This window comes from Sparus aurata, chromosome 1 (assembly GCF_900880675.1).
Source record: "Sparus aurata chromosome 1, fSpaAur1.1, whole genome shotgun sequence".
NCBI classification, from domain to species: domain Eukaryota; kingdom Metazoa; phylum Chordata; class Actinopteri; order Spariformes; family Sparidae; genus Sparus; species Sparus aurata.
In genome coordinates, this window is record NC_044187.1 from 40,328,416 (window position 1) to 40,400,504 (window position 72,089).

Consider the following 72,089-nt stretch of genomic DNA (forward strand, 5'->3'; position numbering starts at 1 on the left):
CCCCTTGTCCCGGCAGTCCTGTACAAGCTGTTGGTACTTTGCTTTCTTCCTCTCTGCCGCCAATTTTCTCCTCACGGGACTGTTAGTTCCACCAGGATTATTTTCTTCACCTCTAGATGACATGACAACATCTGGTCGCAGAGTTGTGGATAGTACTGCCTCTGGGAAGTGGAGTTTTCTCCCCAAGTCGAACTCCAGTTCCCATCCCTGGGCTGACTGCAGGAGATTCTGCCTGGCTTGGCCCTGGACGCCTGGTCTCTGGCCCACTCTTACGAAGGTGATGGTACTCAACAGTGGCTTTGTTTTGGCTAGACGTTTCTTTCTCCCCTCTTGCTCCAGGATATCTGCGGGCTGTGCCAACACCTTGTCATGGCGCCACCTATACCTCCCCTGGGTCAATGCTGTTTTACAACCTGATAGGATGTGCGCCATTGTTCCTTTACCGCCACACAGCCTGCACAGTGAGTCCTCCCTCATTCCCCACCTGACTGGGGTCGGTAGGGTGTCATACACTGCTCGGAGCATAAAGGAGATACGGAACGGCTCCAGCCGCCACATCTCACTCCACGTGATTGTCCTTTTGGGAAGGTTCCACCTTGTCCAGGCACCTTGAGTTCTGAGCTTGATGGATTTAGCTCTCCTTCCTTCTTCCTCAAGTCTTCGGACTTCGTCCTGGATCAAGGTCCTCCTTTCCCTGGGAGTGGACTTCGACCACTGGTGGAAGTGGGATGTTCCTAGACCCTGCCTTCCAGTGCAAGGGTTTCCGATGATGTCTCTGGTCCTCAGAGAAGATTCTGCCTGGTTATCTGCCGTGCTAGTGGCCCACTTCCTGCCCGATCATGTTATAATTCCTGCTTCCCTGGTGAGTTGGTCTTCGGAGTCCCTATATGTGAGGGAAAGTCTGCACTTGGCAACTTTAAACTCCTCAACCACTGAGGACAGGGGGAGCTGAAGCTGGCCCGACCTTATGTAGAGCCCCACTGATGTAAAGCTCTGGGGTATTCCCAACCATCTCCTTTAAAACTTACTCAGGGAACTAGTTTGCTTGCAGCACTGCACTTTGAAGGGCAAATGTTGAAACGATACTGTATCCACCCACTGTGTAGACTCTGCAAAAACTTGAGGCACACGTTGGATGTCCAAATGTCAATGTAATGTGAAACTGACTACCTCCATGTCTTTTAGCCTACATGAAACATATTCCCTCACTGTCTGATAAAGTTTGGGAAGAGCAGTTTTGTCGTGCTCTTTCACATGATGCATTTTCAAATGCTTTAAATGGTTGCTGGTGTTGATATTGGCAACTCTTATGCCACCCCTCAAAATTACATCCTTACATACTGAACATGTCACTGTTTTACTGGCAGGGTTATCCAGAGTAACATATTGACATAATGCCAAATAGCTGTCATGTTGCTAGCTCCATCTGACTCACGTGAAATATACTGCTTCTTCGTCTATACTGGTATTGGAATGGGAACAGCTCTAACCCAAAGATTTCACTGGATGCATGTCTGCTGAGTTCCAGCTCTGGTACGGTTTTGCTCCGCCATCCGTCGTATGCAACCCTCACCGGCTGAATTTGAGTCCGGCACAGCACAGCACTGCCAGACAATGACAGAGTCACAAGACCAAGGAGTTCCCGCATTAATTACATAATCACTTGCGACCGCAGTTATATGTTTGTGTTAAAGACACAACATTACGAAGTGTTCCCAACGGAAGGATTATATTTGCTTGTATTTGTCTGTTTTTTGAGATTTTTGACTAGAGTGAAACTTATCAGCTCTGCTGCCATGGCAGAGCTGCAGTGGACACACATCTGGTGGTATCGAGGGGTGAATATGCCATAGAAAGGTCTGAAATGAGACACAACAGAACAGCATGAACAACCTGCAATATCTGTGTCCAACACTACAGTGTTGGGAAAATTAATCTTATTTTCCATCCTGCGCAGAGACAGGTGTGACTGCAGAGCCTAAATATTCAGCCCTGATTAAAAATAGTGTTTAAAAAAAGGACTTTTCTTCCCTCATTCTTATCATTGGAACAAACTGTCTCACTGAGATACATGTGACCATTTAAATATCATTGGTCTCTGAACAAGTGACCTGGATGAACAGAACAGTTTTTTCTTATGCTCAGCTAGAATATATTTTTATCTTGGTTTCTCTCTGTCTCTCTTTCTCTCCTCAGATGGGATGGTGGGTCAGGTGTCTCCAGAGGCTTTGTTCACCAGACTACAGACAGAGGGCAGCAAAACAGAGGCAGAGTCAGAGGTCAGAACTCAAATGTTTGACACACACACACACACACACACACACACACACACATACAGACACACATGAAATGTTCTGCTATATTTCTATAATTTGAAATTAAAGAGGCTCATTTAAAGCTAGGGTCTACAATCCTGGAGAGCTAGCAAGAGAGCTAGCAAGATTTGAAAGTGGCACCTCCTCTAAGTTCCACCCCCCCTCCCCATCCCGTCAGTGCTCCGTCCAAAGCCACTCCTCCACAAACTTAACGCGCATCTGTTAGTGGGACGCAGCAGGGAGAAGGAGATGCCGGAGCAAGACGCAGCAATTCAGCTGAATTTAGCACGGAGCACACAGGAAGTCAAGCGCTAACCTAACCCTAACCCATAACACACTACATCCGGTTAGTGTTGTCACTAGCACACATCGTGAGGCCAGCTGTCTACCATACTGCGCCGTTGCGAACTCAAACCGCAACCAGTGGGAATTGCCGGAAGGCGGAGCAAAACCGGATCGGAGCCGCAATGCAGCGGACCCCTATCCAGTGGAAATTGGGCCGACTCATTAGCCATTCTCATGGCTAAAATTAACACACAAAGAAGCTAACGTTAGCATTGTGCCAATACGAGCTACAAACGTAGCCAAGTTGGCAAACCTCACATATTTCATGAAAATAACAAATCCCCCTGAAACAAAACAAACAATTACCTGTCCAACAGAAAGAGAGCAACCTCTGCATCACTTTTCAAGCCCTTCACATGCCCCAGTTGTCTCCACCGCTCAAACGCCACACTGATGTTGACTCAGTCCGACTTCTTTCTTCATCCAGAGCCTTTTTTCGTTGCAGCCTTTCCTGCCTCAGGCTTTCTTTTCCTTGCCTTTTTAGCGGGGTGAGCTGTTACAAGTAATGCTGGCTGCATTTTCTCTGCCATTGTAACCAAATGAACGTCTTCTCCTGCAACTCGTATTTCTGCAGAGGAGTGTGCTGAATATTTCTGGCATCAGTGAAACGTAAGGTGTGCACACGCGGAGTAGGGAGGGACAGAGGACGAGACATGAAGGCATCTGACCAATCTGTGCATCTGACCAATCCGTGCTGTCCGGGCCGGACGGCACGAATTGGTCAGATTTTTCTCAGTCCTACAGCTGCCACAGAGGTCCGATTATTTTCGTTCCTTTTTCTGAATACATAATGTATTGACTACTCTCAGGATAGCAGGATCATTTCACCCTGTATAACAAAATGTGTTTCTGAACAACATTACAGACCCTAGCTTTAAGGACATTAGAATTGCAAACACATGACATGCCCTATGTATCTCACTTCATGGGACGCTTCATGCCATTACAGTTCGTGGCTGGTTGTTATGATATATATACATAGAAATAATAATATAATAATACAGTTCTGTGCCTTGACAGTTCTGTCAGGTTATGGCTGTTTGACGGTTACTCACTCCCAACTGTTTGACTCCCAACTTCAGGAGCCCAATTTTAAGGTCTGACACATTTCCTGGCCTCAACTACTTAAATCAGGCCTTTGTTTTGCTATGATACATTTTACATTAGAGAGAGGAATTTTAATGAAAAGTTACGAAAGAAGGTTTTGTTCCACAATCACTATATAGATGTACTTAACTGACTCAATGGGGAGGTCAGTTTTATAGTCCATTGTGTACTTCCCCTATAAATGAATGCTCAGAGCAACAACACAGGCAATAAAAACACAAAGAATATTGTAGTAGTGCAATCACTTTTATGCTATCAGGGAATCCTAAAGTACAGTATGTTGCCAACAATGTCCAAGTGAACTTGTTAGATATTTTGGTTGGTATTTGATGATATAAGAATGACACTCAAAAATAAACCTTACAGAGTAGCCTTAAAAGTTGCAAACACATTGCTGCTTTAATTAGTCAGCAAGGCGTAACACTGCAGGTTCTGGGCTTGTCCTTTTCACAGGTCTATAGACCTGCAGCATTGCTTTAAATTATTTACAAACAGTGATACATATAAATCAATCGAACAAACAGACAAAAATGACAGGAGTATCAGGCAGTTGTAACCCAGATTAGTCACTCCTGAAAATCAAAGGAGAAATCTGGTGTGGGAGCCTAGTATATCCTGAAGGTCATCCCAGATTATCGGTCAATAGGGGTGTGAGGGGTGCATAGATCTTTTCTTAAACCTCCTGAACTGCTCCAGACTCATCAGGGGTCAATAAATATCAAACCGGTTTGATGTTTAGGATTCAAAATCTGGACGACCACTATTGTCATCACGTCAGTGCTTTCACAACAGCCAATAAGAGAGATATCCTGAAGCAGCTGATGGTGTTGCTAAGCAAGTTTAAAACAACCCTTGCCCTTGAGGCTAACATTAGCTAGCATACTTCTGTTGACAGATAATAAAACTGACAGTTAAAGTCTCACCATCTGTTCTCACAAAAGAATAGACAGATGACCACATCTCCCAGACCATTTGACCATCCAGACTCATTTCTTTTGCTCTTTCATTTCTTAATGCAAAGAATTATCATTTCTACAAGAGTTGTCCCTGTCTGTTTACTTTTAGCTCTGCCTGGCACAGTAATCTTTACAATATTCTGAAATGTGTGATATGCCATTATTTTTAAGTATTGTAGTGTGTGCAGGATTGAGATTAGAGAGAACAACATCTGTGAACATTCTCATTATGTCTGTAATGGAACCAGATTTCACAGTCGGATTTTGAAAGTCCTGTAGTGTGAGCGAAGCTTGAGATGCACTTTAGACACAGACGTAGACAAGCTGGCACAGCGATGCTACGACAGACACTTTTACATGGAAACTCACAACTTAAAGTCTTGCATTTAGAATTTAGAATCTGTTGTTACTCTTTGTGTCCCAGGACACATGTGTATATGTCATTAAAGGAATGTGGTTACTTAGACAGCCTGTTAGACACACAGTGTCATTCTGCTATTTGGGGGAAGATATTTTGAGAACCTTGTTTATAGGGATTTTAGTACTTGAACTTTAATAATCTGTTTTACAGTAATCATCACTGAAACCCCTTGTATGTCTGTTTGCAGGCTCTAGCTGATGAGTTTCTTGAGGGCTCTTTGCTGTTAGACCCCTTCCTCGAACGCTTCCTCTCCCTGCGCTCCCTCGCTCACAAAAGACGGGTGCGGATAGACAAACTTCAGGAGATCCTGCGACAGAGGAGTGAGTGCAACCCCACGGCCATGACATCATCAGCAGGCATTAGCCAGGACCCTGCTGCCATGCCCTCACCATGGAACCAACAGACAACAACAACAACAACAACAAATCAGCAGCAGCCGAACTCCAAACCTCAGTCCTCCAGCTACCAAAACGCCTCGCAGCCAGCTTCCTCTACTGCATCTGGCCTCCCCTACAGCCCATACCCCGTCACCCCCTCAAACCCTGCCCCTGCGGCGGCAGCAAGCTCTGGTCACAACAACCAACCATCACAATTTCCTCCGTACCCAGGTTCTGGCTCACCTTTCACTCCAGCAGGGAGTTTCTCCGGCCCCAGGCCTGCTTTTGGGCCTCCGTCCTCAGCTGCCTGCCCTTACCCAGCTCAGCCCTCCTTCCCTACCCCACACCCAGGCTCAGCATTCGGCCAGTACACCCCGAGCCACCCCCAGAGTGGCCCTGCGCCCTACCCGGCCTCCTACAGCTATGGCGGCTACAGCTACCAAGCCGGGCCCTCCTATCCCAATTCTCAGTCGCCAACGGGGAGACCAATGTATAGACCAGGATATGGAGTTCCACAGCCATACTCCTGAAAGCACTACTTGTCCTCTGTCTCGATTCTTCTTCTCAATTCTTCCCTTCTTTGCTGTTTCACCCTTTTCTTCCCCCTCCCTCCCTGAACTCCAGCCTCCTTACCCATATTCCCTCTCCTCTTCTTGTCTTTTTACCTTTTCTACACTCTCTCTTCCTGCCTCCTATTCTCCCAGATTCAAGAGGTCTCTTGCTTTACTTATCTTTGTTGCACTATTTCTCTCTTTCTCTAATTATCAATCTGTTGTTCTCCCAGTTCGTCTCCTCTCTCCTTTTCCCTTTCTCTGTCACCCTACAGCCCACCAACTCCCCCACACTAGTCTCAGGTTGTTGCGTTGTGTTTAATTGTTAAAAACCTTGTATCGTCATACACTCACTGGCTCCCATCACTCCCTCCCTCATCCTTTTCCATTTCAAGTGTGTGTTTGTTGCTATTTGGCAATCAGAAAGTCCTTATAAACACACAAGTGCACTCCCTCTTATGACAAATACATGAAAAAAACCTGTCTTTGTAACACTGCATCAGTGTCCAGTTGCTGTCTGACCAGACTGTCTGATTCACATTATTTATTATTCATGAGCATGGTCTGACTAAGAAAACAACTGGTAGCGGAAAGTCTATGTCCTGGGCTAGTTTAATTAATGATCTGATAATTAAATTGAAAAAGTGGATGGCTATCACAAACTGTGGCTCTCATAATAAGTTCAGTGTAGTTGCAGGGAACCATATTTCCAGCTGTAGCTGCCTGGTCCATCAACTCTTCCAGAAACCTGCTGACTCCAAACATCAATGTGGCAGGTGGATTTCATTATGCACAGTGGGCCGAAGAACCATCTGTAAGTCCAGAAACAAGTCACCCTTTAGTTTCTTTTACCAAAGAACCCTGTGACAGTGCTTTGCTTTCTCCTTTATAGTTCAACACTGAAAAAGAAAGTGAGGTGCAGCTGTGCTTTCCTTCCCTTCATTGTAAAGGCCCAGTCAAACCAGAAGTGGCAAAGCAAAGAAGTTTGGTGACACAGTGAAAACTGGTTTATTCATTGTGGTATTTTGTTCTTAGGATTTTTAATCATTAACAGGAGTCAAACATGTTAGCAGCCATTGTAAATGTCTCTCAATAAGCCACGTGGCAGCCTGGTGCTGAGACTATAGAGAAGAGGCCCCGGCAACAGTTCTGGAAATTACCCAAAGGCTATTTTTAAACCACACCTTCTTAGACATGCTATGTTTTCCATAGTGCATGACAGCACTACATGCAAGTCAGAGAAATTTAATCACGTTTTTATTGAAAAATGAATACAAGCAAAAGTTTACAGCTGCTGAACCAATTTACTTTATTCCCTTTGGCCACTTGGGGGCAGCAGATAGCTTGTTCTAATGTAAGAACATTGAAAGAGTATGACCGTGTAAAGCTGAAATGCCGATTGAGACAGTTGTTTATATCCACGTCCAGTTGACACGGAGCAACAATAGCATCAATTTGGAGTCATTATCTGGTATGGTTTCCATTCCCAAAAAACATATTTAAAAAATACCAAGTTGGTGAATCAGCACAATGAAAAAAAAATAGGCTCTTAGAAGACTATGCAGCATTTGGACATATTTCACTGTCACTGGTTACACATAGGCATCTAATGCACTGTCATTAAAAATAATGATTAGAGCAGCTTTAAGACATGGTCGGGTCTGTAACAAACCTTTCTTTCCCAGGTATCGTGAATTTCTAATAACTTCCCCAGAGCGTGTTTCCATTCCTTTACCCAAATAAAGATGGCAAGTAGACTTGTACAGATTTTTCAGTTCTAGTAGTTAGTAGTCTCTGGTAGCATATCCTACAATTTTAGTTTTGTGTACCTTTTTTTAGTTTTGTAGCTTATTCCACAATAAATACAAACTGCTAGCAAAACAAGGTAGGAAGGGGGTACTGCCAGATGTTTGTGAAGTGTTAAAGATCCTGCTGCTGTGGAAGGCAGATGTTTGCGACAACATTCAGATAACTAGCCTGAGTTGCTTAAGTTACAGATGGCCCACCTGTCAAACAAATCCAACACCAATTCCACAACGGTGCTTGAGTTTTTTTTCAGATTCTATTCGCATTTGAAATGCTTGAGTTGAGTTTGTTCGGGGGGACTTTGGAATTTGACAATTTCCAGCAACTAAATAGAACTAGGCAGGTTTTTACCAGAAATGCAGATACCCCACTGATAGAGTATGGTGTTTTGTGCTCGAAGCAGGTAAAATCAAAAAAGTCTTAATGTGGGTTAAAGGTGTTGGTGAAGAAATCTAGATAGTTTGATTGAGATTTTGGGGGAGTTAGGGACGATGTAGTCCTATAGAATCATCCTTGACCTGAGACAATGATACCTGCTGGAGTCTCTGTCGTTCAGACCAGTTTGAATCCCAACAGAACCAAACATGTTTCCACTTTTTTGCTCCCACTTTGTCTGTATCCTCCTAACTAACACTCCTCTGTCCTCACCTCCTTTACACCACCTTCTTCCTCTTCCACTCCACATCTGCTCGTTGAACATGAACTGATGCTTGACAATTATTATCAGAAGAAAAAAGTTTTATTTCTATAACTTTATCATCGAAAATACATATGGTCTTGTATAGTTTAATTGAGTGAAAATATAAAGGTTGGTGATCAGTTCTGTGTCAATTAAATCAATTCAAATAGAAATTGCAAAGTAGGTAACTGATGACGGATGATTCATGTTTGGTTTAGTGCTCTAAACTTGTGTTACACTTTTGAAGAGCTACCAAACTAGAATATCCCATGAAAATGTAATATTTACAAAGTCAAAACAGCATCTGTCCAGTGGGCAAATTGGAGCAAATTCATAGATTCTGTAAGAATGTCAGGACGTTTGTCTTTAAACTACAGTACCAATATTGTTACATGCAGTGTTTCAAAACATAATGATACTCCTTTCATCAGGGAGCCGAACTCAATCTTGAAGTGATTGAATTGAATCCAAATTGGTGCCAGCCTCTAAAATACTGTACTATGATTAACACTCCCCAAATGCAAAGTAATGGAATAACTGAAGGCAGCTCAAATTGAGTACTGAATTGTGAGGTCATAATTGAATCTGTTGTTAAGTTAGTTTGAAACATATAAAAGCAGCAAGGTGATAAAGTTAGAAGGTAGTTGTACTGAAGCAGTTAGTGTTTGTGTCATTGAAGGGAGGGGTTGTGTGTCATATACACAACAAAGCAGCAACACACAGCTTTTATCAGCTCTTTCCATCTTTGGCCCACAACACTGCATGTGTCCCAGAGAGTTTTCCCAGAGAATTTTAAAGAGAATAATTTGCTTCCTTTTTACACTCGAAGGGCCTTTTACCTGCTTGGTTCTTTAATAGAGCTGTGAGTGGTGCCTGAACCTCAGTAAAAGTTATTCCCTGCCCTGCCACAGCAGTGTGTCTTTGCAGCCAATCAGTGATCTCATGAAGGCCTCTGTTCCATTAATGTGCACTATACATCTGTATGTCTTCAACACCAAGAAGACGACTGTGGGTGCCATTGGTAAAAGGAAATATCTTTCATTTTTCTAAATTATTATTTCTGTCCCGAACTTGAGTTTTCTCTTCAGCTGTTAGTTATCACTCAGAATCCATGAAATACTACTAACTGAACTTTAAGACACACGTTTCTGTATTCATTTTGTCCTCTTAATTGTTTATGCTTAAAACCTCTTATTGTTTTGCTGAATGGACTGTGTTATAAAGTTGATCTACCATGTCCACACATCTCAGCAGCATTCCTTTATCATATCTGCAGAAAAATGATCTGTATCATGATGAAAACAAGACCTACAGCCATTTCATATTAGTTACATTAGTTTGTATGTAACAGAAAGAGTCATGGATCACTGATACACATGTTGCAATGACAAAAGCAGACCTAAACTGCTTTAATGTAACTTGGTGTACAGGCCGAGCTTAAAGGTTGTGATACATGGGCAAGTGATTGGGTGTAATTGTGACAGTCTAAAGTACCCTCTGCTAGTCTGGGAAAAGGATCAAATCATCAAGAGGTTCGAGAAGAAGAACATAAGGATGCTAGTTGCTGTCTACATAAATAGCTACAGACCAGTAACATAACATCAGTCCTTTGGTATAAGTCAGGGGTACCAAATTCTAGTAAGGCACCCTTTATAAAGCATTATGAGTTGTAACTAAAGGCTTTATGAATGGTTAATAGATAATGGGCAAATGCTTCACAGTTTAGCTTATCTATGAAGCCTTGAAATGTTAATTAATACATTAATGAATCTCCAGATGGGGTTGCACCAGTTCCTTAAACCAATCATTCATAAATAAGCTGTTTGCGAGGAAACATCACTAGTACTGTCCAATGAAAAGCTGTCAGCTGTGAAACAGGAAGTCACTGTCAACTCACAGGCTGGTTCCTAATTCCCCAAATTGACAGTATCAACATATCAAACTTCACTGTCACTCCTTTTTAATTATTATGTTACCTGCACATGCAGACATGGTTCACTGTTAGTATTCCTTTAGTTTAGAATTTATAGGATATTTGTGATTATTCCTATCTTGCTAGGTAATATAGTATAACACATAACATTTTTGTAATTTGAGGTCTAACACACAGGGTTTTCCCAATGAAAATAAAAGCTAGCTCTTGAGAGAGAAGGAATGAGAGAGAGACACTCTGCACATAGTGCAGGACAGATATTATCAATGTATCGGGAACTCTTTGGCCACGATAATCATGGAAAGCACCCCTGATATTATGTTGTATGAGTAAGTCAGTAAGTAAGTAAGTGTCCGGTCAGAAGTATCGTCCATATCCTGTTAAATCTATACTCTTCCATCAAAAATGTTCATCAGTAAATAAAATGTCACTTTTGTCTGATAGCTAAGCAACAGTTATATCTGTTAGTGGGTGTATATATTTAGTCACATCTAATCTTTACATAAGAACTAGTTTGTGTGGTTACCTGGTTCTCAATGAATCTTCTCCTAACTTTGCAAAGTTCTTATGAACAGCTGGTGTTTATTGTTCCCCAGCAGGTGCAGACCAGTCCTCTGGTCTCTTACCATCTTGACCAAAAAAATATTCAATCACAGCTTATTTAACATCATTTATCGTTGAAGACCTGGTGGCTAGTGACATACTTAAGTACATTTTGTAATGGCTTAAGAGCATTTATAACTGCATTATTACCATATGGAAGGATAAACTTAGGTCAAAGGGATTTTTTGCAACCTGCCGACAAAATGTGATCTCATTACTATATCATAACTGAGGTCTTCAGGTATTTATTTTATTTTCTTCATTAATAAGCCATTAGTTACAATGTATAAAGCTTTATGAAGTGGTTCTTTATTCACCTACAATACACAAATAACATGATATCTATCAGCAGCTCAGACAGATTAATTAGACTGTGTGACGGTATCGTGCATATGATGGTGCATGCTCCATCTGAACTGACTGCTGCTGCCACAGAGCTCCACTCGATGGCACAAGCCAACAGACTGATGCTGATGAGTCTGACACATGAGGTGTGACCTGTTGTCAGTCAGTCATGTGGAGTACTTATATGAGAAGCTGTGTGTCATGTTGACCCCTCAGTCAGGTATTTATCAGCTCACAGGACATGATGTGCATGAAGAGTAAAAAGACCTGTTGATGTCCTGTCATTGCACTACTGACAGTATGGTGCTGACATCTTCTCTTTACTTCTATATCACTTGTGTTTTAGTTAAGTCTTACCATTTATTCTCCATGCTCACACAGACCAGTTTGTGTGTGTGTGTGACTGTGAGAGAGAGAGCTTCAGATGAAGATACTGAACTCTGAGCATGATGAGCTTTACATATCCAACTTTAAGACATGAATGATTCTTGTGGGTTTGTATTGAGGACTGGGACAGTGATAATAGTATTACAGTGTTTTAGTAAGAAGCACAAGGGATATGTTCTAATATAGTCTAGCATTAATATAATCCAGAGGGAAGTAACATTCGGATTGATTTATCTGTTCTTCTGATGGTGATGAATTATATGAAGATAATGATGACTGTGGATTGTTAAAGAGCATTTTTTGTTTTCTGTCTCTTTTTGGGGTTGTGAATAATTAAACAGAAGTTGATCTAAACTGAAACACCCTGACTCCTTATTTCCAAAAGTGCTGTTTGTTTGGTAGTATTTAGAAGGACATATACATTGCATATGCATTTTGTGGGTTGACTCAGTTGCAATACATTTAAAGAAAAAAACCCTGACCAAACAAATGTTGGGTTCCACTGGTTCTCGCCTACCATGCTGCAAATGGCTCATGCTCATCGTAGACTGAAGAAAGGTCAAACCATACACCTCAGTCTGTCCCCTATATTCTGCTATTGCCAATCAGCTTGCTACTCCCTTACTACAAGGGGCCCCGGTGACATCATCAATGACATCGGGACAACAGAAACTCTTCACATCTTCTGTGGTGGACTGAAAGCTCATCTATTGAGCGAGCGCACACTATATTTCTAGAGATATAATCAGGGATTTTTTAACACCAAGCTCAACTATTTTCTCTTCTTTATATTCCAGTCTGTATAGATCCATATAATTTAGCAAGAAAATAGAACTATTTTTTTTCTGGGTCTGGTAAAAAGTGATGTCTATTCAAAAGCTGAATACATCCTTGCACATTGTCAAATAATTGCCGCAATACACATATTAAAACAGGCCACAATTGTGTGAAAAGCAAAATACTGGGCTTCCCTGGAAGGTTTGTAAAGGATTTTTTTCAGGGGTACAGAATTTGCTCCTGTCTAAGGAACTAAATGCATACAGAGTAGCTTACTGATACAGTAAATTACAAACAAATTAATTATTTATGCAAGTTGGTAACTTAATAAGTTACATATACTCCCTCTTGTCACAGAATAAGCCTGTCCTCATCATAGATACACCCAAACTGAAAGCAGCCTATTACTACCCATATGTGCATTGTTAGACGGCAACCTCTTGAGGCTGGGGTCATTTTTACAGCTGGTCAGGTAAAGTAGTATAATGAGAGCAAAGTCTAATGCTTTAAAACTCCTGAGAAGAGAGTGACCTGGGAGATGTGTGCCGATTGTCACTAGCGACAACTTCCACCTCATGAGAAAGACTGAGCAGAGCACAGGGGAGGAGGAGTTGAAAGTCTGCGGGGCTTTTGTTGTCTTTACGGCTCCGTAAAGAAGAGGTGGAGGATGAGAGAAAATGAGAGTGACGGAGGTGAGGGAGTGGAGTGCTGTGTAATGAGTCAACAGGAGAAGATATTTCCCTTGTAACAGAGACAGGCAATGATGTGTTTAAGATTCAGAGCAGAAAAATCTCCCTCATTGACTCTTCCTACATACACAAGCCGGGACACACCGTTGTTTTACATTCTGGAAACATTGCATCATGATGCATCAGAAATCAGACTATCATAGGACTTTACATTTCTTTTAGGTGCATCCAAACAAGCTGAAATGAAAATAACTCACTAATAGACATCACCCAGCTGTAGGGGTTTCTGAAGGTTCAGACAGCACCAGCAATCTGATTTGACTAGATATGATTAAATTCATTAAATTGAGTATTTTTCTCGACTAGTCATAGCATCCATCTACTGTTTTCTTTATTAACTACAGCACATTAGAAAAAGCAGACCAGTCACAGTTGTCCTTGTGGCCCTTTGCTCCACAATATTAACAATGTGGACATCACCGTTACAGAAGTGAGTAAGAGCAGGGGAAGTGTGATATGTGTGATGAAGCTTGTATCATGGACTGCAGTGCTCCTACCTCAGTAAGCTTTTTTGTAGGTTTGAAGATTTAAAGAGAGCTTTCAAGAGCACCAGCCTCACTGTATGTAACTAACATTAATGTTACTATATGTTGTATATCATATACTGTTCATATGGCATACATACATACCCATGTAAACATACATTGCTTATTCTCACATACAATTCACTGAAGCCCCTTAAGCAATTCAAGACATCAAAGTACACTACCTAAAGACTAAAGAAGACCAAGTCGTGACTATCATGGACGTTCCTCCACAGTCACCTGACCTCAACCCCATACGGGGGCATTGAAGACTGAGAGAGCCAAACATTCTGTGACATCACAAGCTTTGTGAAACACTGTCAGGTCATGCTGGGACAACACGAGTCAGCAGGTTTTACACTAACTTGTGGAGTCAATGCAGCTCAAGTGCACGCTGTCATTAAAGCAAAAGGTAGACAAACTGAGACATTCTGACATTCATGGACATTCAACTTTTCACAGATTCATCTTTTCACTCAAACTGTATTATCATTTGAAATGAAAATGATCATTTCACACTAGTGACTAGCATCTCAGATGTTTTGACCCGACTGCATATGTATGATTTTTTTTTTTTTTTTGATAGCTTTATCATTTTATTAATATTTTTTACAGGGTAAGCAAAAAATACTGTACACAAGTGGAATATACATTAAACACAATAACTAAATAAAAAGACAAATTAATATCAGCAATTACATCTAATATAATATTGAATTCTTCAGCTTTTCAAAAAATCCATTCAGTTTTGATATATAAAACCTAAAAATCACCAATTTGTTGCCTCAGTGGGCTCTACAATTCTTACAGCGACAGACATCCTATGTCCTCTGATCCTGATTCGAGTGACCGAAGTTTTATCAGACAGTGTTTTACTCTTCACTAAAAAGAATGCAATTTTCCATCATTGTCTCTAATTTAAAGTTGTTGTTTTTTCTTCTCAGGGATTTTTTTTTTGTAAGCGGGACAAACTTATGTGCACATCAGTTTTTGTTTGGAAATGTAAGTAAAACAATGCATTATGCTATATGGCATATAGAAGGTGCACTCTTAATGATTTTTTCTACATATATTCTTAAAGATAATACAAAAATATTGATTTATTGATACTGTAAATAGTAATAACTACTTAAAAAAATAACATTTATCTGAAAATGAAAAACAAAAACTATAGATAATTATAGTTGATATTTTTTTTTAATTGACACAATTTAGAATAAGCTTCATTCTTGATGAATATGATAAACCATTAAATACACTACCTGTGGTGCTGTATATGTAATATGTAAAACAAAACCAGTGAAAGACGTTTTTCTCACCGACTGAGCAGATGCAGCCTGCCAATGCTCCAGTCATTACTCATTCGTTACAAATAGTTGTTGTTCAAACCCACACAACATGGTCAGCACAGCCTCAGATGAATTTGGGGGAATCTTTAATGTAGAATACTTCCATCTGAAGAACGTCTCTGCGTATGAATGAAGCGCTGGAAAACACAAGGTTGTAAAAATCGTCTTATTCCACACAGTGTGACACATACCAGATACTATGTTAATCATTGTTCTGATCTGATCAGTGCAAATCTGCATTGACACAAATCAATGATGATTACACTGAAGGAAATCTAAATGTCTGTAACATCTGAAAGGAGAAACTGCACTGTCTTCCTTTTACAGTTGAATTCATTAGTTCAAGAAATTACAATCCATTCAACAAACCCAGGACCAGAATCAGAATTAGAATTAGACTCAGGGGTTTACTGATAACTGATATAATATTGCGTGGTCTGGCATGACCTCTAGTTTTTTATTTTATTTCTTTACTTCTTTATTTCTTGTTATCCCCATTAGCTGTGCCCTAAAGCACAGCTGCTCTTCCTGGTGTCCATACTTGGAAAAAACTATGCATCCCTATAGAAAAAGATGCATTTAAAACATACAATAAACACTGCATTCCACACAAATTTGAACATACATTACATTTCACCACACATGTCGAACATTAGACATATTGCATTGTAACCTAAAAATATAATTTTGCAAGGGGATTTCTAATTTGCTTTTGAAACACTGATTACTGTGCTGCATGTTTTAATTGCTCTGTGTATTTAAAGAAATTATTATTGGTATGTTTATGAAAAACACGTTACATTGACTAATGATGAAGGAGTTTTGGATTGTACAACCTTTAACTTTAGCAAGCAGAAGCACATCGGTCAACCTGTCTTCAGAAGGATGCATGTTATTAATATCAGCAAATGCTAAATCTTTACATGGATCCATGTAACTAACTTTTCTTGAACGTATGTTTTTCAAACATTAATCCTGCATGGCACAATGTAAGGAAATTCTTTGGCACCTTGATCCAGAACAAGCTTAACAAGATTAATTTAATAGCAAATGTAAAAGAATCTTAAAATATAACATGTAGGTGCTAACTGCAAATGTAAAAAGCTTTAACAAAAAAAAAAAAATAGTAATAGTATTAGTCTGGTAATCAGAAAATAACTGTTGAATCTTAGAACACATATACAACAACCTTGACTTTTCAGTTCACTTCAAGTTGGCAATATACAACCAAGCTTGTCTCTTCATCTTGAGCTGCACCAAAAGTTAAGGGTGACTATTCTGGGCTGAAAGCTGTCCTCCATTACATTTTTGTGGAAATGTCTTCAGTTATTTTTTGTATTCCTCCTGACAAACCAACCATCAAACAAACCATGTATTTAATGAGAGATTTTGGTGTAGTAAAACGTGCAGTGCTACATTTATGACTCAGTGCGACTGTTTCATTTGTAAACTCCCTAAACAGGTCATGAGGCCTTTCCTGTTCCGTCAATGTACTCCTGCACTTTGTCACTGAGCCTCGTGACATGTTGAAAAAAGTGAATTTCGTCTAGGGTCACGTAACTCTTCCCTTCACCTCTCCCTCCTACCTCTTCCTCCTTCCTCCCTTCTTATCATCATTTGTTATTTTCCCCACCCCTCTCTGCCTGTCTTCACCCAGCTTGCTTTGAAGGGAGGAAATCTGCACTTTTGCAAAAGCAGCAGCAGCAGCAGCAGCAGGCCGGGGATGAAGTGATTCACTGTATGGAGAGAGAGAGAGAGAGAGAGAGAGAGAGAGAGAGAGAGAGAGAGAGAGAGAGAGAGAGAGAGAGAGTAGTTTACACCTCTGCACTGTTTCCTTTCTCATCAGTTTTTCTGTTGTTGGCGTCTTGATCTGATTTGTGTCGTCTGTTTTCCTCCTATCTGTCTGTCTGTCTGCTTCCTCCACCTGTTACTGTGATGGATCTCAGGACTGTTATGATCATCTCAACTCTTTTGCTCATGGCTGCTGGTAAGTGCACATTGTCTTTGGGTCATGTACAGCAGAATATTGAAGAACAGGAGAGCCAGCCAAATAAAGTGGTTTTCTATGAAAGCAGCATTAGGCCACTGAGATACTGGGACATTCCCAGGTCTGAACTGAAAAGTCTACAATATTAAGGTGTGACAACTAGTAGCATCAGGCTACCACTAAGACAAAGACGCCACCACAGTATGTACAAAGGTACAGAAAAGTACACAACAAATGAAGAAAAAACAATAGACTAGGTTGCCAGGTTGTGCCAAATTCTTAACAAATGGCCTTTCTGGTGGCTGACACTTGTCAACATGTCAACATGTTGTAAAATGTAAGACATATGTGACCCTTGGTTCAACAGACCAATGTCCTGTTTGGTTGTAATATCACCTGCAGAGTTGGCCTACACCTAATATAAGATGGGTTTGATTCATATAATACTCTATTAGAGAAACACAGTTGATTCAGCAACAAGTTAGGGAGCTAAAGTCTGCTGTTCACTGTACACAATATACAAAGAGCTGTTTCATGAGTGAACTTCACCATATTCGATCATAAGTCAACCTAGCATACATGCTAATAATGGCACAGTAGTATCACTTCCAGTCCTCACTTTATCATCATGCACTTCATGAGGTCAACTTTTCTCTTTGGTACCGAGAATGTTCTAACCTCAGACTGTCAGAGGCCTCTTGACCTAGGAAACCTTAATACATTTACTGAAGTAGTACTCAGGTTATATTTATAAGGAAGGTACGTTTTCTGGGGAGCTTTTCCTTACTTAGTTTGAGAGGCAGAGGATGTCTTTCACTGTAAAGCCCATGAGGCAATGTGAATATGATTTAGGGCTATATAAATAAAACTGACTTGACTTTGTAAAATTTTGATTTGTTCTTTTCTTGAATATTTCCGTTTTCTGCTACTTCATACTTCCACTCCAAATATTGTACTTTTAGCTCCACTACATTTATTTAATAACTTTAGTTACTAATCACTTCATAGATAGCATCAAAGTAGCACATGCTTAAATTAGTATTTATGAGTATAAGTATGTATTTCATTTGGAATGAGAAAAACACTTATTCCAATAATCAGAAAAATGCTGAATATTCAATGTGATAATCGGTCAGGCTGATAGTCAATAAACCTACGACATACTTATCAGTGTGTAGTGAGATTAGCGATCAGACATGTTGCTCTAGGATCGCAATTGCCACAGACCAGTTAAGTTTTTGTAATGTCACAGGTTTGTGATAAAGACAGGGGAGAATTTATCTTTTCTAACACGTGTTTAACGTTGTGAAAGGATCTCTTAAAAAGTAATCAAGATCAACAATATAATAAAAAGCTCCAAGCAGCATGCAAACCTCAGTCTCCTGAGTTACAGTCCTACTTGACCCACTCAGCCTCGACATCTTGCTCAAGACATAGTTTTTTTTCCTGTGTTGTAAGTAGAAAGGATGGTCGTGGAGATCTCAGATACACCACTGAGCTCCACTGTCATCCTTCAAGGCACTGCATGATGCATGGGGCACTGCATCAAATACTCGCCAGCAAACCTCTCAGCTAGATGACTTTGTTACAACAGTAGATTATCATGACTTAGTATGATTGACTCAGAGGACACAATGATTGTGTTACTAAAGATGTAAAATCCTGTCCACAGTGTAATAAACATCTGAGCAGTCTGGGTGACACTTCAAAGTCATGGTTCTGTCACTTTACTTAAACAAGCCGTCCTAAATCGTATTTCATCATCTCAATGTTAACTATAACATCAAAGTTCCATCAATGCAGTTTGTTGTTGTAATAGAGAGCTGTTTTCTGTTGTAACACCCGGTAAGGGCCTCTTTACAGCTGCTGCTGCTGCTGCTGCAAGTCGGGCACTGAAAGCATTATAGTGGGACAGCGTTGCAACTGTTCTAACACACAATAATACAGAGATGGTTCAAATACTTGGTGGAACCAGTCAGTAATGATAAGAGTAATGAGGAGATTAAGTAAGTTGACAAATCTTTACAAAGTCAGTAGTCGTGAAAAAACTTTGATGATTACATATTTTAATCTTACAACACAACTGTAAATTGAACCAATAAGGGATATACAGATTACCGCCTGACAAACTGATAGTGTTTGTTGAAGCCAACCGACATAAACCACCATGACTACATTTTTTAAATTCTTTTTTTAATTTGTCTTTATTAATCCTGGATCATCTGACGGTGCAGTCAGATTTTTCTTATATAATGGGTTTTGTTTTAGGAAATTGATATTCTTTGAAATAAAAGAGAACTAGATTTATATATTAAAAGTATTCAAAACAACGGCGTCCTAAAGAGGCTCTATGAGGGTCAGAGTCAGAGAACCTGGCCTCCAGCACAGTCATACACAACTGTCAGCGTTTTAAGGTGGGAAGCTGGTGTGGGATCAAATCATTGTCACGTCACTCACATCTCCTCTTTAATGGTTTTTAATTTTGCATTGTTTCAACATTTTCATACAAAGAATATAATAATGACAAAGCATTTATACAGAAGAAGATACCAATGTGAAAAAAATTAGTTTTTACTTTTCCCCAAAAAAAAAAAAAATCAGAATTCTGAAGTTTATCAGAATTTTTTCATTTATCTACACAATTCTGGGATTAACGTCAGAATTTAGACTCTTTCACAGTAGCCTTTTTCTATTTGGTTTAATGGGAAATAAAACTAGAACACAAGAAGAAGCAGAATTAAAAGCTAAATGACGTGTGTGACAAAGGAACAATAATAATACCACAATATCCTCTGTATAAATAACAGTCAAATGATTAATATATATTTTACTTTCTTAGCCTGCAGAAATCCACACATAATTAAATGCGTAGCCATAATCGAAGTCAGGGCTCCTGTGGAGACAAGGTCAGTTCGGAAGGCAGTAGCGTCAAATCTGCTCATGTTCTGTACTTAAGTATAATTTCAAGGTCTTTTTACATTACCCTCGTATTTTTAATCTTTATGTATGTTCGTTATACTTCCAATCCACAGGTAAAAACAGTGCACTACTTTTTTTGAAATACAGATTTTACACAAAACGTGATGATGATGCATGTGATATTATAGATATAATCTGAAGTGACCTGGTGTTAACAGTATGGCAGGATCTCTGACAGCTAAATTTGCTTGCTGGATACTTTACTTAAGTAAAATATTGTAATACCTCTACCTGCTCTAGTCACACGCTTTCTGTGAAGTCCCTGTTAGAAATGAATCCTTTCTATTGTTGTGTTGTTGATATAAAATTATAAAGTTGAATCGTTTTATATCAAGCTAATTTGGGTTTCAAAGTAAGTCCGTTTTACTTGTCACTTGTATTTTCTGGTGGCTCAACTTAGTAAAAGGCCATTTATATATATATGCTGTATATATGTGTATATATTTACTTTATTTGAATTAAAAAGGGGACTGGCCCTTATTTAGAATAATGTCAAGTAAAAATTTAGAATGTCTGAAGGACATAACATAAAATAAACAAAATGTTTAAAACAAGTGTATTTCATAAAAGATACAAGATACAAAAAACAGTTCAATTTGAGGGCCACTATGTTGTTTATGTTTTTTTTTTTGTCAAATTCCAAATTTTTACATTTACAATAATAGTGAGGTAATAATACAAACACAAACATGTATTTCCCTCATCAGTGAATCAACAAGCCGTTGTCAGAGGAAAATAATGTTCCAGAACACTGTTTGAAGTTAGAAAGGTGGCAGGGTCCGCCACAAAGTAAAACAATATAGAGTGTGTTGTCCCTTAAGGTCGGTTTGTTTATTCAGTCATGAGAACAAGGAGAGTTTGATTATTTAGTTTGTAGAGGCAGAAAGAGCTCTCCTTTCAAACAGGTAAAAACAGACCCTGAATCACTTACAATCATCACATAAAATCCACAAAGTGGTACTAGAGTTTACACTTTCAGTTTGCATTGTAAAGAGTTCCATGAAGTCGGGGTATAGAAAATAAAAGCAGAGCTATCATAAATGATAAACATGAGAGCAGAAAACAGGAGGGCTTCAGAGTAAGGCAGAGGCACGCCTTTCAATCACATCATAATCCATAACAGACAGTGAAACCTGAGACAAACTTTACTTACTTTAAACAAACAGGTTTTTTACTTGACACTAACAAAGTCACTAAGACCTGTTTGGTTTGGAGAGCATTTCATGGTGTATATACCCGACTTCTTTTAATATATTAAATTTTTCCCAGAAAGTGTAGAAAGCACAGTGAATCAGGAGTGAATCAGGAGCAACAATAATGTAGTTCTTGTGCTTTACACTCTATACAAATGAGCTGAGCCTGTTGAATTATGTGCTGTGAGCGGTCTCATCTACAGCCGAGAGCTTCATGTTATCCTTTAAGAAGAATCGATGTGATCAGTACTGTGCTACTGTAAGCTCCTAAACTCTCAGAGTATATTAAATGTATGATAAGGGCTGATTAATCAATCATGAATGAAGAGAGCCACAGAGATACAAAGACAAAGATATATATATATATATATATATATATATATATATACACACACACACGTTTCTTTGTCTTTGTATAGCACAAAGCACAAACAAAAAGTTTTAATAGAAATTGTAAAACGCTGGTTGACCCCCAATTTATGAGAAGAAGAAAAAAATCACATTTGTCAGTAGTATCAGGGGACACAGACTGTTTCAGTTCTGTTTGCAGAATCTTTAAATTTCACGCAGCTGAATCCTGTGCCGCCACCCCAACACAGCGGAGCTGAATCGAAACAGGTTTGTGGTGTTCAGAGCATCCGACGGTGACATTTGAAAATCTGACAGAGCTGTGAGGCAAAAGTTCCAGGTGAAAACTAAGCATCTGCATTTACAATATATGTAAATGAGAAAATATGTTTTTGTTTTTGTCTTGTGCTTTGTGTTTAATTGAAACAATGATCATAATAGCAAAATATATTACAGTTGAACCATGATTAGGTATGTAAAATGGATCACTGTTGCTCTGGTTCTCTCTGAGAAGAATTTATCTCAAATTGACTGTAATGTAACATCTTTACTTAGTTTGATACGATTTGACCGAATGTTTTGTCTTATTCTATTTTGTCATATTATTCTATCTATTTTTTAGCAGAAGAAGTATGAAATCAGTATTACTGATGCTGTTTATTTACTATTGACTATACTAATAATCAATTAAAATGTGTGTGGAATAATCATACCAATAATCAATAGTGCCGGCACAATTTTCATCTTTTCCATTTCATCTTTTTCTTGTTTGTTTGTTTTCATGGATTCACTCAGTGCCTCCCCTCCAGGGATCACATACAGGGTACTGCAAGGATCAATACTTGGACCATGTCTCATTGCATGCTAGCATTAGGACATAACATTTGTCATTCTACCATGTCTTTTCCCTGGAGACAGTCTGTTACAGCCTGCCACACTGCGGAGCTGCTTAGTAATGTGCTGTGTTGAACTCAAGTGACTCTGAGCACATGACAAGTGTAACACCTTGTTAATCTGCTTGATCACATGAGCCGTAGCTTTAAAATGTGCAGATTCTGCAGCCAGTTCGCAGAGGTTGGTAATCATACATCCCCAGCATCCTCTGCCAAAAAACTAGCCTTGCTTGTATGTTGCCTGAATGGTGAAACACAGAGTCCAAAATCCAAAATGACTCACTATTGTTTGTAAAGCTGTGATGCTGTGAGCCTATATGATCTCTGTCTGTCTGTCTGTTTCGTAGAATCAGCCCAAGCAACACATAGTCCCACCAACGACAATGGTTCGCCTACCCTCCCTTCTTCTTGGACCGAGAGCACCATTACGGTCTGCCAGTGCTCCAGCATTGCTCCACCTGCCACTGATACCCCCAAACGCTCTTCACCTGGCCTGGGCCTCCTCACAATCACATGGACGGTGGAGTGTGTAGGAAACGTTATCCTAACCCTAAACCTCTCTGATCCCTCCAGCTCCTCCACACCTGTGTGTTACAATGACACGAAGAGCTTGATTCTTTTGAGAGATGTGTGCCAGAACAAGAAAGGTTGTCAAGGCACACCAAGCTGGAATTCAAGCAACAGCAAGCAGCACTGTTCTTACTTCACAGAGAGTGGAGCAGTGGACATGGTACACCATAACACACTGAGTGTGCACTGCGCAGGTTGGTCTACTGTCTGTGTGCTGCTGTCTGTGGTTGTCAGTGAGAACATGATTTAGTGTGTAACCACAGGACTGTCTAGATGTTTTTTTATAGGGGGGCACTGACTTGGCATCAAAACGACCACAGACACACACACACACACACACACACACACACACAGAATAGCAATCATTTACCATTTACAATTACAGTGTCTCACAGTTCCTTATATTAATTTTATTAATACATTGTTTCAGCACCCACTGCATGGAGCAAGCTACAGACTGAGTTTAAAGTTCAGAATATTAAACCACTAACAGCTTTAAACTATGATGCCATATAAATAATAATAATATGTTGTCCAGGTTCAGATTATTCGAGTGTGTTTTTTCTGTTAATTTTCTGTGAACTGTGATCTCAGTGGGACTAACCTGGTTTTAACATGAGGCATGTATTATTATTATTATTATTATTATTATTATTATTATTATTGTTGTTAATAATAACAATAATAATGATGATGATGATGATGATGATAATAATAATAATAATAATAATAATAATAATAATAATAACAATAAAAACACAACAAAGACACTTGATAAACAAATGTTGTGTGTCACCCCTGCAATGATAATCTGTTGGTATTGTTTTGACATTTCAGATAACCAAGTCATATTATTTCAATATCTAAACTTGAAGAATTTGTTCCATTAGACAACTTTATCAAATGCATTCTGTTTTAATATTGTAACACCAACAGAAAAGAAAGAACATTATAAGTTTAAAATAACTAGAATTGATAATTAATGATTCTGAGTAAACAGGATGAGAATGGCCAACTTTCTGACCTTTCAGAGGTGTAGTGGACTTCCTGAAGCACATTGCATTCAATCAGAGACCATTGAGAATATCATTATGCCGCAGTATCAGTGACGAAAGATCATGTAATCAGTCAGTCCAATTGAACAGAAAAACATGGCTGCTCTGTAAATATCAAATCCAAATTCAAACACATCCAGGATTTTCACGATGTAGAGTGCTCTCAACATTTAAACATTCATAATCTTGGTCTAATTCATATTTGTCAGATTTCTTGTTTTGCAGACTTTAACCTGAAAACTGACCTTAAGTGATGTAGGCTGGGGCATTCACAAGGATGTAAATCTGTTGTTCTGTGATATAACAGTGTTAAAGACTAAGCTGTTTGAGAAAATAAGCATTTTATACTGGAACAGTCCTTCCATTTTGGGATGACTGATGTGGAGAAGCTTGTCGACCAGTGACTAAAATAATGAATCATCCTGTTTAAATGAAATCAGCTCTCCTCGGCTCAGAGCTGTGGCAAAAGCCAGGCAGCGTGGATAGAAAACAAGTAATGTGCCTACAGGACCGGTTTAGATTGACACAAGGGTGTGTGTGTGTGTGTTTGTGTTTGTGCGTGTCCAGTCCTCCCAGATGTACAGGGTCAGCTGCAGGCCTACAAAGTTGTGTCAGCTCTGCTCTGCTCGGTTCTACTGGTCCTGTTACTGATCCGCTTTACCAGACCCACCGTCAAAGCCCTGCAGAAGAGATGTGAGTACACACACACACACACACACACACAGACACACACACACTAACACATTTTCATCATCAGTATTTACTGACCTGAAAACTAATATTTCAAGATTAAGAGCCATCAGCTTGCAGATTATAAAGAATACTGTTTTCTTAAATCCAAAGTATTCTTTCCTCTGACATAATAAAATAGAATAGACTGTAAACTGCAGTTTACAACACTCATCAGTGCAGCTGTTGTTTGTGCACATGCACACACACATTATACATACTGTATGTGCCTATGAACAGACGTTTTCTACATCAGTATTTACTGACCTCAAAATTCAGATGATTTCAGATTAAGGCCCCGTCCAGACGACAACGCTCTTTTGCGATAACGCACATGTATTGCATTGTTTTGGCCGACCGTCCATATGGATCCTGAAAACACAGCGCCTGAAAACGCATTTTTTTTGAAAACGGGTCTTAGGGGCCGTCCAGACCGGCAAAAATGATCTTTTTTCCTCCGTCTTCCTCGGCATCGATTCAAGAATATTTGCGTCCACACGGGTCCACTGAAAACAACCGAAAATGCTGTAGTTCATATATAGGTATATATAGGCCTATAGGTGGCGCTTGACATTCACCAAAAACGTAGAAGAAGACACGGAACACGCGCATTAAGCTTGTGCGCTGTAAACAAACAGACAGTAGATGGAGAAACCAAACACAACAAGAAGAAGATGAATACATGTGCATTTTCGCAAAAGAGCGTTGTCGTCTGGACGGGGCCTCAGGGTGGAGAAATCCGAAAACGCAGCCCTCCCGTTCTCGTGTGGACAGCGAATCCGCAAACTTTCCAAAACGATGACGCCATCGCCCCACCCTGCAATGTATTCAGTGGACCCGTGTGGACGCAAATATTCTTGAAACGATGCCGAGGAAGACGGAGGAAAAAAAGATCATTTTCGCCCATCTGGACGGCCCCTGAGATTTGTCAGATTGCTGGGGCGCTGTGGAGGCACGGACCAAGATGGCAGCTTGAGTGGGTGCTCCTCGCAGCTCTGCTAAAAATTTACAAAGTCCTAGTCATTAACGCTTGTAATTAGTTCCAAAAGATGTGTAAACAAACGACGCTCAAAGTCTGCGAGAGCTAGCCCACGCAGCTAGCCCACGGACTGACTAAGCCGTGGTGCTAAATGCAGTCACTGTGTACGGCTGTCAGTGTGATTAACACCAAGAGAAGTACCTTTGACGGCTTTAGGGTAAAACTCGACAACGTGGAGAGACACACAGCTGAGATGAACAGTTCTGTCGATGCTGTGCAAAAGAGCTTCGCAGTCCTTTAACAAGATATTACCGCTAATGCTAAGCGGCTCACGGAGGCCGAAGATGGCCTGCAGAGTGTGAAAACGGAGCTGACTGACGCTGCTAAACACATCGCCTATTTAGGGTCTAAGAAGGAAGACCTAGAAAACCATGCTAGGAGAAAGAACTTAAGACTGGTTGGGCTCCCCGAAAACACTGAAAAGACACAGCCCATGACTGATTACATCCAGCATATGTTGCCGGTCTGGCTGGGGCTCGACGCCGCCAAGTCGTTTAATTGGAGAGAGCTTGCAAGACCAAGACCGGACCGGAGCAGAGCTGTAATCATCCGTTTCCTGCTATTTCAAGACCGCAAGTTTGTCTTCAACACATCCAGACAACGCTCGCTCACTCACGATGGTCACAAAATCTTCTTTGCTCAAGATTCATCAGCGGAAACCATGAAGGTGCGGAGCTCATTCAATGTAGTGAGGAGAAAGTTCATTGAAGCTGGAACTTTTCGGGGATTCACCCTACGCCCTTGTAAAATGAGAGTTCTCCACAACGGGAAGATAGTCCTTTTCTCCACACCAGAAGAACCAGAACTTCGAAATGCCGAGGAGTATAGGTAACTACAGAAGGATTGATATGGATAATATAAGTTCTGTTAAGTTAGATTTATAGACACTCTGTAGTCTCTAATTTATTTTAATTATATGCAGAGCTGCTGCTACCATATTATGGAGGACTAAACCGGACTTAAGTATAAATCAATAAATAAATAAATGCATGAATAAATGTATAAATAAATGCTTAAATAAATAAATAAATGCTGAAATAAATGAATAAATAAATAAATGCATAAATAAATAAATAAATAAATAAATAAATAAATGTATAAGAGATGTATGAGAGAAGTTCCCACAGTTAAACCACTCCTCATTAGTGTGGATTGGTATTTGCCTCTACATCGTTTGGTTTAAGTAAGGGAAGGGGAGGGGGATTTCAAAGGATAAGTGTTTTTATATGTCAGTTTTTACTACTTTCGTTTATTTTATTCTTTTATTTTTTGTCACGCTCAACATGATCATCTATTTCACTGCATGTGAAACAACATGGAAAGTCCAAAACTGTCTGATTTAAGATTTACAAGCTGGAATGTCAGAGGACTCAATAAGCTAACCAAACTGAAACAGGTAATGAACAGACTTAAAAACCTAAATTCTAAAATTATTTTTCTTCAGGAAATTCATATAACAGTCAATGAAATTAAACAAGTACAACGCAGGTGGCCTGGTCAAGTTATACATGCCACATATAACAATTATTCTTGGGGGGTACTAATTCTTATCCACAAAACAATTCCCTTTCAACTTACTAATACTATCCGGGACCCCCAAGGAAGGTTTGTAATCGCTCAGGGTAGATTCCTGTCTCTCGCATTGAATATATACATATATGGTCCTCATGAGGACAACCCAAACTTTTTTGAAGATTTCTTCTTAACCTTGTCTTCATTGTATGGCCTAAATATTATTGTTTGGGATTTCAATTGCACTCTGAACCCGTCGGTAGATCGCTCTACAAAATGTGATCCCCATAAAAAACAATCTAGAAAAACAATTTCACAATATATTACAGACGTAAACTTATCTGAAATCTGGAGAAAACTTAATCCAGATAAATTGGAAAACTCATGCTACTCAGGAATGCAAAAGTCCAGGTCTCACATTGATTATTTTTTAGTATCACAAGAACTTGTATCCAAAATTAAAAAGTGTTGGTATGATTGTATAGTCATTAGTGATCACTCCCCCATTTATGTCTGTACAAATGAAGAAGCTTCAACAGTCTCCCCCTAATTGGCGTCTGCAAGTGAGGTGGCTTAAAAACCCGGAATTTGTTAAATATGTAGAAGATTAGATTGACATCTACTTTCAGATCAACACTAACCAAGCTAACGCATGCATTAGATGGGAAGCCTTCAAGGCATATATTAGAGGGCAAATTATCAGTTTCACAAGCACAAAAACAAGAAACAAAAAGCAGAAATTAATAATTTGGCGAAGCAAATAAAATCTTTGGATAGATATAGATATAAATAATAAAGACGACCCTGAAAAACAAAAACGGCTACTAATTTTAAGAACGGAATATAATAAATTAACATCTGATAAAGCAGCAAAAAGTTTACTGTGGATGAACCAGGCTTTTTATGATCAGGGAGAAAAGGCTGGCAAACTGTTAGCTTGGAGAATAAAAAAAAAAACGATCTGAAAGCGCTATTAATGGCATAACTACTCAATCAGGGGAGGTATCAATTGTCCTCAAGATATTAATTATACATTTAAGGAATTTTATCAATCACTGTACAGGTCAGAATGCTCCCCTATACCTGCTTATAGAGATGCCTTCCTTAATCAGCTCCAGTTTAAAACGCTCACCAAAGTGGTAAAAGATGACCTGGACAAGGGCATAACAATGGAATAACTATTACAGGCCATTAAAAATATCAACTCAGGCAAAGCTCCAGGGCCTGGACCTTCCAGAAACAGTTGTTGACCCCACTTTTGAATATGTTTGACGAGTCATTAAATAATGGCATACTACCATCAACTTTAAGACTTGCTACAATAATTCTTATTTTGAAACCTGGGAAAACACCGACCAACTGCTCCTCGTACAGGCCTATTAGTCTTATGGGAGTAGACACAAAAATACTGTGTAAAGTTCTTGCTAAAAGGCTAGATCCATATATCCCTTTGTTGGTACATACTGATCAGAATGGGTTCGTACAGAATCGTCAAGGATTTCATAACATTAGAAGGGTCCTTAACATAATACACTCTAAAAATAATACCAGGGATATAGCGCTGTTATCCTTAGATGCCAGACAAGCGTTTGATAGAATCGAGTGGCCTTATTTGTTACATTTTTTACCGAGATATGGACATGAATTTCTGAAACGGATAGAATTATTGTATACCACGTGTAATGACAAATAACAATTTATCAAGCCCGTTATAACGTTAGAGAGGTCAACCCGTCAGGGCTGTCCTCTCTGCTCAATATTGTTCATTTTGGCCATTGAGCCCTTAGCCATGACCATTAGAACTGAAGCCAATTTGTCAGGCATAACAATTGGAGATCACGAACATAGGATATCATCGTATGCAGACGATGTGATCCTCTACTTGTCAAACTTATCATCAGTGAACGCGTTCAATAAACGATCGTTCATGAACGCGTTCATGTTTTGGGCGAACGTGAACTGAACGTACGTATTTCTGCCTGATGAACGTTATTGTGAACGCGTTCATTCTGGCGTTTGTGAATGGCGCGTTCTCACAGTTTAACTTCGTTCAAGTCAGTGCCAGATTTCAATCGACTTCGAGGCGAAAACCGGCTAAAACACACCAAGAACAGGTCTTAATATGTAGCGGAAAAACACCCAATCTGGCTTTTGTGTATAAAAAGGACGCTGGACGAGAGGTTTGTGCAGCTTGCTTTACTTTCGATCAAAACGAAACTTAACTATTTCAGACAGAAACAGCTGCATACCAAACATGCAGTGAGGCATTACCAAACGAACACAGATTAATTTGTCTTACCCTTAAACATGTTATTTGCTGTTAGCCCAGAAGATAATGCTCTTGAAAACATGATGAACTTTGTTATTCTATGCAAAATGTTTTATTCACAAACAAAAAATTGCAAAATCACTACTTAAATTTGCTCCTTTTCTGCTGGAACTGAGCTCTTTGCTTAAATCTCTGATTTTGTTAAATAAAAAAAAGTAATACCTTACTGAGTCATTGAGAAGCCCCTGTCTGACCTATCTATTTATTTATTATTTTATTTTTCCCTTTTTTCTTATTTTTTAAAAATTATTTATTTACTTATTTATGTATTATTTTATTTTTAATTTTTAATTTGTACTCTATCCTGTACCACAAACCTGAAATGGCACATTGAACTAAAGTACCCGGAAAGGTATGTTCAAGTGAATAAAAAATCAAAAGACACGGCAACGGCGAGCCAAAACAGATCCTCTACCACCCAAATTGCATTAATGGTGTACAGTAGCGGCTCCGCTGTCTTCATCTTCCAGCCGCAGCTGGACAACCTGGTTTTGCAGAATATTGTGGGAGAGCTGCAGTTTCAGTGTTAAAACTGATAAAATAATAGCTGTCTGTGGTTCTATATGGGCTGTGGCAATAATTTGGAAAAATCAACATATTGAAAAAAAAAAAAGAACTATGAACTAGTTCATATTTGGAACTGTGAACTTAGTTCAAAATTTTGAATTATGAACTATGAACTGAACTAGTTCATTTTAAAGTTTGTGAACTGAACTTCGTAGAAAATGAACTTTCCAACACTGCTTATCAAACAGTGTCCAGACGTTATTACATTTAATTAATAAATTTGGTCAGTTTTCTGGATACAGTATTAATAATGGAAAATCTTCTGTACTTTTCTTGAACAAAGATGAAAAAACGAATCCAGTTATAAGTACACCCTTTTCTAATGCGAGGGAGGGCTTTACCTATCTTGGAATTAAGATTACCCCCCAAATTAATACAGTTGCTAAAGAAAACTATGAACCGTTAATGGGAGGAGTACAGGATCTACCTGAAAAATGGACAACAATGCCAATATCATTGATTGGCCGGATCAACATAATTAAGATGACTATTTTGCCAAAATTCTTGTATTTGTTTCAGTCACTCCCAATACCACGGATGTAATTTTGGGGGGGACACAGGGGACATGTCCCCTGCACTTTTTCAAAAGGCCGTTTATGTCCCCTGCAGTTTTTACCGTCCAAAAACAATGTTACGTTATATTTAACAGAGACACGTCAAGCACTAGGACCAAGCAGAAAACGGCCGCTCAAGCTGAAGCCCGTTTCCCTGAGTTTAGACCCGCCCACAAGCTCCTCGATTGGCTCTGCCGTTTCTTGTGTGATTGGCCGTCCCCGCTGTCACTCCTGCGTGCTTGCACACCGGTCTGCTAGTTGGCCAAGAGTCTTTATTAATCTGCCACTCCTGTCTGGGTCATGTCCGCTAGAAGGATTGTAATATCAGAGGTTTCATTTACATTAACGCTTGAATCGGTGTCATGTGCGTCTGTGATTGCGTGATTGCGTGTGTGTGTGTTTGGTAATTGGGTGCAGCCAGGATGTAAATTACCAAATAATAGCGTTTATTTGTTTCAATCACTTAACAGATCAGGCGTTTAATTCAACAGTTGTGCGTCTTCTGCAAGTGAAGTTATTGCAGCGGAGGGAACTCCTCATCTCTGCTGTCACTCACGGTGGCTTACATTTGTTTCGCCCTGATCATTTTGTGGGACACTCTCTCGTGGCGTGCCCGTTTGCTGATAACTGATCCCTGCATGTTTATCTCAAGCTCCTCGCTAGCCATCTTACTCCCTCCAGCAGGCAGCCTGGCCCTGTTGCTGTCCTCCTCGGACAGACGCTGAAGCTCCGTTTGATTTTTTCGCCAATCTCTCACTCTGTTGGGGTCGACAGAGAAACGTCTAGCGGCTGCTTCTCCAGAGTTCTCCTCTGCATATTTTACTATGGAAATTTTAAATTTCAAGTCGTACTTTTAATTTTTTTGCTGCACCGGAGCCATGGCGATCATCAGTGTGATACTGACTGACAGGAAGCAGCACAATATGTGAAAAAGGCGAAGAAGAAAAACGTGCAGTGTCAGTGGTCACGTCTTCTTCCTTGATTAAAAAATACAAATAAATTAGACTTAAAGGTCCCATATTATGCAAAATACACCTTAGAGCGGTTTTCTATCAATAATATGCACCCCCGGCCTGTCTACAATCCCCCCTGGTATAAAAAAAACTTCATCCTCTCCCTTTTGCTTTCTCCGCCTTTAGAAAATGTGTGCTTATACAGGCCAGTTGAAGATAGTCTGTCGGTGACGTCATCGACAGATTAGACGCGCCCCCCTAGGTTGGTGGCACCGCCCCAGGTGAAGGTTTGCCACACCCGAAGGAATTATCTAAACGGCGCCATTTTTTTCCGCTCGGTTAGAAAATGGCGAATGTACGACCGGGAAGAAGCGGTTGCTCTGTCGTTGGCTGCAACGAGCACCAGAGTCTTTTTAAACCTCCCTCATCGGGGGTCTTGAGGACTCAATGGATGGATTTTATTTTTAATGGGAATGTACCCACATCAGTTCCCAAAGTGCTGTATGTGTGTGCTCACCAGACAGCAGTGTTTCACAACGTTGTCGCTCAGAGCTAGACACGCAATTGCTCTGTTGTTGGTGTATAAATCAACAGAAGTGCCTATATTCTGTCCCAGCTACAGAACAACAGAAGAGACAGTGGTCGTGTTTCATTTTTAATGACAACGTGCCGGCTGCGGTTTGTGTTAGCTTTTATGTGTGTGCTAACCACCTCACGTCGGACTGCTTCAGTAACGAGAGTCAATACAAAGCTGGCTTTGCCTCGACACTGACCCTCCTAAAAGGATCAGTCTCAACCATACTGGACCCAGCAACTGCACCCGAGCCAGCGATAAGTGTCGCCGCGGTTTGATAGCATTTACAGTTGCCGACGAGTATGGTGAAGTCAGCTTGAAACTGGCTAACTAGTTAGCTCCGCTTCGGTCCGCTATGCAATGGCGTTTGAAGCGAGTTTAATGTTAATAATATTACGAGGGAGCTTTGTTGTCACAGTAGAAAGTCTGGAAACGTGCAGACTGGAGACAGAGACGATGCGAACAGTGTATAACAGTTTGGAGACTGTGTTGGAGACAAACACAGCTTTCGCTAGCTGTTAGCCATTAGCTACATGGCAGTAGCTGTAACAACACATACAAACAAACTAATATTATTCAGCCAAACTAACCATTCTGAAACGTCCTGCTGCAGCCGCAGAGTCTGTACTTCTTCCGGAGCCTCTACTTCTGGGTCCGATTCTGGGTCAAACTGGTTCGGTTGAACGAAAAAATCTCTGCGAGCCATAGTGTTACATCCACCGTAAACATTAGCGCATGCTACCGTTAGCATTAGGGGCTTCCCCTCCCTGAGAGTGACGTAGCAGGCAAGGCTCCCCAAGTAGGCGTTGACAGACGCAGCTCATTAGCATTTAAAGGTGCAGGCACAGAAACAGAGTGCTGTGAACAGAGCTCAGCAGAGCGACTTTTAGACAGCTGGAGTTCAGGACCATGGATGTGTTTGGGGCAATACATATCGAATACAGATTTGTTGGACCTCTGACAGCTGTGTGAAATTGATGAAAAACAGTATAATAATGGGACCTTTAAAGGGGACCCTGCGGTTAATTGAGACCCAGCTATTATTTGGTAATTTACGGTACTCAAAGAAAGGCGTTACACCCATCCTGCAACACCTTCACTGGCTCCCAATAAAGCAGCATATACTTCAAGATCCTCCTCACCAGTTACAAAGCTCTCAATAATCTTGTAAAGTGTCTTTGAGTTTTATTGAAAGTGCTGAAAAATAAAATGTATTATTATTACTATTATTATTATTATCATTATTATTATTATAACTGTAGAGCCTCAACAATGCAAATATTTTAAAAATCCTTGTGTTTAATGCCAAAGATATAAGCTTATTTTCATGCATTATTTTTATGTTGAAAGGCTGCAACTATTTAAAAAAACACCAACAATGAAAGATTTAGGAAAAAATACAGTAAAACCTTGGATTACAAATGTGATTTTATACATCCAAACTCATGAGAATTGTGAAACTAAGTTTTTTCCTCTTCAAAATGAGGTCTGTTTACCATAAATTCCAAAAATAAGTGTAAAATTGGTGGTACTGAGTTGGAGTGAAGTTGACTAACAAGGTGAAACACAGAATTGGGTGATAATGTTTTGCTACATGCTTCACAACCAGTCAAACCAAAAAAGGGAACAGCAAACTTAAAAGTAGCAAAAGAAAACTAGAAGAACTACTAGAAAACACAGTGAACTGAAAGAGTTGGAGTTTTATTAAAAATACTTGTGTCCCCCCCACCTCTGAAATAAAAATTTCGTCCTTGCCCAATACCATTGTCAAGATCCTTTTTTAAAGAGATTAATAGTGCATTTTGTAGGTTTATCTGGAACAACAGAAAACGTAGACTAAGACTTAGATTATTGTATTTGCCATATGAAAGGGGTGGATTACAGATGCCCAGTTTACAGTAGGGCTTTGACTTTTGGCCAAAAATCATATTAAAAGTTTGCTTGTTTATTAATATTAATATTCGAATATATTCGAATCAGCACCTCCAAGTCCGAGGCCATGGTTCTCGACCAGAAAAAGGTGGCTTGCTCCCTCCGGGTTGGGGGAGAGTTCCTGCCTCAAGTGGAGGAGTTTAAATATCGTGGGGTCTTGTTCTTAAGTGAGGGAAGGATGGAACGTGAGATTGACAGGCGGATCGGTGCAGCGGCCGCAGTAATGCGGTCTTTGTATCGGTCCTTCGTAGTGAAGAGAGAGCTGACTCGAAAGGCAAATCTCTCGATTTACCGGTCAATCTACGTTCCTACCCTCACCTATGGCCATGAACTTTGGGTCATGACCGAAAGAATAAGATCCTCCGCAGGGTGGCAGGGCGCTCCCTTAGAGATAGGGTGAGGAGCTCTGTCACCCGGGAGGAGCTCGGAGTAGAGCTGCTGCTCCTCCCCCCGGGACGCCTCCCTCAGAAGGTGTTCCCGGCATGTCCTGCCGAGAGGAGACCCAGAGGAAGACCCAGGACACGCTGGTGTGACTATGTCACTCAGCTGGCCTAGGCCTTGGGATCCTCTCTGAAGAGCTGGAGGAAGTGTCTGGGGAGAGGGAAGTCTGGGTGGTGTCCCTGCTCAGGCAGCTGGATAAGCGGACCAAAATGGATGGATGTATATATTTGAATATTTATTCATAATATTTTGACCATTGAATGCCTTCAGTAATACCTATATTGGTATCAAACTTAAGCTGTATATGTTCTGTCCACCAGAGGGCAGTGTATCAGTCAATGGGCAGGCAATGATGTTTTCAGAAGAAAAACACAGTTTTATTTAATTTTTATTAAAAGTCAGATCCCTCCTCCTCTTCCAGCTTGCTGGGATGTAGTGTTGACAGGTGGGCTCTCAAGTTGCTGGTCGTCTCGGTTATGTGAGTTTGGTCATACATATTTTACATATCACTTTGTCCTTAGACGTGATTTTTCCCTGTTCCTTAAGGAACTCAAAGTAGCGCCACACGTTGCTTTTTGGATGGTCTGGAGTGTAGATTTCCAACTCCTCAGGCGTAGTTGTTGTAGGCGTTGGCGCGGCCATTATTCTGGCATACAAAATAGGCGCTAACCAGGACGCTAACGTCACCTACAGGAGCCCAGATGACCAATAATAGCCTTGCTAATGAGCTCGCGATTCACAACTTCACCAGCCGTGAAAAAGCCTCGGAATCTGAATTGAAAACAACATTTATCAGCAAACACATTTACAAAAAATAATGCCATAACAGGTTTGAATATTAAGGGCTGCCTAATATTCGTTCGAATGTTGTTATTTTTGTAAATATTTGAATTACATTCGAATAACGAAGTTCGGAGTCAAAGCCCTAGTTTACAGTGGTATTACTAGGCCGCTCAGCTGCGCAGTGCTATGTTTTATTTTGTCACACCCCCCCCTACAGCATGGGTTTATATTGAACAAGCATCAGTATCTAAGCTGCCATTAAGCCTATATTTATATTCAGCAGATTTTAAAACTTTAAAGAAAAAACAACAAATCCCTTCCTTAAAAACTCTATTGATATATGGTTTAAAGCTCATAGACATATTGGTGATACACCCCCCATTTCTCAATTCTCATCTATTTGGAATAATTCACAGTTTACTCCTGGCAGGGCAGATGTTGGTTTTCAGGTTTGGGCCGACAGGGGGGTGCAAACAATTGGAGACTTATATGTTCAGGGCACTTTACTAACATTTAACGACCTTTGTTTGAAATATTCAATTCCAAAAAAACACTTTTTTGAATACTTACAATTGAAGCACTTCATCTCATCAAAGCATCACCAGACTACACATGAGCCGCCACTGTCCTGCCTTGAGGGCATTGTGTTAAAACACATCAATGGGAAACGGCAAATCTCTACACTATATACAGCGCTTATTTCGCATGATGAGGAATCCGGTCATGATAGAAGGAGGGCATGGAGTTTAGATATTAAGGAAGCGATTGAAGACGCTGAGTGGGCAACAGCTTGTTTAAAAGCTCAATCACATACCATTAATACTCGAATGAAACTGCTACAACATAAATGGTTAATGAGGACATACATAACCCCTGAAAAACTCAATAAATGGTCCCCTGGCATTCCAGATACATGTGTGAAATGTTTGACTGAGAAAGGTACTTTAATTCATTGTGTATGGGAATGTCCTAAACCGGTAACTTTTTGGAAAATGGTTGTCCGCACTCTAAGTAGAATCACAAGTATTCAGGTACAGTGCGTAGCAAAACTTTGTATTTTAGGGATATACCCAGATTGCCTTTCTGCTAACTCCAAGTGTAAGACTCTGATCAACTTTGGCCTCCTGCAGGCCAGGAGGATGGTTGCTCTGTCTTAGAGAGAGACTGAAGTTTCATCTACAAAATCTTGGATTAGAGGGATGGCAAGGTGTGTTACATTAAAAAAGCTAACCTATGTAATTAAAGTGCAAGAATTTGAAGAGGTGTGGGCATCCTTAATGGACTTTCTCAGGCAACAATAGATTATATTTATCTGTAAGGCGATTGAGTGTGACATTTTTTAAAAATATTTTATTTATTTATTTATTTATTTATTTATTTTACTTTTTGCGTGTGTGTGTATGCAGCAAGTTCTGCCTGCATCTCATTGTGCAACTAGTGTGGTATGTGTCGTTGTGTTTTGTATGTCCTTATTGAAAACCAATAAAAAACATTGTTTAAAAAAAAGATTTGTCAGATTGCAGATTGTGTGATGATGTCAGACTGATGTTTACAGAACATACAGAATAGAACATAACAGAATATAATAGAATAGAATAGAATAGAATAGAATAGAATAGAATAGAATAGAATAGAACTATCAGGGGGTAGACTGGACAAGAGCTGAGCAGAAGACCCAGTAGTCAGTCAGCTCTGTAGAACATCATGCTCTACATTATTAGACAGTACAAGCCCTTTGCCACATGTGGAGAATTACAGTTACAAATGTTTTCCTGCTTAAAGCTCTGACTAAATACTTGTAAGCTTGAGTTGCTGGTTAGTGATTACTGCTGCATACTGATCAAAACTTTCACTCGGAGCACGGATATGGGAAGAGAGGTTTTGATCTGAAAAAGTCACATTACATTTGATGATAAAAGCCCTGGACACTGTGTCACTGCTCACTAGAACAAGAACTCAATAAAGTAGATTACATAAGCAACTATGTAAGACAGAAAAACATTGTATATCTTTGTTATAAACTGACTCTGAGAGACACAAGCAAGAATTCCAATGTACCTATGCAGATGGCAATAAATCTAATCTAACTATTCTCAGCTCCTGTGCTTTATCGAGACTCTGCAGGTGTGGTCTGATAAGATGTATCAGACAGTGACCCAAGAGCTAAAAAATTAGTCTTGAGTCTTTCACAGAAGATTACTATTGATTCATTTGATCACTGAAGCACCAGAACAGAGTCGAAGAGTTGCTTTCAGTTTACAAATTCTTTCACATTCAGACACTGATGACAATGGCTGCCATGCAAGGTGCCAACTGTTCATCAGGAGCAATTTGGGGTTCAGTAGCTTGCTCAAGGACACTTGGACATGTATCTAGGGGGAGCTGGGATTCGAACCATCGGCCTTCTGATTACCAGTGGAACCACTCTACCTCCTATGCTAGAGCAGATCCATTGTTCAGTGGTTTGATTGCTATCTTGTTGGTTTTCAGTATCAGACAGGAGGCAGAATCGCTGGATAGGACCTACACAGAGTCACAGTGGTGAGTTACACACACACACACACACACACACACACACACACACACACACAAAAACACTACAGAGAGCTCATTGTTCTCCAAAAACACATTGATGAGACACATTGTTGCAGCAGATGAAATGTGCCTTTATTATAATGAGATCACACAGTTTAATTTATCTCGACTCGGAAATCTCATAATCATCTGCTGAAATAGTCCCTGACAAATGCACAAGGTCCTGCTGCTTGATTGATGATTTTTTAAAACTATAATGATGAGCTGTTTTTTGAAATAACAGTCATTTTAAAAAAGAATTACAATGCATCCTCATATCTAAATGACTGAATAGGTCGATTTCTAAAGTTAGATATACCCCTGTCCGATAAACAACACAATTGTTTTGGCATACCAACAACAGGCGTACTGGACCTGTCGTACGCTTGCTGTGTTTAGGTTGATGGAGTAGGCAGACTATACAATACACCAGTCATCCTGGCTAATGTTTATAATTTTTCACAAGGTCTTTTTCTCAGAGGGGATATGAATTTTCCTAATCCCCTACCTTAGACAGTAGTTCGCTCAAAACCGTGACCAGAACCAAAAGCAACTCTTACAATCCATTCATTTCTCAATACAAATGGGATATCTGATGCGTGCCACTTTCAGAATCCTACATCTAAATGCTATTCCTTTTTCTCACCTGTTCACAGGACATACTCAAGTATAGATTATTTCCCCTTTGATAAGAAGCTTCTTCTATTAATGAGTAAATGTGAATACCTGGCACCTCAGGGGGATAAATTATATCGTACAGTGCACAACTCAGCAAAATGTCACAACACAAGACTTGAACAATTGACAAATTATATTCTAAATCTAGATGCAACACTTGCTCTCCCCCCATCGATTTATTTAAACAAGGACTCGATCTTCAAACTGAGTTTAACCTTGTATCAACTAAACATAATGAAAACCGCATTAATTAAACTCAAGAGTATAACGTAAGAATTTGGTGAAAAGACTGGGTAACGGATTATGTTATACTGGAGGGAGTTTCCATCTCATGACACTGCCCCCAAATGCTTATAATTGGAAAATGTATCTTGTGGCCCCAATTCCTCATTTGCTCTGCTTTGCTCAAAACTCCCCCTGTCTGAACCTATATTCATATACTTTATACTTTCACTCAACGATTCATTTCTCTAATGAGAAATCACCTATTTCCACTACCAATCAGGGCTTGACGCTTAGCATTTTCCCAAGTAGCACGTGTGCTCCTAAGTTGAAAAATCTAGTAGCACACAAATAATTTTAGGGGCACGATGAAAAGTTACCAAATAATGTGTTTTTCTTTAATGAAGTGATATGAGGTCAACAAGGAGGTATTTATAAGCAAAACAATTGAATTCATAGCTTTTTAAGTTTAAATTATATTCTCTAAAGAGTGCAGAGAGAATTATACTGTAACAACTCATGTATTGTCAGTTATTTATTGGTGCAAATGTGCGCAGTGCAACTGAGACAGTATCAAAACAGCAAGTAAAATTCTCCAAAAAGTGCAGAGAATAACAGTGATGTTGATAGGTTTTCAATGTAGTGAGTCCCCGGGACCCACAGGGGGTGAGTTGAGTGGGTCCCTGGGAAATTCAAAGGGTCCTGACTCCCCAGTTAAAAATTTTTCTTTCTTTCTTATAATATTCTATTTCTTAAATTGTATTGAGTGTTAAACTCCTTTGATGGTGGTATGATATGGTTATAATAAACGGATATATTCATGTATGTTCAAAATGTATCTGAAATTAAACAAATAAAATTCCAAATCTGAAAAGTTTATTGCAAAACAACTGTCACAGTGGCATGATATATGACATTCAAATCAAACAGCATTATTGTAGCAACATAAATAGCACCAAAATAAATTACTAAAATTCAAATAGTCTGCTGACCTGCGATAGGTTTTATCTTTTTCTTTGGTGGCATTTTTGCGTTCTCTTTTCCTGCTGGTGGTGGTGTTTTTTTAAAACAATTTTGGGCCGGGGGGTGATGATAAATGACACTTTAATATTAAATCTGTGTCTATAATAACCACACCCTGACATGTAAATGTGACATCTGTCTTGATTTGTTTAATTATAACATAATATAATATTTATAATAGAAGCCTACTGCAACTGTACTTTTTTTTTACCATTAAATGTTATTTTATACATTATCATATTTTATAATGTTCTGTCATGAAGTACATCAGCTCACCGCCAGTTGCAGCTTCTTATCTTGATCTGCAGTCTTTGTTAATTTTTTGTCATGACTGTTATTATTAGTACTTACATGATCAAAAATCACAGTTACATGTCAGGATGTGGTTATTATAGACAGATTAAATATTTAACTGTCATATGTCATCACAGTAACAGCGTTACATACATTAGTAGCTGTAAACACATAAAAACATTATAAAACACATCATGTGGTTTGGTGTCGACCTGTATACTGAACGTATCAGGAGTAATACGTTTATAATCATCAGAGAACGTTACAGACATTGTGTTTGGTTGCTCTCTGTTTCCAGAGAATTCACAGAGAAGCTGGAGAAGTTTGTGACATTTTCATCCCGATTTTTGTGAGGAGGGAATTAAATGCTTGTCCCAAATAAACGCCTGGTCTGTTAAATGGTTGAGACAAATACACGCCCGGCTATTATTTGGTATTTTACGGTAGATCCCGCCTCATCAGCACGAGCTGAACAATAAATCTAATTAGCAAGAGAGGTGGGACTTAAGGCAGAACAGCCAATCATCAGCCGGTCAGTCCCAAAGACGGTGTCACGTTTGAAGCAGCAACAGGAGAGGGAGAGGGAGGGGGAGAGGAGGCAGCTGCAGCGAGAGCAAACTTAGAGCGGCCGGTGAAAGTGACTCCGGCCGCAGTAAGGCGTTTGTGCAAAACTGCAGAAAAAGTGTGGGTGTTGAACCCTCTCACCGGGAAAAGTGTGGGTGTTAAAACACACACCTCCCTCTCGGGTGCGACGCTCCTGGTTGAAATGAAATCAGCGGTGACGGGCTTGTTGTTTTGGTAGCGGCTAAATTAGCATGTCGCGATACTTTGTACAGGGGATCACGTCTGCGCCCAGTAGATGCGTAGAGGGTTGAAACAGTGCTTGTCCGGTCGGTTAACAACACGGTTTCTTTTGCCAGTTACTGTGATTAAACACGAGTTGTTTAATGTTCACAATGTATCGTTTTTCATGGGAAAAATGAGGTGCTCCGGGACGCATGGATAGTGAGTTTAGTGCGTCCTTTCAGATTTTAATGTGTCAGGGACGCAGGACGCGTACCTAGCAACATTACTGGAATAATACTGTAACAAGTAGGCTACTGACAACAGACTTAAACTCATTTGGCCTGTGTTATAACATAGAACATTCATACAACAGGCAGGGTTCACAGAATGTGCTTTAATTTTATGCCAATGCGATTTACTGTTATTTACTAAATTATCTCGTTTGAAATTCGCGTTGCCTGTGACAAAAGCGGACTTTCCAGCTGCTTGCTTCTGTGCTTTGCAGTACTTATAATATATTATTCTTTTTTCGTAAAGGAGCCACGGGAATGTTTTCTGCCAGTCAGCATTAAACCTGTACTTTTTACGGCTGGGAATGGTAGCGTTATCACCTGCTCCTCCGGTTTCTTCAGTCACGTTAGCTTCTTCATCTAACTCTTACTCTTCCTCGTCCTCGCCCACCATTTCGGCCTCGGTGCCTGGGTCCACAGCTTCTGGCTCTGTTGCCCTTTTAAAAATATCGCTAATGCGCTTCATAGTTCAAACGTTTTGTTTTCGTCTGTTTGGCTTCGCCTCGTTACCATAGATACTCCCTCTGCCTTTAAAGGCAGGAACACACCAGCCCAACCGTTGGACGTCTGAAGCGTTTGGAGAGACTCGGACGAGGTCGGGAACATATATGTTTGGTGTGTTCGGCTCTGTCGGAAGCTGTCGGAGCCGCGCGGACGTTGTCGGATCCGACTGAGCATGCGAAGTCTGAGGAGGAGGGCCGTCGGACGTCTGAGCCATTGGATCCTCTGATTGGTTGTGTGCCAGCTGAATGGCCGTTCTGATTGGCGGTGTGCTGGCGAATCAGCGCGGTGTGTGGGAGCCGGAGGGACGGAATACTGTGTGCGCTTTGTTTTTCTATGCACTCCGTTCCGTCATTCCCCGTTTTCATGTTTTGCAGTAGTGGCACCAGACTAGTTGTTACGTCCGTTCAGGACGAATAAATTTGTGTAAGTTTGGTAATGCCTCGCTGCATGTTTAGTATGCAGCCGTTTCTTATCGGAAATAGTTAAGTTTCGTTTTGATCGAAAGTAAAGAGAGTTGCGTGCATAAGGTTCTCGTTTACAACTCACAACACAAGCGCCACCCGTTTATTGCATCTCGCGCAAGCGCAGAACGTACACGCTACTGTGGCGTAGGCAGCACGTCCAAGCGGTGTGTTCAATGTAACTTTTCTGCCGAACGGGTCAGACAAGAAGCAACGGAGTGGTCGGAGAGTGGTCGGATAAGGCAGTTGGACGTCTGGGCGGTGTGTGGGGGCCTTAACCGCCTTCCGCAGCATGTCGGCAAGCACGCTCACTACGTGTAAATCACGTTTTTTTTTTTTTCAGCTGAGGCTGCATTCAAGTGCACAACCGGCCACAACCTCGAAACGTCAGCAACACATCATTAAACATTTATTGAACGGTAAAATTAGGTAGTCGCACACGTGCTACTAATTGCATTTCACAATTCGCACTGAACTATTTTTTACTAGCATTTGCGACGAGGTGCTCGCACTGTCGAGCCCTGCTACCAATTATAGATAAAGGTGTTGATGTTTGGGTGAGAAGAGGAGTCAGCACAATAGGAGATCTATTTATTGATAACACTTTCATATCCTTTGATAAGCTCATGCTAAAGTTTAATATTCCCTGCTCCCATTTTTATTTGATTCATTTTAATCTTAATTTTTGCAACTCCATAGTTTTATATCAGTATCCTCAACCTATTTCCTGTCGCAACCACTCAGCTCTCCTTGATATTCCATTTTGAAACTTAATCCATGTACCAAAGGGATAGACCCTTTGGGATAGTGTATTCCTTATTAATCGCACATAATTTGGAACCCTCGATTTTGTTAAGGAATCAGTGGGAGTAAGATTTGGAGACACATTTCCTTGATGACGTTTGGAAGACAGCTTTAGATAGAATACATTCCTCTTCAATTTGCTTACGACATTCAGTTGTCCAATTCAAGGTTTTTTATCATATTCACTGATCTTAAATAAAGTTAGCTAAATTCACAACTCTGCTACTATTGTGTAGGATAGTATATGGGCCTGTCATGGGCAGCACTACAAATATATAATGTAGGAGACACTGCTCACACACTACTTTGATATATATATGATAATTAATCACTGGTAATTAATTTTACACTCGTAAATGGGGCACCACCTCCGTGTTTAGTTACTGGAATAATCCGAAGGACATTATTCCAAACACCTAACTACCAGTTGGCTTGGACGGTTAGAGTCCATTCAAAATCAGTTTATTCAGTCTCAATATTCTGAATTAGTGACTTCTTTGCACGTATCCATCGGTGCTCCATATTAAAATTAAGTTCCAGACAAAGACAAACGATTATATATGTTTATTGACTAAATAATTTGGGTAAAATAAAAGACATGACAATTTTAGATGAACAACAGATAACAGAGAAGGTAAAGACTGTAATAAGGAAAGTAATAACGTTGTGTGACCGTCGGTAGATGGTAAAGTTAAAGGATCGGGTTATATTTATTAAATATTACAGGAGTAATTTTTAATACTACGAGACCCTAATCTTAATTCTCTTAAATTCATAAGATAGAAGTTAGAACTTAGACAGAAGTCAGAACTTTGGACAGAAGTCAGAACTTTAGACACAACTCATTCTCACGTGTGTGGATCCAGCTGCATGAAGGCGTTCAGCCGGTTTTGTCTGGGAGTCAGGAGGCATTGAAGTTTGGTGTTCTTGAGAGTTCTGGGTTGGACTAAGGCACGGCGCGTCGGTCCAGTAGCCAGAGGGAAGGCCGGTCCGAAGGCCCAGCGGGGTTTCCGCCTTGGGAGCGCTGGGGGCAGAGTCGGTCTCGGCTGGGAGCCCGCAAAGTCTCTTTTTGTTGGAGACTCCTTGCAAGGCTTGCAACGTTCTTCATCAGATGATCACAGTCTTGAAAAAGACTTTTCTTGGTGGTTTCAAGTAGTCGTACTTAAGTTCTGATTCTGAAACTAATTCAACTTCCTCGGAATCAGGCGGAGATACTTTAACAGTATAAAATCAAAAATCAAAAAGAAAAGAATTTGTTCTAATAAAACTTGGCTAAAAGTAAAACACTTAAAGTAGGGATTCAATTTGCTTGTCTTAGAGCTTGTTACAAAATTAAACTAAAGATTACTTTAAAAAGAAAAAGAAAAGAAAGAAAAAAGAGAAGAGAAGTGGGAGAAGTGAAGAGAAGAAGTCAGGAGGAGAAACGGGGGGGAAGAGACCCCGGAGAAGAAGACTGAGAGAGGGCGAGCAGAGCAGAGGGGTCTGTTTTATGACCTGCAGCAGGCAGACTGAAGAAGGGGCTGGCTGACAGTGTCACACCTCCTGTGATCTGAGTTGAGGCTCCCAAAAAGTTAATCTAACTATATTATTGGATTTAATGTTTTGAAATCATGTTTTAACCTTCCCAAAACTTCACCATTTTAAAAGTCGAATTTTTGCCTTTGTGAAAAGATGCAACATGATAAGGATCATTTGTCATTTAAAAGAATTATAACCTGATTAAGACATGAAGCAATAAGGTATACAACATATAACAGTAAAGTATACAATACACAGTAGGACCAAGGACTTATACATATTCCTTGTAGTTTTATCGTAACAAAACATATTAGACATTTAACTGGTAAATAACACAAGTATTACACAAGGAATGATGATCTTCAAGTCTCTCCTCCATAGACTAAGGGGAGGGGTGGTTTCTGTTGACCTCAAACTTATTGAGTAATAAACTTCATTTGGGCTTGACAATAACATGGGAAAGACCTATTGTATGACCTTCTTACGCTATTTCGGAATCTGCTAAAATTAAGAAGTTGGAATTGTAGTTTATTAGTTATTTAGGACATATTTGATGTATGTCAGACCCAGGAACAACAACGGTCGTAAATAACAGTTGAACATGTGAAGAGAAGAACACACAGATTAGGTTTCCCATTAAGCCTTCCCCCACTGGAGAATGTTCCAGAGGGAGAGAAACGTAGATTAGTAAAACATCTTAAATCACCACATCTATGTTAGAAGACAGTCCTCCTTCCTTTTGGTGTGGAGAAAGAAGACACCATCGGGCTTGACCTTGTTTGACCTTAGGAAAAGGGGTTCATCTTCTTTGGAGGAAGGGGAACAGACAAGAAGTGCTTAGTCGTTGTAAATTACTAAAAGAAGGTCTCTGGTGATCTGTTTATTGCAAGAAAAACAACATCTTCCCACTCGTGGAGAGGAGAGGATTTGCCAGGCCAGGATATGGGGGGGCTTTCAGTCCCATATGCTGGAAAAAGGAGTCAATTTGGGTTAAAGGTAATCATGGCCGAAATGAGACCACTTTAAGATGCAGAGACAAAGGCTTGTGTTCCTACAATTGCAATATTTAGAGTAGCTCCACAAGGTACACATTTTAGTTGCCGTGCAAAACATATGAGAGCTTTTGCATCTCTTTTAGCCAGACGACTTATACTGCTTAAATGGAAGGAAACATTTACTCCAACCTTTAAGATACTGATTAAATACCATATACATCATTTGACATTAGAGATGATTTGCAATTGTATAAGAGGCTGTGCTCAGGGATGCTTTTCTTTCTTAACCTGACTATCCCTCCCAGTCATAGTCATAGTCAATGGGCTGCATAACAGATTTTGAACCCTGTCAGGCTAGCAATTCTCAATGGACTACTGGGAGTCATCTTTGGGTTCATTGTCCAGATCCATGATTCATCCGTCACAATAAATGTAGAATGACACCAGATTTTTCCTTTTAATGTTTGTCTCATATCTGTTTATGTCTCAGTGTCTTACCATCGAGGGAAAACTGCAGTTAAAAACAATGATGGAGAGAAGAGACACTCCTACCCTGGTAACACAAACACATACCATACACATGTAGAATGTTAAGCCAACCAGGCAGTTGGCTCAGTGCTCCTCCAGCAGACATTCTATTGGTTGATATTCTTGTGTGTTGTCAAAACAGCTCTGGAGCGACTGGCAGTCAGTGACAGCAGAGAGCCTTCATCCAACAGGAACAGTGACTACAACTTCTGACATCCCTCTTCTACCATCACCATCATCATCATCATCATCATCACCACCATCATCACCATCATCATCATCATCACATCACCATCATCATCATCATCATCATCTTCATCACATCATCATCATTTTCATCACCATCATCATCATCATCATCACCATCTTTATCATCACCATTATTATCATCATCATCACCATCTTTATCATCACCATTATCATCATCATCATCATCATCATCACCGTCTTCATCATCATTATAATAATCATCATAACCATCTTCCTCTATACTGAACATTTTGTTTTAATATGTGATTTTTTCTAGAATGTATGTTTGTGAAAAGAATATCCCTCTGGTTTGTCAGGGAATTATTTACTAAGAAATTCAAGACATAAAAGTGATAATTCATCTCTTGATATACCTGCATTTGCTGTATCAAATCCCCAAAAAATCTGAGGACCAATAGTCATTAACAACCATCAATGTACAGTTTCATAATTAAGATACATTTTACATCCCTTTTAATAAATGAGAATTGAAAATGAAACCAAAACAACTTAGACAGTATCATTCTGACTAAAGTTATGTTGAGATATTTTAATGGAACCTGAAAAATTTTGGGAAGCGCATTTTATTTGTCATGGTATACTGCTCTCTTACATTTTGGTTTAAGTCTTTAGCAATGGAGCTTTTTAGATAACAACCGCTGGGCTCAGTGACAACACGCAGCATGTCAAAGTTTTGAGCTCCATTCAGGTAAGTATTTGATACATGGCTGTCTTGCTGGGTTGTTTGCTAACAAGTGCCAACCATGTGAATTAGACATCTTTGGCGATGTTAGAAGATGTAGTTTCCCCTTTTAGCTAGGCAAGCAGCTTCTCCCTTATTCTAGTCTTTGTGCTTAGCAGAGCTAAATGCATTCAGAACTCATCTCTTTACTGCACATACAATAATAAAACTGAGAAAGCTCTTTCAACATAGTGATGAAAGTAGTAGCTTCCAAAATGTTCCTTCAGTTAAACATTCATGAAAAGCTTGAGAACATTGATTACATAACATCTGAGTCACTGACATTTTTACATGAATAAATTAATAGTAGAATTTCTCTCGCTGGCAGTTTGTAATTTTTGATTAATATTGTGAATTTTTTTTCAGTAAAATGTATTTAAATTGTGTTTGACCTGGTTTGTTGTTTCTGAAAGGAAAATGTTGCACATTTTGGAGGACACAGAAAGACAGAGAGGAGGAAGAGGAGAGGAGAGTGAGAGGTGAAGGTGGATACTAAGTGAAGAAATGTGGTTTCCTCTGACGTTGACACCAACTTCCTGTTTGTGTTATTTCTGTCATAACCTCTATATCTTTCCCCCTCTCCCCCAGTCTACTTCTATCTTTCTCTTCCTTGTTGTTTTCTCATGTGTCTTCCATTCCCTCCTCTTTCCTTTAATCATCTCGTGTCTTTCCTTTTGTCTACTTCCGTTCTCTTCTTCCTCACACTATCTCTCTGTGTTCTCCTTCAGAGTCAGACTTGTGGGTCATTGTTTATTTATCTGTTCATCATCACAATATATAATCTAATCAATTTGATTCTAATTTTAATTGATAAACTTAATTTCAATTGTATATCCCAAATTTGCTATCATATCCATGCCAGTGGCTGACCAGTGTTTACTTACATTGTTAACTTGGCATCCTATTTTCTCATACATTACCAGGATAGATCAGTTACAACTTACTGTATGCATAATTATGTACATGAAAAGCCTATTCATAAAAAGTGATGCAGTTTTCTACATTTAATTTTTTAATTATTATTTAAACACATAATTAATTTCCGCTATTGCCACTAGTTAACATCACTATGCCTCTTGCCCCAAAGTGGGGGCAAAAAAAGTGTGAAATTCGGCACTCTAGAGGTAAACAGCCACTGTTAGATACTGATATTTAAATAACACAAAATCAAACAATTTTCAGATAACTTTTGACTTAGACCAGATGTAATTCTTTAAAGTAAATCTACGTGTTTGTATGCGCTTGTTAAACATGCTACATTAACATTTTCATTAAAGATTGAACTGTTACCTTTGTGTGTTTTCTACACAGCAAATCTGTGTCTAAATGTGCTTTTGTAAACGCATGTTTTGTGTATGTATGTGTGTGAGAGAGAGTGTGTGTGTATGTGCCATTGGCCCAATTTTCCACATTTTAACCCACATCCTCCATTTTGACGAAACAATTTCACACAGATCCACAATGAACAATGTGCATAACAAATCTGTTTTATTTAACATACAGGGCTGATAACCCCACAGGGGGCTGCGTATTTTACCTGGCTCGAGTTACCCCGTTTTCCCTACAGGTGTTTTTCCACTAGCAAAGTCAAACTGAGCTGTGCCAATTTGTTAATCTGTCACTAGTTTTGCTGAGCCTGGTTGAGCCGATGTGCGCTCACTACTGCTCTGGATTAGGACCAAGCTGGGCCCAGCCTCCAAGCAAGCTTCCGTGACATCTCATGACTGCAGCCAACTTATCTGCACCCCTCTCCCCCTCAAATCAATACTCAACTCATGTCTGTGCAGGAGTGTGTTCAGCTCTCAGTACTCTTATATCTTCTTCCTGAATCTCTTTAATTTCTCTCATCCTGTTTGTTCTTTTTAAACATTTTCTGTGTATCACCGTTTCATCGTGTTCAGCTGTATAAGGAGTCATGTTTATTACTGTTGCTCAAAACACAATGTTTCCCGTGATGTTGCTTCATAACAGAAGCTTTCAAATGACTCAATAACAGAGGGATTTTATTGGATAGAAAAGATAGTATATTAAACTTTGTTTGTAACTGACTTAGCTGAGCCACTTTGTTAGCCGGCATTCTTTGACAGCACTGCAGGCATTAAGTGATAAGTGCATCATTAGTTTAAGACACACCTTCAAGCAGCTAGACCAGTGGTGGAAATGCAAATCCCTGTTGTGATGAGTCAAACTGAGTAGAGCCCTGGCGGCAGATATGATGGAAAAATGATGTACGTGATGCTTAATTTTATTACAGTTTTTCTGTTGCTGCTGCCTCATCATTTACAGGTTTGCATCATCATATACATCTGTCTGTCTGTCTGTTTCTATCACACACACACACACACATACACAGAAAGCCCTGTGTGTAGCCTTCAGTACAGAGTCACATTCTATCTATCTGTCTGTCTGTCTGTCTGTCTGTCTGTCTGTCTGTTTCTATCACACACACACACACACACACACACACACACATACACACGCACACACAGAAAGCCCTGTGTGTAGCCTTCAGTACAGAGTCACATTCTATCTATCTGTCTGTCTGTCTGTCTGTCTGTATCACACACACACACACGCACACACACACACACACACACACACACACACACACACACACCACACACACACATACACACACAGAAAGCCCTATGTGTAGCCTTCAGTACAGAGTCACATTTCACAGTGTGTTTGCATGTGGCAAGTGTGTGTCCATCTGTGTATGAGTGGGTGTATTGTGCCTGGTCCTCCCATAGTCAGGTCACGGTATGAGAAGATAATCTGGCCTCATTGCAAATGTCCTATCCAGAGAAACAATGACAGATGACTGCAGATTACAGCTGCAGATTATCCAGCAGGGATTGACACAGGAAACAGAAATGGATGGGGAGAAGGAGAAGAAAAAGAGAAATATGAAGGAGTGTGTGACATATACAGACAGATGAAGACGTTCTAAAAGATTAAGGAAAAGCAGACTGAAGAAAGGGCAGTTTTGGCAGGATAGTTGGTCCATCAATTTGAGAGGACATTTTAAATCAACGATATATTACATTTATGTTACAGCACATATTTTGTAGTTTCTGTTACTACCTTAGAATAACAGGAATTTAACTGTGCTCATAAGAATACCAATGCTGAAAAATTATGAATATTTTCACATCCAATTAATATCTGTATATCATCAGAGAGTTCGATTGAAGGATGATCCCCGGGCCGCAAAAACACTAGCAGTAAAGTCTAAAATATCAAAAATTAATTTCCTGATAAGCTTTGAGCCATCTGGCCCAGTGAAACCAAACCCAAACTCATGGCAGGTCAAAATAAAGAGGGAGCTTCTGGGATTACCATTTTTTAACGGTCACTATTTTTTACAGCTGAAGGTCACTGAGTAAATCAAATGTTAACTTCAATTAGACCTGCATAAACATTAGGCCCAATAAGATATTTTTTATTGCAGCGATGAGTAAGTAACTCTACACAGATGTATATGATGATGCAAACCTGTAAATGATGAGGCAGCAGCAACAGAAAAACTCAGGAGATAGTGCACAATATAGTTAGAGTTAAATAATGTCTTTGCTTGTGAGATCTGCTAAATACAAACAGGAACTGAATACTGTAACCTTCCACTAGTGCTCTAACACTAGATCTGTTAAATATCTGCTAATATTTTAAATGAATAAAACCTATTATACCCATGTTTTATTAATTATGTTAAGATGTCCAGCCATGCAGACATAAATGTGCTTACATGAAGTCTACTCCACTCTCACGAGGACCTTGGACGTGCTCATTATCTCTATGAGGCCAAGACAAAGCTAATTTAACTGGTTCAATTGACGTATGATTAGAATACAGTGACTGTCCAACTTACTTGTAATGGTAGTCCATGGTATTGACTATTGATTAGCAGTCGGACAAAGATGAACCAGTGTGTTTTGACTCAGACAAGTCTTCATCAAGAACCAAAAGTCCATGTTATTTCAGACTGCTAATCAACACAATGAACATCTATTACAAGCAAGCCACACAGTACCTGTTTCTAAATCTTATTCACCAGATGTTTTGCTTATATTATACTTGGTTACTGTTCCTGACTCATTGCATCCATTTCAATTATGGCTACTAGGATTTGTGATTGGTTTAACACCTTGAGCCACCCTCATGTGAGTGCAACCAATCTCCTGCACGAGAGAAGCATCAGACAACACAGGAAAGAAGATACGTTTCTGAAGTAACACACTTTTGCACTGTTAGACACAAGTGTTACAAATGTGCTCTGCAATATAAAAGTGGTGCTGTGACTCATTTACCCATATGATGCCACCATATAGACTATTTCCAACATGTGTGAGCACATCTGATACTGAGTGACACAGTGTAAACAAGACAAATGTGGACAACGTCCTGAGCTGAGTCTCTGGATATTGTTCAGAGTTCATATGGGAAAGGAGCTTAAGTCAATAATGAAAGGAGTCAAAGACAACAGCATAAGGGATTAGTGTAAAAATATAACTGACAATGTAAGACTGATGAGAAAGCAGGCAAATCAAGTATCTGATTATAAGCACATAGTGTGAGAAACAGAAACATCTGATATAGAGAGATGGACAGAGAGCTTAAATCTGCTGTTTTCTCTGAGCACATTAAAGAGGTCTTACATAAATGAACAAAGCATTAAGAGTACTCCCAGCTCAGGCTAACAAACATGTAGCAGCAATCACAAATGAATCTGGATTAATGGCTCTCACGTCAGTGAATCATACAGCAAGCAGCTATGATGTGTGCTGCAGGTCTAGTAGCATAATGTACAAATGTACCTTACTTACAACTTACATCCCACAAGAGTCATTACAGTAATGTAATCTAAGTTAATGTATTGCAAATATAGACCACTGGATGAATGGGGATTGTATTCATCTGTTAGCAACTAGCCTCTATTTTGTGTCTGCTTGATAATTAACAGAGTGTAGGTCTGTTTCAATAAAGGTAGCATGAAAAAGGGAACATTTGAAATATTTGTTCAGTGGTGTATATGTCACTGGGTCTGAGTCAGTTAAGTTGGCACACAGCATAAATAAAATGAAATAAAAATTTTAAATGACAATTTTAGAATGAATATCCCTGAGGACTGATGCAGGTGCAGCTCCAAATCTCAAGCAAATCATAGAAAAAACATCTGAGCATTACCACTGCTAACTTTTAAGCTGATAAAGTGAATTAGAACAAAATTACAGAGGTTTTAGTACAGAGCAGCCAGTAGTATCTCTAAATTTGGCATTTGAAATTTCTCAGGTACCAAACTTTATATTTCACTTATTTGTCAAGATAGTTGCTCAAAAAATAGCACAATTGGGCTCCGCTTGGGCTTAACAGGTTAAAAGTATGGAGTGCAGTGAAAGTAGGTGGCGGTCTGTTTGGATGATGTTTCATTTTTTCTCTCTCATCTGGTAAGCTCCTCTTTCAGTGTTGGATCCATTGTCCTCTAAGCCCCTTCTGCTGCTCTATTACCTCTCTCACTGCAAACACACACACGCACAGACACACACACACACACACACACACATAGAGGATGGGAGGGACAGAGAACATATATATAGGGACAAAGACAGGAGAGGGGGTCATGAGATGGGCTAGAGGGAGGGGAGAAGAAAAATTAAGGAGGAAGAAAAGAGGATAATACCAATTAATGTGATGGCTCCCACACTCAAATATACAGCCTACCTCCTGTTTCCCTTCTTAGTTCATCATGCTGTGTCTCAGGAAGAAAGCACTTTCATTATTACTCATTTATCATTTTGGTAGTATATATGAAGTGGGAGGAGCACAGGGCTAAATTTGTTTGCAATAAGATTTACTTTTTGGTTTTGTTTGTTAATTATCACATGTTTATGTCCGTAGTTAGACTCTTGGGATGCAGACTTGCAGCTGGACAGAGCTTCTCTGACACTGACCACACACTGATGGGTTTTCATGGAAGTTTGTCAACTCTCCTGTTGAATAACCAGTTAACATGTCCATGAGTCAAATCTCCCAGGCACTGTTAACTGCCACACCATGTAGGCCTACTGGTGTAAATTGTTTAAAGAGCTGATATAGTTACCCAATCTGGTTCAATACCTAAACAGGTACCCTCCAGAATAAACGGAACGAAAGGTTGGTGACTCAAAAGATACAAGTTATTCAAAGAATTCTAGATAGTAAAAAAGCACTAGTTAAATGAGGGCCTAAAGCTACACAATAGTAATAAATAAGTATGTATCAAATATTAATATTAAGTTGTGCAATTAGCTAGGCACTGCCACAATGATAACACTGAATAATCACCAGGACCAAAAACAACTCATTTTACATGCATTGTGTGTCAGTAGTTTACAGAATGAACTACTGTACATTTCACAAGAAAACACAGAACTCAGCTCAGCAGGGAGCAAAATATTTACTTCCTCCCAGAAGCATAAGCAGAGCGACAATCAGACACCAGCTGCTTTGAGAGATCTTTTATGTACAAGCTGCATTGCCAACTGCCACTTCCAGTGAGCAACAGATAATGTATAACTTGCACCTGACAGAAAATAGTCATACAGAAATTGAGTGGTTCTAAGGACCTTGTCCTTGGGTTGTGAACACCAACCAGATTTGGAAGAACAACAGGACAACAACATTTAAAATTGATTCAAGCATCATGGTTTGGGTTAGCAGTAACCACATTAGTTATGTAAATTCAGTTTAGAATGTACTGACACTATGTGTCTACTTGTTGATGAAGGTTCTTAGTCATCCAGGTCATGGTAAAGTAACCAATGACACTTAGATTTATGTGCCAACTTAAATGTCATGTAATTTATGAAATACTAGTGCATTGCCCGTAGGAAGCATGTATTCCTATAGAAAAGTAGGAGGTTAAGTAGCTTTTTCATGGATGGCCAAATGAGGCTGTGTTTGAAGGTGGGACATCAGGGATATAATTGGCTGTTTTTGACTACTTTTGATTATACCATTATATTTCACCTTAAAAACTATTTACCTTGCCTTACTTGGTGTAATTATTTTTAGCACAACCTCACATGTGTGACTAAACAGTTATTTTTTCATTTTAACATACTATATTAACACTATGGACCTAAAATCACAAAATAACATAAAATCAGAGTAGAAAAAGTTAGTTTTTTTTACTGTGAAAACCACAAATATGTTCAATGAACCAATTGCATTAGTTATAATGCAAATATAAATTGTTGTTTGCTACACTGGTGCATAAGTTTTTGAAATTTACAAAGTTATGTGTAACTATTTCCATTTAAATGCAGGCAATGCCTCAGGCTCAGGGCTCAGCTCATTCCTGCCTGTTCCACATTCAGCCGTCTCCTCCTTGGTTTGCCTCACAACACGACTCCACTACTCACTAAACACTACATAACACACTAACTATACACTCGAAACACGTTATATGTCACAAATCTCTCAACTCTCAAAACTCGCTATCTCTGTCGCTGTCTCCAACACATCACTGCTGCTGTCAATCATCCACCGATGTCCCTCCCACATCTTCCTGTTCCTCAACAACCAAACTTGCTGCTTGGACACTTTCGTGACAAAAGCACATTTTTACTGTTTCTTCCTGCACCAGACATAAAGCAAACGTAACGGCAATGTTCGCTAAAAAGCGTATTGGACATTATTTACCCTAAATCCGGTTTTGGACGTGCCAGTGCGTCCGCTCCGTCGACTCGGTAGGTCGGCCGTGTGGGTCGGCTAGCGGCTAGCAGCTAGCTACACGCGAACATCCACAGATTCCGATCCCACTTTGTTGTCCGCGCGTCTCCGGATCTCCTCAGACCCCAACAGACTCTGTCTGGACTTGTTTAATCTCATTAATCCACAACAGTCAGTTTAGATGAACAGAACAGAACAGAGCAGAATGGGACCGAACCGCCGGCAAAATCCCGGTCCAGCTTGCGCCGCTGCAGGTATAAATCCGCTTGTGACAAAAGCACATTTTTACTGTTTCTTCCTGCACCAGACATAAAGCAAACGTAACGGCAATGTTCGCGAAAGGGTTAGGGTTAGGGTTAAGCGTGTTGGACATTATTTACCCTAAGTCCGGTTTTGGACGTGCCAGTGCGTCCGCTCCGTCGACTCGGGATGTGGGCCGTGTAGCTAGCGGCTAGCAGCTAGCTACACACGAACATCCAGATTCCGATCCCACTTTGTTGTCCGCGCGTCTCCGGATCTCCTCAGACCCGAACAGACTCGGTCTGGAATTGTTTAATCTCATTAATCCACAACAGTCAGTTTAGATGCACAGAACGGGGCTGAACCGCTGGCAAAATCCCGGTCCAGCTTGCGCCACTGCAGGTATAAATCTGCTTGTTTCTTAAGGTATGTCGTGGGCTTGAGCTCTGCAGTGATTGGCTCTGGTGCGCACGTGGCCACGGTGTGCAGTGATTGGCTCTGGTGCGCACGTGACTGTGGTGGCTCCGGTGGACAATGCTTGCAGAATTTGTAAAGCATTTATGAAATAATTTATTCACGGTATCACTGCAGTCCAAGCAGATGATTTGGTTCCACACCACTGAACCACGCAGCAGCCATGTTGATAGTCTCAGGTCAGTCTGATCCTGATCCGCAGAGATATTTGAGGAACACATACACACACACACACACACACACACACACACAGAGAGACAGACAGACAGAGATTTCTTGCTTTTATAGAGAGAGAGCCAGAGCTAAAAGGTGGATCCAAAAACATAGGGGGCAGCATACCCAGACTAACAACATATGCTGCTCTTTGCTAGCTGTCTTTGGCTGTAGCTAGCTACCATTAGCAAATTAGTATAATGGCTCAGTGAGCCGTGGAGCTAGTGGCCCTGGCAGCATGAATGTTTTAACCTTAAACTCTTGCCATATCTTACATATTGTTATGTTATGTTATGTTATGTTATGTTATGTACGTGGTGTGCATATCTACATTAAAATAATACAAAAATGATCCATTTAGATTAGCTTACTGCACTCTTCCCAGTCCAGCTGACAGTATGGGATTTCCATTGGACTGCTCTGATAAGCATAAAGAACTCTGATAAGCACTATTAACTGCTAAGCCTAAATGTACATATTATCATCTTAATGCACAGCATTAGAGACAGTTTGATTCCAACTGCTACGCACACTTCATACACATTCCTAACTTTAGTAATTATGTAAGATTATAGTTGGTGCATAGTGGAGAAAAATGCATTCACCACCATGCACACAAAGGCATAGTGAAGCACTTGGAAAGCTTTCATTTTTAAAAAAGGGAAATTTTTCTTTGGCATTTTTCTTATAGCAAGAGGGTGAGTAGGGACAACAGACATGGATGGACAACTGAAGGAACTCAGAGGGGAGGGGTGAGGAAGGGGATGGAGAGAGCAAGACACAAAACCTATAAGAAGAAAAATGAGATTGTAAAGAATGGGTGGGAGGAGGGACACAACAGAGAGAGAAGGGGGGAGGATTATTTACCGTTTACACGAATAAATCTGTATTGTGTGAATCTGGCACAGAGAGGGAGGGGAGAGAGAGGGGGGGGAGGTTCATAGCAGCAGCAAGAGACCAGCAGTGAAGAGCAACAGGGACAAAAAAGAATATATAACTGTTTATTTTAATTTAGTATATTTTTTGGGGACGGTTTTTATTGTATTAAGGATTTTCAAGCCTGCTTAAAAATGCCTCGAGGGAAAGGTGTAATCTGAACAGATTTACAGGTGGGTGTGTGGATGTGGGTGTGTGTGTGTGTGTGTGTGTGTGTGTGTGTGTGTGTGTAGAACTTTATGGCTTTGTACCATCTGACCTATTCCCAGAGATTGCTGTCATATGGGAACACACTCATTTTATATATTTAGCTGCATGCTCTGCTGCCCACTCTTTAATCTGGTGCAGAACATACAGTGTCTGCATTCAACCTACTTCCACCCACCTGAGGTGTGCAAGTGTGACAGTATGTATGTAAAATTCCCTTCCTTTGTGGTTGTTGCGTGACAATAACAGGCTTAGTATGTGCAGAGCTGACCCAATCCTTTCTGGTGACCTCAGGAAATTTTTACTTTTCATTTATAAAAGCAACTGTTTTTAACACTTAAATGGAGAACCAACATTTTAAATGAAATATGCCTTCTTTACACACATATGGTTCAAGGTACTACATGGAACTTTTAACTGTTTATGAGACGCTCTTAAAATAATACTGATGCCTTTTTATGACATTAAGAAAGAAAGGAAACCATCAGTGAGAAGACTGGCTGTTATATTCATCATAGTTGTATCCTAATGCCTATGCTTAATCTGGGTCAGATTCCAGTTTACCTTGTTGGTTAAGTCATAAAATTAAGTTAAAATAACAGTTTTTATCTTGGAGTGCTGAGGATGAATTGAGGAGTCTCACAGCCTGAGAGAACAAGCTGCTCTGTAGTCTGGTGGTATGGTACTAAATCATAGTTTACTTTGTTCATCACCATCATCAGCTTTTGTCCACAGAGGCTGCCAGGATCAACACCGAAAGTTAAGTTCCTTGTTGCTGCATTAAGATAAAATAACAACTTGAAGTAACTGGCAAAGATTAGATATTGTTATCATAGCATCTTAACCCCAAAACCTAAAGTACAATTTAGGTAAGGGGAATGTGGACAGTTAAATTGTCACGTTCTGGATCAGTGTTGTATGAGAATATGTAATCCAGAATAGTGTCATATTGATATAATCCACAGCAGACTCGTTGTCACATGATACTGTGTTGCATCAGGTCTGTAGGCATGGCAGATGTCAGCTGGGCTGGTCTGCGGAGGGGCAGAAGACGAGAAGAGAAAAGCATGCTGCTGCTCTTTTGGATTTTCACAGAACGTGAGTCTTTATTGTGGTAACAGATTTTTCATCAGTAGGGTGGACTTGTAGGGTGGAGTTCAACATCTTGTTTATGTTGTGTGTCTTATCAGACATTGTTTTAATCCTCTCCAGACAAGTTTTATGTTATTTAAAAAGGTTTCTTTGAATACTGATTAGTGCCTGACTCTAACCCCTATACAAGCTAGGTATCACCTGCTATTGTGTTGTATGACAAAATGACCAGGGAGAATCATAAAATTCCTCCACAATATGTTGTGTAATATATTGTTCAATATACTAATATTGCTGTCCTTTATGTTAAACTGCTGGACACAAGCTGTCACATGGTTCTATGAAAAGTTCATTCTTAGCCTTCTCATTCTTAGTTCTGGAGGCTTCAGTCTTCCATGTGTCAGACAACATGATGTAGAGCTTGGTATTTTGTGTGATTTGGTGGGCTACACAGCAGCTGTTTCTGTAACAAGATTTAGTGTTTGTCAGATTTAGTGTAACATTTCATGCTAGCTACAAACAAAACCTGGCTGTTATGGCTTGAAAAACATATTCCTTGATGTAAAAATTAATGCTCAAGCATTTTGGCCCTGTGACAGTCAAAGTTATGCACAAACGCTGAACACAGCTCAGAACAGTCGCTACCAGCACATCAAGCTAGCATCACCTGAACCAAAGACGATACCACCTGGCTGTGACATGAGACCAACTGAACCTCTGTTTTTAATGGGCTGACTTGGCATATGATTAAAAGCTATCAAGTTAAAAACTTTGCTAACAGCCAATTGCAAACCTGCTAACTTTAGTGACGGTTCAAAAGCAACAAGTCCAGCTCTGCGTCTGTCATTGGTGATATGCGGTCTTATTCAGCGAAGCTCTCTGCAACAATTAATAGCCAGTCTGAGAGTCTGGCCTCTTGCTGCACTACTCTCTCTCTTTTTTTTTTTTTAGGGGGCCAAGCCCGAGGGGCTTTCCTAGGACCAGCAGTGCTAGGAATCCTGTTGTAATCGTAAAGATTTTTATTTTTATTTTTCTCCGGCTAAAAGTGGTGCTGCAGGCTAAACCGTGCAAGGGAGGGCGGTGCAATTTGGAGGGTTGGTCCAGACTCCTGCGAATATCTCAGACACAAAAAACTACATATATCTGCCTGCAGGGGGCGCTATAACCTAAGCCAACACGTTTTTGCCTATAACTCCCAAACAATATGTTGTACATTCAAAAACCTTGTATTCCCTGAATGGAGCTGAATCACTTTGCGATTGGCCACGCCCACTTCCGGTTAGAACGTGTTTTTTTTTTTTTCGCAAAATCGCAAAAACTCCTCCTTGGGATTTTGTCCGATCTGCATGAAACTCTGCACGTACACTCTTCAGCTGGACCTGATCTAAAGTTATCAAAAGAATTTTGCTCGGTCAAAAAATTTGCAAATTATTAACGTACAAATTTCTGTAGCTAGCTATGATAATGTAAACTGTTTGATATCTCGGTCAAACTAAATGCTATTAACACCAAATTTGAGATCCTTGGTTGCCATGAAACTGGGAAGGGATGAGCCGAATTTGGCGAATTGTGACCACTAGGAGGCGCTAAAAAGATGGGAAGTGGCCTGTCAGCTAAGGGCCCTGACAGTTTGGATTTTGGATGAGAGAGACACTAGATGGCTGGAGATTGAAAAGTCACTCTGTGCTCTGATGCCTTTATCAAATGTTCCATTCACTGAAAATAAAGCTCTTGAAGAGACCCTGGGTAGATGGTCAAAAGCCACTATGGAGAGGGGTGCAGAGGACTTTCGGCCTCCCTGGTAATGTATCGGCTCTGTCAAGTATTGCTCATTTAAAAGGATTTATGCCGTTGAAATTGGATGGGGGATATAAAAAATGGAGACATTTGAACCTAAATTTTGTCCATCAGCTTATTAGAGAACAGGAATTAAAAACATTTGAACAGTTAGGTGATGAATTCAGTCTGCCAAGATCAGATTTTTATAGGTACCTTCGGGTAAGAAGTTATCTGTCTAAACACCCAGATTGGACTATCATTAAAAAATCCGATTCACCTATTGAGCGGTACTTGATAAGGATCCAAAAAAGAGAGGATACTAGGAGGCCAATATCTAGTGTATATAGCGCGCTATATACAACGGGAAAACACTCTGCACATTAAACAAAAATGGGAAGCAGAACTTGAACTAGAGATAAGCATGGAAGTCTGGGACAGTATTTCTTCAGAAGTGCATAAAGTTACTTGTGCAAACCTATGGAGAGAGTTCCAGTGGAAAATAGTTCACAGATTTTTTTAGAACCCCGCTAATCCTTTCCAAAATAGATCCCAGTCAAACAGGTGCATGCTGGAGAAATTGCGGAGATGAGTCTGCGAACCACACGCATGTATTTTGGAAGTGTCCAATTTTTGACAACTTTTGGAGGGAGATATTTGACTCATTGGACAAAATATTTGCTTCTTAGTTGCCCAGGAACCCACTGCTGGCCATCCTTGGGGCCCCCCCTGAAACAGAGATGAATAGGAAAAAGACATATCTACTGCATATACTACTTACAGCAGCCAGGAAAGCAATATTTTTTATTTTTATATATATATATATATATATATATATATATATATATATATATATATATATATATATATATATATATATATTAAAAAAATAAAAATAAAAATGTAACAACTGAAACATGTATTTTTCTGTGGCGGCGTTGTTCAATAAAAATAAAGTTGAAAAAAATCTCTTGAACGGCTACACCGATTTTCACGAAATTTGGTCGGTATGATGTAGGGCCAATCCTGAGGCCATATCTTGAAAGTGGTCATTACTGGTCAATGTGGGCATGACTTATTACAACAAATCCAAATCGGCACACATTCAGCCATTTCCACTTCCAGTGCACTTCCCATTACAGCGAGTACCACGGCTCAGACGTTGGCCTGTGTCCTCACTTTTGCCCCGAGCCCATCATCCTTTAGGGGCCAACTTCCGTGGGCTCTGCAGTGCTCAGGGTCCGAGTCGTGCGGGGGGGCTTGGCCCCCGTTTATAACTGCTTGCAGTTCTAGTTTAGTTTGTTCTTTGTCCACATCCGCTTCGGTCTCTTCACCTCCGTCCTGATGTCTGTAGAGGCTGCTTAGCCCGGCTCCATTTCCTACACGCCTGGCTCTGGTTCTGGTGCCCACTCCCTACACAGACTTGAAAAAGTCCTCATCCTAGTGCTTCAAAGCTCCCCACTGTTGCTTTGAGCAGAGTCTGCTATCAGAGCTAAATCTTAAGAGCAAAATATGATCCACTTTCACCCAAATCAATGACAGCTGGTGCTGTGTGTGATGCACTGCCCTAAAGTGTTACACTCTGAGTTTCTGCCCTCTGGATTTACATAGTGCAAAAATAAGTGATAGAGAGCCGAGTGGCTGAGACAGAAACACCACTGTACCACTGAACCACTTTCCCCCCTCCTAGTGTTTGCCTGTGGGCTGTCACAAACACAACTCTAGCAGCATGGCTATATGTGCAAAGCAGAAAACAGCAGATTCCAAATTTGTTCCCAATTTGAGTAAATTGGTCGATTGTACTAATAAGTGGGCAGGTTTTAACACTAACTGATCGAGTAGAAAGAATGTCTTAAGACTGGCTGGTGAGGGAGCACACATTTCAGCGGGGGACCGACTTTGACACAACACCATCAAGTTATTGCCCCTCTGTTCACTCTTGTTTTACCTCAGTTACCTCTCCCTCTTCCCTTTTACTTTATTCTTTTACTTTTTTAGAATTCATCAGTTATTCCAGTTGTTCCACTGTTACCTTGTAGGACCGCCTAGGTAAAACGATATCTCTTCCTGTTTTCGTTGCGCAAAGGAAGACACGCTGCCCATAATTCAAATATTATTTTTCCAGGAAAATTGAAAATCGAAATCAAAGTTTGTAGGCAACCACAGATATGATCTGTGGTTGCCTACAAACTGTAGACAAATGATTGTGTTTTTCCACAGCCATTACACTGTGCAGTCAGACTTTATCTCAGAATGTAAAAGGTTGAAGTTGTCCATTGTCAGTTGGAGGTAAAATGGCTATGAAGTTGCTTAACTCCTTACTGGGCCTTGATTTCTTCAAAAGCAGTTGTGATATTATAAATCCTGCAGGTGTTGATCTGAGATTTAAAGTAAATGCGAGTGGAGTGGGACTTAAAAGAAGAAAGTAGGACTTCTGACTTCCATAACGCCTGAATCTCTAACCCTTTGGTTCTGACCTCCTCCCTGTTTTTCTTGTATCTCTTCCCGTAGTCCCTCCATCCCTCCTGCAGCCTCCTCTCCCTCTCTCTCTGCCAGTCCACATGTCGGTCATCCCTCCCCCTTGGCAGTTCCTCCCTCTGTCCCAGGCAGAGCTAGGCCCTCTTTTCTCCAATTCCAGTCCTTTCTCCTTCTCCCAGAGCCTGTTCATGGTGCCCCCACGTGGCCAGGCCCCCAGACCAGGCCTGCAGGCTTCGTTTGGCCCTTACTCAGTTACACAGGTAAGGGTTAAAGGTACAGGACAGATGAGAGTAAATGTGTGGATGAGTTGACTGAATATAGCAATGTAAATCTACATCAAGTGCTGAACCTAACCAGCCACACACCTGTCTTTCTCTTCCCAAAGCTCATATCAGAGCCTGTCCTACCATTCTCTCCTCTTCTGTCCACCTCACTCCTTTCAGAGCATGTAGAGAGAGATAGGGATGAGAGTGGGCAGGAGAGGTTTAGGGTGAGAACACTGTTCCACAAATGGGTCGACACCAGCACCCGAGGGACCTGCATCACCCTGCATGCTTTCAAGGAGACAGAGGAACACAAGGCCTCCTGTATGACACAGGTAAGAAACCAGGTTCTCTCAGCTTACTGCGTGTGTCTTTCAGACTCATTCACTTCAACATTTCATACTTTAATCCATCCTTGCTTTTTCCTAGCCTCCTTTAGGGCTGTGTGTGGTAACTCTGACACTGCCCAGTCACTGGTTTGAGGATCAACACACCCACCCACGTCGCTGGGTGCAGAAGCGGGAACGGCCATGGAGCGGGCATCATAACAACAACACTGTCAGCCATCAGGGTGTGACTCGTCCTTCATCGAGGTGAGATCTTAAAAGTTAAAATGTTGTATTAGTTCACTTCCATCATCAGCCAACTCCATTAGAATGGGTTATAATACGAATGTAGAATAAACACAGCATTTATAGTTGGTGTCTAGGATCTGACCTTGTCAGTTGTTAAAAAGAAACAACTCACTCAGTATAGCAGAGAGGAGGGAGTGACCATAATAATCAGTGGAGACTGGCAGGGTAGAAGCACTGGTTGCTGATACTTGCCTATAAAGAACTGACAGTGTCCATGTTATGAAGCAGTTCTCTTTTGTATTTGATGACTTGATTGATAAGTGAAGTTGTGAATGAATTGCAATTGCCCGTGCTTTTCTATCTCCATCAGATAAATTACAAATGTTATTGTGATAATGCCATGATTGCTATGGTATCATAAGAGAAACCACCAAAGTTGAAGACACCATATTAGAAAAGGCTGGTCCCATCTGTTTACAGAAATGCTATTTATGACAACTGGTGACATATAAGGGTCATAATGGTTTGTCCCATTTCATATGGGATATTTAAAGCACTACCGCATGTAACGCTGTTCTGAGGGGCAAGGGGACACTCAACAACAAAATGTAGGTGTAAAAATTGGAATTAAACCTAAGAGTCTTCAGGTGGATGAAGGGTTTTGGAGCGGCTTTTCAAATGCTGTATGAACAGCAGCAGTTAATGAAAATAATTCAGTGACAGCATAGCTTTCATGTAAGCAGTGTGGCAGCAGGCAAGCAGCAAGACCACTCTCTTGCTTTTAGCGATATTGCGCAGGTGGTAGAAAGCGATCTTGGTCATTTCTTTGTACTGCTGTTCAAAAGAGAGGGTAGAATCAAAAGTAACACCTAGATACCTGACAGTTGAACTTTTAGAAATAACACAGTTGTTGAGAGTAACGGTTACCTTATCAACAAGGTGTCTCTGTCTAGCGGGGCCAATGACCAGCATCTCAGTTTTATCTGAATTTAGAAGCAGGAAGTATTCTGACATCCATTTATTCACAGGTCTCTAATTTCGTGATTTGAGATTTATCATCAGCTTTTGCGGGCACGTACAGCTAAGTGTCGTCCGCATAGCAGTGGAAACATATTCCATAACTCTGAATTATTTGGCCAAGAGGTGAAATAAATAAAGAGAAGAGAAAAGGGCCCAGAACAGAGCCCTGGGGAACTCCATACTCTACATCAGTAAAAACTGATTAAGTATTATTGTAAGAAACACATTGTGTTCTTTCAGACAGACGATTTTAGCCTGGCTAGAGTCAGGGCAGATATGCTAAATTGACTTTCATGTCAGCCTAAAAATATGCTATGATCTATAGTATCAAATGCAGGTCCAATACGCAAGTAGCTGGTTTTGAGGATTTTACACAATATCTCAAGGGAGATATTTTCAAAAGTGTTTAGAGCTAAGACTGACTGAGAATAGGCAGAAGGATGTTTTATAATAAACTTTGAAGAGGAAGCCAGAGAGGTCCAAGGTCTTCATTTGACTGTGGTCTTTGAGTGGGTTTAGCCAGGGTGTTGAAGATAAATCTAGGATTGTGTTTTTAAATGTTTATTAGGCTGGATTATTATGCTGTTCTAGCAGTTTTAAGAGCACACTTATTATTAAGTACACCAACACACCAAGCAAGATAAAAAATGTCCACTTTAGATTTGCGCCATACTGTCTGCTTGAGATCTCGGGTTTCATTAGTAAACCAGGGATTAGATTTCTTTGGTTTTCTTGTCTTGGTCGAGACGGGTGCAACAGAATCAAAAAGAGAGGTGAATTTTTCCACAGATTTTGTGACAGTCGCAAAAGGAGCCAGGACCCACATTGATGGCCGGGCTGATATGACGAGAAGTAAAAACATTTGTGTCATTGATCAGTGACAGGCTAGTGAGGCTTCAAATGTGAGAGAGTGGTCAACACAGCAGATGAAACGGACACAACGCTCAGGGCTGACACATCTAGCCCATTGGAAATGATCAAATCCAGAGAGTTATTTAAGTGGATATTGAAATCCACAATAATTAGGATCTTATCAGAGCGTGTCACAAGATCTGTCACAAGATCTGCAATATATTCACAGAATTCTTCTAGGAATTGGGAGTAAGGCCCTGGAGGTCTGTACAGTTCAACCAGGTGGAAGCCTGTTTCCTGGACAAAGCTGTTACTTTTTGATGGTTTTAAAACCAGAGCCTCAACTGAAGTAAATTTAATATCCTGGATGGAGCTTAAACTGAAAAAAGATTTGTAGATTAGAGCAACACCTCCCCCCTGTTTAGAGGCCTGGGCAACATGGGCGTAGCTATAGTCAGGAGGAGAGGCTTCATTTAGCCAATCATGTCCAGCTTATGCTCAGTGATCAAATCATTAATCAGTAAGGCTTTGGTTGACAGTGATCTAATATTAATAAAGACAAATGTGAGGGTTTTAAGCTCATTGGAGCATTTTTCAGTCACATGCCGTTCAGTGGAGCGTATGTTAGATAATTTATAATATATAATAATAAAAGGTATTTTATTATGATAAAAGGTATTTTATTATGTAAGACTGTGTAAGGTGGTTGCTGAGACATTTTTCCACCGTCAGAGGTGGAGATCAAAATTAGATTATAGTGACTTACACATTTAGAGGATGATTCAATGAAAAAGTGCTGAATGCAGGTGACAGTCTCAATGTTATAAACTAAGCTATCATTCTGGTGACTAACCATATTAACTAGACTAGTGGATTCCATACCAGCACTAACAGTATCACTAGCAGGCTCCCTAGTCACCTGCGACCTGCCAAGTGCTATATCCTTGGTGTCAAACCTGCTTCAAACACCTGTCTATATTGCTCGACAAAACAGCAGTGCCGACTCCAGTAGGATGAAGGCCGTCTGCTATCAGCAGGTGGGGGCAACCACAGAAAGAGGGCCAGTTGTCCACAAAACCTGTATCCCTGCTCCCTAAAGTGACGCGCCAGCCAGCAGTTTATAGCTGCAAGCCTAATGTACATCTCATCATTACCCCGCTGGGGTAAGGGACCAGAGATGATTACTTGATACCGACACATCTTCTTGCAGTCTGAAAAGTCCTGGCTAGGCTATCTTTTGTGATCTCAGACTACTTCTGACGAATATTGTTGGCGCCAGCATAAATTACATGTTGCTGTAGCTTGTGGTGCTGTGTGCCTGGGTTCCCTGTTTGTCCTTGCTTGATGCCAGCACCCTAAGATTAGCCTTTTTATTGGAACCTCTGGCCCCAGGATGACGCTAACTTAATTGTGCAGGAAATGTCCTTGTGGGATAATTAACTCTTTACATATTACTCTGTTAAAGTTAATAATAGTATCTTAATCATTGCTATTTTGAATCAAAGATTCAAGATTCAAAGGTTTTATTTGTCACATACTCCTACAGGATGAGCAGTGAAAAGTTTTTGTGACATGTACTGTTGAGGTATCTGGATGGCAACACATTCAGATTTTTGAGTTTACTTAGTGTAGATTGAATGATGACTAATTGTTCCTCCTCATGTGAGTTAAAGAGTGCAGACAGAGGGAAGCTCACAGCTCCAGGGGTCCTATAGTAGTGTAGTGTCTGTGGTTTGCTTACACAGCCTGGGCTCCAAGACAATAGTGAATAGAGGGAAGACAGGATGGGATAGGACCAGATGCTCCCCGGTAGACAAGGGTGGGAATACGACAGGATAAGCATCCCAGGCCCAGGAGCCCTGATCAGCCCTGAGGTGGGCATCAGAGATAAGCTACAGGAAAGAGCCCACACCAGAGGTTTGGAGCTGACTCAACTATATATTGTCATCTAAGTTTAAGAAAGACCATCCTGTCTACTTTAGCTGACATCAGCAAAGTTAAGTAACCCCCACAAGAGTTATTTCATAGGGGATGTGAGGCAGACCCATCCTTCGTTTCTTTCCCATTGGATAGATGTACCTTTAATCTATCAAAGTGACCAATTAGGAGAAGTGGGTGGTTATGGGCAATAAGCTCTAATAAAGCCCCACACACGAGAGCAGAGGTGGTGGCACTTGGAAAAAAACCCTCTTAAGAAGCAAAGGCTGGGGTTTTGAGGGAGCAGAGGGCAGAGCATTTTTGGCATTGTTTTGTCCACAGATTTGATAATATCAGAACGCGTCCGCTTCTGACCTGGACTCAAGGCGATAGATTCTGTTTTAATAAAGATTGCTTCTTCATTCCACCCGCCTTGACTCCGCAGACTCTTTTTATGATCAAACTACACGCCGACACCTTAAAGAAGAGAAGCCCAGAAACCACACTGTACTTCTGTGCTCAGTTTAAGTAAAAATAAAAATATAATGCAGTGCAAGTAATAAAAAGAAGTAATTAGTTATGATCAGAAGGCAATCTGAGGGTCAACAAGGTAGACATTGTCCCCCTTAATAGCAAAGTGACCAAAATGTGTCCCCCTTGTGAACTTGTCCCTCTCCAGTCTTGTTACTGGGAGGTCGCTGGTTCGATTCCCCTGGTCTGCATGTTGAAGTGTCCTTGGGCAAGATACTGAACCCCAAACTGCTCCTGATGCTGGGTGGCACCAGCAAAGTAGACTTGAATTAAACTTGCCCACAACTGGAGTCAAACAAGCAACCTAACATGGAAATGTAGGGGAATCCATTATGCTAATGATCCAAATTTAACTGTCTTTAAACATGAGGAGCTGGTCTGGTTACAACAGAAATATATTCTTTGCCAGATCTGTTTAAAACAGTTTCCACAGAGCTTTGTCTCCCTCATCATCATAGGTGAGGCTTATCCTTCAAGGTCTGTTGCTTAATGAGATTAATTTATATCTTCATTCAGATACCAATCAGCTGTGAATGGAGAAACCCAGGTGCAAGTGCCACGGGCCTTCAGATACCAACGGGGTCCTGTGAGAAACCAGATACAGCTTTACTACTCCTCCTTCGACACAGTGGCTGACTTTGAGATGACACAAAGGTATGTCTGTGCTGAGAGAGACTCAGTTTTGTCATTGCTTCTTAAGAATTCATTTCTGTCTTTCTTTCTCCAACATCTGTCGATCTCCTTGTACCCAGTGACCATCAATCTAGATGTGTGGAGGACAGAGCAACTTCATCCCTGAGGCAGCTCTTCCATATCAAAGCAGTGACACTGAAGGAGGAGGAGAAAGAAAGAGTGGAGAGCAGGACCAAAGAACAAGAAAAGTGTTTGAATGGAGAGGAAGGGGAGGAGCTTAACCTGGACTCCCATGTCCTGATTCGCTATCACAGGGGCCTGGCTCTGATAGGACAGCCAGTCAGGGTGTCTGTAAATCTGAGAGCAAACTTCAGTGCTGAGTTTGTTGTCGTAAGGTGAATATGAAATTATATTTCGACCCTACTTTTCCTCTTACCTTGGGTGCTATTTATTCATCTAGAATGTTGTGTGTGAGTTGCCAAGTTTTCTTTAGATATCAGCCATTGAGATATCTGCCTTCTCTCCAGTATAGCAGTACTATAGTACTTGATGGCTCTCAAAGCACCAAACATTTTTTTAAAACATTTGAAGTAACTCAACAGCAACGTCTCCCAGAAATTAACTAGTTACTCAAGATAATCGACAGACCTTGATGTGAGCAGTCACATACAAGAACTATTTTCTGTCTACCAAACTACATCCTCCGACCATATCACAGCACAGAAAGACGCTTGCATCGTCTCATGGATGAGAGGATAATGCGTGTGGAATTAATGGTGTCCTCACCTGAGCTAGCTCAGCTGGCTAGCTAGCCTGTCATGCATGAGTAGATACACACTTCCTTCTGATGCCAGTTGTATTGATTGTTGGGATTAATTATACTGTATATGCTCCCTGAGGTACTTGGCTCAGTGTTTTATCTGTCCTTTACCTACAACACTCAACTCTATTTACCTGTTAGGCTCAGTAATGGCTCTCATTTAACCACTCTGCACAAATTCCTGGCCAAAATTATTAAGTGGATGTCTCAGAAATTGCTTCAGAATATTGTTAAGTGGATGTCTCAGAACATTGCCTGACTCTTACTCACTTACTTTTTTGCATGAATCTGATCATAACAATGGTCTGTGGATTATCTTAAATAATGGGGACATGTTTTTTGGAAAGAGACATTGCTGTTGAGTCTTTCAAATGTGCCTTTTTGCCACTTTGAGTACGACCAGTTGATCACCAGCCATCTAGTTTTCCATAATATTGGCAAGAAGGCAGACATCTCCAAAACTTAGCATCTCACACCGTAACATTTAGATGGAAAGACAGCATTACAGGTAAGAGGAAAATATGATTTTTGAATTGAAAAAAGCTAATGATGTGTATCATACTGTATCACTAACTTCCAACAAACTCTCGCAGGCTGAAGGTGAAGAAGGGCTTGGTGTCAGTGGTGGCCCAGAGAACTTTGACCTCTGACCTTTGGGCAGTGACTCTGGAAAAAAGCCAAGGCTCAAAACACGATGTGCTGTCCATCTTCTGCCACAAACACAGCACGCTCAAGCAAACACATAAGTGGGTCAAGAGTCTGAGTCCATCTAATTTCTGTATTTAAATAAGCCATTACAACTAAATATGCAGACGAAAGAATGGAGCAGGTTCATTTAGCTAATCTCATGATAACTAAGAAAATCATTCACAACTTTTTCCTTTTATAGCTTCAATCCCATTTGCTTTGAAAGCTGCCTTACTTAACCATCATGTAACCAAGTAACCTACTGGCGGCTCAGTCTCTGATCAGTGTTGCCTTGCAGTCCCACTTTCCTTCAGCAGGTGGTGTGTCTGTCAGTCGACAGCCTGAGACAGAGTTTCGGTGTTGCCATGGCAGTGCCTGCTAACTGGTGGGTGGAGTACTCTGGGCATAACAACCCACTATTGCCACACAGTGCAGGAGTGAGCGTCTTCTCATTCGCTGATCGACACATCTCTGGAATCGCTCCCATTACAGAGGTGCTTCATTCACTCATTCATTCAATCAATCACAAGCTAAGGATCATCATTTTCATAATGTATGATACATAAAGGTCTATCTGATCTTAGTTATTAAACCTCACTGTGATTGTGTGTTTTTGTTCCATTTGTCATCAGGGTAACACAATCATCAACACAGCAATACTGACCAACCAGCGGGTGTCACTTCCTGTCATTGTCCTGGCCATAAGTCATGATGGGAAGGTGTCGGACGTTACATCTGCAGTCACATGCCACTCCACCAACGAGAACACTGTCAAGGTACGACTCAGATAAAAGTGTCATCCCTTAGCAAAAAGTAGTTTATTCAAGTGTACTTATTTTATACTAAAACTAAGGCAGTATACTTGAAGTGTACTTTTTATATACTATATTTTATATACTTAAGAAAAGTATAGTGAAGTATACTTTGCTTATACTGAAAAGTATAAAGAATAGTCTAAGACTAAGTACATTAATACTTAGACTTACACTTATACTTTAATACTAAATAAAATGATCAGGGTGATGGCGAAACAAATGTATGCCACCTTGAGTGACAGCAGAGATGAGGAGTTTGCAGCGAGTGCTGGTTGGCTGAATCATTTCCTCCGCCGCAACAACTTCACTTGCAGAAGACGCACAACTATTGCCCAGAAGGATGCCAGAGAGTTCACCGAGAGGATGGCAAAGTTTGTGACATTTTCATCCTGATTTTTGTGAGGAAGGAATTTGTCCCAAATTGCCGCCTGGTCCCAAATAAACCCCTGGTCTGATAAGTGGTTGAAACAAATAAACGCCCCGGCCATTATTGGGTATTTTACGGTAAGCTAATGTGCTGAACGTACTTATACTGCTTCCGCAGCAGGATGGACCCGCCCATTAAATCCTCAACACAGAAATTTTGAAACACAGTTTGTGAAGCCTAGCTCCAAAATTAAATTCTGAATGGTTGAATGGCTTTTTATATGTTTTAAGGAAATACATGTATGACCTATTTAATGTGTTTCGAAGAAAATGCCTGAATTTGCTTTACACGGACTTTAAGTGGCTGTGGACAATGTGTTGTCAAACACATGCTTATTTACACACACAGTGACTTTATCATTCTTTAGAGTCGTGTTTGTGTCCAACATTCACATTAGACCACTGAGCTGGATTTTTTACTATGAGCAACATATTACACATTTAAATATAACCTATTGTTGATATAAAATACCCTCAGAATCCCCCTGTCATACACAACTGTGTACTGACTAAAAGGAACTTTAATCAGATAATTATTCTCTTCTATTGATAGACAGATCTGTAGTATTTCAAATGCAAATAATACATATGGTGTCTGAGATACTGTTTCTATCATGTTAATGTCCTTATTGAAAGAAATGTAAAACATTGATATTAAACAATAAAATCTTCTTAACTTTTCCTCCATCTGTCCATATCTGTCTCAATTTCAACCACAGGTGTCCAGTGATTGCTCCACCCTCTTTGTGGATGGCAGTGAATCCGGGTTGGGTAACACCTGTGCAACAGTGGAGTTTTTACTTGGGACGTTACATGGCTCTGTGTGTCTGGAGGTGTGGGCTCCCTCAGTGCCCATGCGAGTGTCCCTGTCAGACCCCGTTCTCAATGCCATCGATGGTTGGAACCACTTCACAGAGAGAGGGTAGGAAACAGCTCCAGTGTGTCTTCACTGTGGTTTATTCAGCCTCTTTATAAGCTTTATTGGCTTAAAGTATTCTCTCAGTGGCAGCCACATTTGTTTTCTTAAATGCATAGGCAGTGAACCCTCACTGGACTGTAACTTTTCACTAAAGAGAATATCCATGATGATG

At 40.3% G+C, this 72,089-nt stretch overlaps 3 protein-coding genes across 4 annotated transcripts in view; all 3 read left to right on the forward strand.

The window, feature by feature from the left end:
- Positions 1–12,185, forward strand: part of vps37c (VPS37C subunit of ESCRT-I) — a 31,809-nt gene extending 19,624 nt beyond the window's left edge. For both annotated transcript variants that reach the window (XM_030416703.1, XM_030416694.1), the window contains exons 4-5: positions 2,197–2,279; positions 5,332–12,185. In XM_030416703.1, the coding sequence (XP_030272563.1) occupies positions 2,197–2,279; positions 5,332–6,051 (803 nt within the window). In that variant the 3' untranslated portion in view covers positions 6,052–12,185. The remainder of the gene's footprint in view (positions 1–2,196; positions 2,280–5,331) is intronic.
- Positions 12,186–17,075: 4,890 nt separating this feature from the next.
- Positions 17,076–48,619, forward strand: cd5 (CD5 molecule). The gene is made up of 6 exons (XM_030428741.1): positions 17,076–17,211; positions 22,972–23,388; positions 24,817–24,942; positions 38,153–38,203; positions 46,302–46,367; positions 46,482–48,619. Exons 1-6 carry the CDS (start codon positions 17,160–17,162, stop codon positions 46,550–46,552), a joined length of 783 nt encoding a protein of 260 aa, XP_030284601.1. The 5' UTR covers positions 17,076–17,159; the 3' UTR covers positions 46,553–48,619.
- Positions 48,620–56,888: 8,269 nt separating this feature from the next.
- The window catches only part of tmem132a (transmembrane protein 132A), a 37,793-nt gene continuing 22,592 nt past the window's right edge, over positions 56,889–72,089 (forward strand). The window contains exons 1-11 of the mRNA XM_030427520.1: positions 56,889–57,079; positions 58,114–58,211; positions 62,493–62,719; positions 62,845–63,057; positions 63,152–63,315; positions 68,134–68,271; positions 68,370–68,645; positions 69,664–69,816; positions 70,056–70,251; positions 70,390–70,533; positions 71,718–71,920. Of these exons, the coding sequence (XP_030283380.1) occupies positions 58,124–58,211; positions 62,493–62,719; positions 62,845–63,057; positions 63,152–63,315; positions 68,134–68,271; positions 68,370–68,645; positions 69,664–69,816; positions 70,056–70,251; positions 70,390–70,533; positions 71,718–71,920 (1,802 nt within the window). The 5' untranslated portion in view covers positions 56,889–57,079; positions 58,114–58,123. The remainder of the gene's footprint in view (positions 57,080–58,113; positions 58,212–62,492; positions 62,720–62,844; positions 63,058–63,151; positions 63,316–68,133; positions 68,272–68,369; positions 68,646–69,663; positions 69,817–70,055; positions 70,252–70,389; positions 70,534–71,717; positions 71,921–72,089) is intronic.

Excerpts from the sequence above, each read along its gene's own strand:
- cd5 (XM_030428741.1), top strand. The coding sequence starts at position 17,160 with ATGGATCTCAGGACTGTTATGATCATCTCAACTCTTTTGCTCATGGCT. Across the intron at positions 17,212-22,971 it reads TCTTTTGCTCATGGCTGCTG|AATCAGCCCAAGCAACACAT; the intron begins GTAAGTGCACAT and ends TCTGTTTCGTAG. Across the intron at positions 38,204-46,301 it reads ACCTACACAGAGTCACAGTG|TGTCTTACCATCGAGGGAAA; the intron begins GTGAGTTACACA and ends TTTATGTCTCAG.